A 72089-nucleotide genomic window follows, 5' to 3' on the forward strand; every position below is an offset into this window, starting at 1 on the left:
GTGAGGCTGCTCAGAGTTCTGCTCTTAGAAGGGCCTCATGCTTACATTACCACCCTGCTGTTGTCATGACAGTCTTAATAATTTTTGAACGAGTGGCCCCCCCATATTTATTTTTCAGTGGCTGATCCTGGGTGGGAGTGCATATTCTATTAAATGTAAAGAGATATTAAAAACTGTAGGAATCCAATTGTGGTTTTGGTGCAGAATGAGATAAATAGTTAGACTTCAGAACTCTAAAAGCAGAACAGAATTCAGAAAAGACATGATTTTATGGACCCCCGATAGGAGTGATGTTGCAGAACAGTAGTGGAAGACTAGAAGATGGAGCTGGAATAATTGGCATCTATTTGGGGAAAAAATAAAACTGAATTTCTAACTCATACTCAGAAATTAGTTACCATAGATTATAGACCTAAATGTGAAAAGTAAAATACAAAAAAAGTTTTATGAGGCTATATAGGATCTTTTTTTACTCCAGGGCAGGTAAAGGTTAAGACAAAAAAACATCAACCACAAAGGAAAATATTTATAAAATTGACTTTAATAAAATCAAAACTTCTTTTTTATTATTATTATTTTTTTATTTTTCTGAAGCTGGAAATGGGGAGAGAGAGTCAGACAGACTCCCGCATGCGCCTGACCGGGATCCACCAGGCACGCCCACCAGGGGCGATGCTCTGCCCCTCCGGGGCATCGCCCTGCCGCGACCAGAGCCACTCTAGCGCCTGAGGCAGAGGCCAAGGAGCCATCCCCAGCGCCCGGGCCATCTTTGCTCCAATGGAGCCTTGGCTCTGGGAGGGGAAGAGAGACAGAGAGGAAGGAGGGGGTGGGGGTAGAGAAGTAAATGGGCGCTTCTCCTATGTGCCCTGGCCGGGAATCAAACCCGGGTCCCCCGCACGCCAGGCCGACGCTCTACCGCTGAGCCAACCGGCCAGGGCCAAAACTTCTTTTTAAAGACTGAAAAGAGAGAGAGGAAGGGAGAAAGGGTGAGAAGGAGGAAGAAAAAAATGGAAACATACCAACTCAGGACAAGAGTTGATAAGTATATGGAGCAAAAAAAACCCTCATATACTGTTGATGGGGATGTAAATTGGTACAAACATTTTAGAAAAAGTTGATATTATTGTTGAATTTAATGACGTGCATTTTTATGATCTAAGTGTTCTGCTTCTGGTATCTCCTTTAAAGTCCTGAATGCTTATGTGCACCGCATTATATATATAATAATGTTCTTAGCAGCAGTGTTTATGAAAGAGCAAAACTTGCAATAATACAAATATTCATCAATAGAAGAATAAACAAGTTGTGATAAAGTAATATGATGAAATTCCATTTAGCAACGAAAACTGAATGAACTATAGCTATCTACAACATGAATAACACTGTAAACAATGGTGAACAAGTGAAGCCAGACATCAATACATACTGATTAATTTTAATTACATAAAATTTTTAAAAAAATTGACAGAATTTGGAGGTCTTTTAAAACAGGAGCTTAGCTTCACTGCAAACTATCCTTCTCTACAGAGGCATAGTCTCCTCCATTTCTCACTCTCCTAAAGTTGTGGGCAGGCAGGAAATTATTCTGTCCTGTAAGAATTTCATGGGTTAGCTGCTGGGCTCCATGCCTTTAGATAGTTCTGTCAAAGTTAAATTTTGCCACTTTTCTGTCTTTCTTCCACCTGTCTCACCCTATTGAGCTCTAATGATTTCATCTTGCACTTAATAAAATAATGTGTACCATACTTCCATGTATAAACTTAGTGATAGCTAATCTCTATGTCTTCTCTATTCAATCACCAAATATTTGTCGAACACCAAATATTATTTTGTTGAGTCAAAAAGAAAAAAAAACTTAAAAATCCCTGTTCTTATTGCTCTTCCATTCTACTGATAAAGAAACAAACAATAGGTAAGTTAATGCATGTTATGAAGAAAATTATAATGAGATAAAAGTTCTCTGGCAAAGATGAATTAAATAGAATAGTTCTCATTATGGTAGTCAGGTTTGAGCAGTCGTAAAGGAGTTGATATGAATGGACACCCAGGTGAAGAGGATTCTAGGCAAAGGACAATAATGTTAAGTCCCTAAGTTGGGAGCCTGTTTTGTATATATGAAGAATGACAAGGAGACCAAAACATCAGGAATATAGAATTAAAAGGAAAGTTGGTATAAGAAATCAGAGGTAATGGCAAAGGGAAGAACTATGGAGATAGATACTATATAGACAATTTGGGGCCATTTTCCTTCTGAAGACAAATGATTGTAGCCCAGTGTTTACAGCCAAATATTGTCTAAATTCCTCTAAGTATGAAGTAAGACCTCTGGGGATTGTCCCAGTTATCTATTTCAGCATAACAAACCCTCTAAAATTTAGTGGCTTGAAAGAATAACAAACATGAACCTAAATTTTGTCAGGGCTTAACAGTATAGCTGGGACAGCATAAAAATCAGCTTCTAAGATGGTTTGTGTATATGGCTGGCCAGTTGATTGTGGTCACTGGTTCCTCTGCCAGTGACTTCTCCACTCCACAAGACACATTCTGCTTCCTCACAGCATGGATTCTTGGTTTCAAAAGCGAGTGTCCCAGGAAAATTGGGAAATGGAAGCTGCCACTGTCATTTACACTGTGCTCTATAGCTCAAACAATTTCAGAGTCCAAGAGGGGGAATGTAGACTGAATTTATCAATAAGTGGAATGTGAAAGAATTTTGGGACCAAAATTCCACAAGAGCAGAAAGAAATATAAAATCTCAGAGATAGCCTGACCAGACAGTGGCGCAGTTGATAGAGCATTATTAGACTGGGACACAGAAGACCCAGGTTTGAAACTCAGAGGTTGCCAGCTTGAATACAGGCTCATCTGGCTTGAGCTCGAGCTCACCATCTTGAGCTCTGAGTTGCTGGCTTAGGTGTGGGATCATAGACATGACCTTATCATAGCTGGCTTGAGCCCAAAGGTCACTGGCTTGAAGCCCAAGGTTGCTGGCTTGAACCCAAGGTTGCTAGCTTGAGCAAGGGGCTACTTGCTCTGCTGCAGCCCCTCAGTGAAGGCACATATGAGAAAGCAATCAACTATGGTGCCACAACAAAGAATTGATCCTTCTCATCTCTCTCCCTTCCTGTCTGTCTGTCCCTATCTGTCCCTCTCTCTGTCACTATCCTCTGTCTCTGTCACACACACAAAAAAATCTCAGAGATAGAGTAATAAATATGATAGCTTGGATGATGACACAAGATTTAATAAAGAAATACTTTAAGCAGCCACTAGAACTACCAGAGTCTAGAGTTTGTCTTGAAGCACAGAAGATGGATCCATGCATAGTTTTCTTGGTGCAGGATACATCCGCTTGTTCAATGATCATCCAAAGAAATTAGTACTATTTTTTTCTGGTAATTGGAAAAGGTCCTGACCCTTACAATACATCTAAGGGAAAAAAAGCTTTAAATTTTAGGATTTGGATTGAAACTGCTTGAATATAACCCAGTTTGGGAGAAAGCAAATACAAAATCCCTCATTTTTAAAGGAACGTTCCTTTATATATGACTAGTAGTCACATCCGTGAAATTGTGCCTAACAATAAGGCTGATTGTACACTCAAAATGACCAGGGGCTATAAGTTAAGTAAATAAACAAGCTGTTTAAAAATGTCTTACAAATTTACAAAATTGCTCAAATTTGCTTGGTCTACATAGGGAGAAAAATTCAGACAATTAAGCTTTGATAGTCATGTGTCTGATATAGGAGTGGCTTATAAAAATTGTAGAATGTCTTCAGGACTAGAACTGATTGTGAGTGATTCTGAAGTCTGTTTGATCTCTAGTTCATATTACCCAAAGAAAGGGAAGAAAAGGGAAGGAATTACCTGTCCCTGAGTGCCAGGCACTGGACTGAGTGCTTTTGATCTGTGATCTCATTTATCTCTCAAACAACTCTCTTTGGCAGGTATTATCAATCCTCTTTTTATAGTTGAAAAAATTGAGGTTCAGAGAGACTAAGCAACTTGCCCAAAATGACACAAAATAGTTTTTATAGTATTTGAAGCCATGGCTGTTTGACTACAAAGTCCTTGCTCATTTCAACATATTAAACCACCTCTGGAATCGGAAGGCTGTTCACAACAAGAATGTGGTCGTGTTCAGAGAAGAATTAAGAAAACAATTGTGACATGTTTAAAATATTAGCCTGCAAAGGTTGTATACATTTTTACTTTATTTGCTTTTTAGGATCATGAATACTTCATAGTTCTACGGAAAAAAAGTATATAAAATGAGTTGACATAAACATTTTTCCATTATCTTTGAGAGAAACACACACTCATGCTTTGAGTGGGCGTGTTTTAGCTGCAATCAATGGCCTTGACCAACAGATACGTTGAAATCTCCATGGGAAAAAGAGGCCAGTGGGGGATGAAAAGAAGGTGGGAGAGGAAGCTGCAGAGACCATGCGCTGGATGAAACGATCCGATTTCAGTGTTGGCCTTTGAGAGAAGAAGTCAACAGTCCAGTGTTGTTCCAAAAGGACCCTGGTGAACTTGAGATGATACAAGTTGGTTTCATCCATTATCCAGCTGGAAAGAAATTCAGCCATTGGCCATATTCAGTCAAATTGAGAGCAGCATTATTTTTGGTAGTGTCAGTGCTTGGGAGAGAGAACCAAGCCATTGGATAGGGTCAAGGGACAGATAACAGGATTTCCTACTCTTGACAAAACATAGGAAGAAAACCAAAGCCTCAAAAACATTGGGCTGAGGTTTAAGGCCAAATTCTAGAGGAAAAGTGGAGTGTTAAATTAGAAACTTAAGGCTGAAGCCTAGGCATACAAATTGGGAACGCAGCAGCCTCGGGAAAAGGCTACTTGCAATATGACTGATAACTGAGTGCTGAGTGCCCAGTGCAGGGGCATCAGCATGCTCTACCTCCCCTGCTTTGGAATAATTTACGAGTTCAAAACACAAAATCCTGTGGTGCAGAAGAATGTGGTAACTGAATGGGCACAACAGTAAATATTTTCTTTTATTCAGTTTCCTCATTTTTTCATTTATAACATAATGTGTATTCCAGGCCTTTATGTGTATGGTACATTAATTTGACTATTATATAACATTTTAACATTTATATTAGTAAATATTATAAAAATTGCTTATGCAAAACATGCGTGATATTGGATCAAATAGGTATTTCTCATCAGTCAATACGAATACAATTAGAAAGTGCCTATTATGCAATAATTTCTTTACTCTGATTAAGATATCCTATCCATCCTGATAGTTTTTTTCCATCAATAATTTTTTCTCTCCTACATTCTCAGTCTTTCCTTAAAATTCTCTCTTTTTTTTCTCCATAAGCATGAAAAGATGTTCAAGAGTCTGTGAAAGAAAAGAATCCTCCTTTGATCCTTATTAAATGTTAAACTAATGCCCGGTATGTGCTGGACACAGTTCTAAATGTTTTATATCCAGTAACTCATAACAGCCATATGTGATAGCTAGTGTTATATCTATGTTTTAGGGATAAGGACACTGAGGCACAGAAAGGATAAATGAATCGTTCAAGGTCACCTGGCCAGTGGGAGGTTGAACAGGGACTTAAACTAAAGCAGTATGGTTCTGGAGTCTGCACTGTTTTCACTGCATCGTGCTCCTCTCCTGGGATCCTCTTTATCTTTCATTCCACTGAGTGGAATACATTTCACTCCCTACCTGGCTGTTTAGATCCAGTGTATGCACTCTCAGGTTTGTCTGGCTTCTGCTGCCTCCTAGGTCCCTGGCTGCTTGTTTGGTTCTTAGTAGAGAACCCCCACGACCACAGCTGTCTCCTCACTCTGCTCCAGCCTCTATTGTGGCTGCCCTGAGCACAAGGGCTCTGCCTCAGCATGGCCTCAATCATATTGTCCCAGGAAAGAGGCACCGTTTGATCCAGCACCAAGCTCTGTGCTGAGTGGATCCACAAAGGCTCAGGTTCTTCCACCACTTAGAACTCAGAGCACAGCTGTGGTAGTAACTGCCCTGTGGTTGGCATGGCACAACCTGGGAGTGTGTGGGGGGGTTAACACCCCAGAAAGCAAACTGTGATCAATGAGACACAGGAGGTGGAGGGTGGGGCAGGAGGAGATATAGCAAATACATTCCTCTTCCTTTTTTTGCCTGACTGTTCTACAGTATGGGTGGTTCCATATTGCCTGTCCAAACACCACACTACTGGCTGGATTTCCTCAAAAGTCTGTAGACAGCTCACAGTGTACCTTTTTGTATTTGCTTGATTTCAAACCTTTCATGTTCCTTTTTTCTTACCTGCTGCCTTGAAATTGCACCTCCTGGTGAAGCATTAGTTTCAGGTTCTGTTTTCTATGAGTCACCAAGACACTAGGTTTCTTCCACTGCATAGGCTTATCCCCACGTCTATTTTCAAACTGTTTTCTCTGAGATTGCCAGTGATCTCTTCATTGTTAAAGTTTTTTTTTTTTGGGGGGGGTCAGAGACAGAGAGAGAGAGAGACAGAGAGAGGGACAGATAAGGACAGACAAACAGGAACGGAGAGAGATGAAAAGCATCAATTCTTTGTTGCGGCTCCTTAGTCTCCTTAGTTGTTCATTGATTGTTTTCTTATATGTACCTTGACCGGGGGAGGGGCTACAGCAGAGCAAATGACCCCTTGCTCAAGCCAGCGACGTTGAGTTCAAGCCAGTGACCTTGGGCTCCAAACCAGTGACCTTTGGACTCAAAGCAGCGACCATGGAGTCATATCTATGATCCCATGCTCAAGCCAGCAACCCCACGCTCAAGCCGGATGAACCCACGCTCAAGCTGGTGACCTTGGGGTTTTGAACCTGGTCCTCTGTGTCCCAGTCCGTTGCTCTATCCACTTCACTATCACCTGGTCAGGCTTGTTGTTAAATTGAATGACCATTTTTTTTAGTTTTATTTTGTTTGAACTCTCCACTGCTTTTACCCTTTTGACCATTTTTCCCCCCCGCAGTATTTTGTGATAATTTGTTCCCCTGGGTTATTATTGTTTTTCCTCTTTTTTTTTTTCCAAGTGAGAGGACTAGAGACAGAGAGACAGAGTCTTGCATGCATCCTGACTGGGTTCCACCTGGCAATCCCCGTTTGGGGCCGAGGCTTTGCTCACCTGGAGCCATGATAACAACTGAGCTATTTTTAGCACCTGAGATGGAGGCTCCATGGAGCCATCCTCAGCACCTGGGGCCAGTGTCCTCCAACCAATGCAGCCATGGCTGCAGGAAGAGAAAAGAGGGAGAGAGAGAAGGGGTTAGAGGAGGGGTGGTGAAGCAGATGATCTCTTCTCCTGTGTGCTCTGACCAAGAATCAAGCCAGGGATGTCCACACGTCTGGCTACCTCTGAGCCAACCAGCCAGGGCTATACCCACTGATGAAATTCAGTTAGCTTGCACCAGATGTGCAGAACCTATATCTAATTTTTTGTTGAATTCAGCAAACCATTTGTTAAAATGTCATTTGTAATCAGGATTCTAAGGTGGGTGCCAGGACAGCCACCCAATGTGGAAACCAGAAATTTATATTTTTTACTTTTTTAACATTCATCTGTAAAACAGTGTATTCTAAGCGCCTGGAGTAATGTTCATTTCATCCATAGGTGAAGGAATGGGATCCACTCCTACAATAAAAAGGTGATTAAGGATAAATCCCATAGCTGATGATGCTCAAAAAAAAAAAAAAAAAAAAGAAGAAGAAAATTGCAAGTGAGGATGCCAATCAAGATGCAATATAAAAATATCTTAAATAACAGTTTTATTGTTTTTTGTCAGATGTTATTTAACATTTTTTATTAATATTTTAAAACTTTTTTATAACATAATCTAGTTTTGTCTACATTTTTATTGTTTTTATTTAAGTATTAAATGCATGAAATAATAAACTACCTTTCATTGTATCTTTTTTTATATTTAAAATGGTCTTTAAGGCAGAGAACTGGTTGTTCAGTTATTTGAGTCCCACCTCTGTCTATACCCCTGGTTGGCTTCTCACCTGGTCAGTGCTGCCTTGTGTGTCATCTGTGTGCTCTCTCTTCCCAACCACGCTTAAATGTTGGAGTTATGCAGGATTCTTCTTTTGGCTCTTTTTTTTTTCACCCTTCATTAGTTATTTCATTTACTCTCATGGTTTCAAGTATCTGTAGTTTAATAGAGTCCAAATACAGTTGTTTAGCACAGAAATTTCTCCTAAACTTCAGACCCTGGATTTCTATCCCCATTCAAATATCCTACCATCACATGCCACTTATGTGTAAGTCTAAACTTACACTCTCAAGTCTATATCTGTGTTACATATATTTCAATTATACTTCAAGACGCACTCTCCTCTCCTAAGCACCCAGCTTTGTTCTCTGGAAGGTAGACCTATATAGACTACCATAATTGCTTTCTTGCTGTCCAGTTTATGGTTGAGTCTAGATGTTTGGAAAGCATAGTAATGCATGACATGAAGGAAGGAGACTGAAATCTGGCTACATATTGTTTCAGCATCTTCCCTGGGAGGGTCAATGTGAGCTGACTTCATTCCTTGATATAGGGTCACAGATCTTGTTAGGCAGCTTTCTCTGCACAGTTATTTTAGACTCTTTATTAGTATGCTATGGATGCATAACATTGTAGTGTAATTATTACCTTCTCTGTCTCTTTAACAAAACTCTTTTTGATTCAGGATCTTATCTTAAGCATTTCCCTATCCCTAATGACTATTTTAGTTTTTTATAGAAAATAGTATATTTTCAATAAGTATTTATGGATTCCTCAAATCTATGGCAAATGGAAAAAGGAGACAGAATAATTAGATTTTGCCCTACCCTCAAAGAATTGGCTATATTTGGGCAGGTAAAACTAGTGTGTGAAAACAATAAATTATTAGAAATTAATATAAAGCCAGTTTATTCAACACTTCAAGAAACTGACTCCTTAAAATCTAGAGCTTTTAATACTCTCTGGGGTCAACAGGATTTTATAAACTAAGAAAAAAGTCTGAGGCATTGGAGAATTAACTTCTAAATCAGCTTGCAAATAAGTCTCATAACCAAAACTCAAAACAAAATACACCAAAAAAGAAACAGTTATAACAGAAAACAAACAAACAAACAAAACCCCAACAACAAAAAATAAAACATTACCAACCCTTTCTCTTTCCAGTGCCTGCACTGTTACTTAAAAATAAGTGAAATTGACATTCTTTGGTATTCATTCTAAGCAAGGAGATGACTGGCTATTTCCAAGGTTGACTTAAATGTCACTCGGAGTTCTCTCTGCAGGTATTGAACTAGCCTGACCTACAGCTTTGGTTTTAAAAGATTATGGAAATTGGGGGTGTGAGGTTGTGTGTGTGTGTAGGGTGGACAGAGGGAAGTTACAGGCTGCATTCTAGAGCTATCAAAATTGGAAGTAGAAATTTCACAAACACAGATAGCTTTTGTGTTTTAGTGTATTGTAAATCATGTTGCTATTTAAAAGCCAATTAACACTAGTCCAACAATATAGCTTCAGCACCAATTGTTTTCTACAAAGTACCAAAGAATTGTTCTTGTCTATATAGTTGGAGAACACTGGTTTTAAGACACTATTAATTCCTTCCCCTCAAAATTGTCATTCATATATTTATTAGGATCAATGAGTATGTCACACACACACTGTCTTTCTATTTTAATTGTACAATTCAGAGCCTCTAAATTCACTAGGGTTTCCTACTTAGACCTGCTGTTTCTGAGAAGCTCATCAGTGAGGTAAAATATATAAGCATGCTGAAAATAAATGAATTAATACTCATTTTATTAATTTTGTGTGTGGCATAGAACACCATGTGAACAAACATCAAAGAAGGGTAATAGAAGCCTTTTTTATACATCATTTGTATTAATATTGTTAAACTGTAATCATCTGTCTGCCTTAGACTTCATCTAACTTTTCTAGCCATAGACTCCTCAAACCTGCATCTGTTTACTGGATTACTTTCTACATATATATCATAACGACTGGTTGATAGAGTCCATTTGTACAAATGCTGCCCTTATGGACTTTATAATCATCAGGATAAAGACAGAGGAACTGAGGTGGGGGTAATTATTGGCTTTTGGAGCATAGTAAATCAGTATAGAGGTCTGAACATGCCTTTGAGATGGTTTTAAATTTGAGTAATTTAAAGAGAGTCAATGTATAATTAGATGACTCAAACAAAAAGGTAATCTATTTTTTTATTTATACAGAAATATCTATGCAGAGCATTTTATGATTAAAGGTACCTGTTCATTTATTGAACAAATACACTGAATATAATCTGTTATGCCAGAGATAAACCTAGGTGCTGGGGAGGAAATAACAAAGAGTTTCAGTGAAAATTTTTGGAATTTAGTGTGGGGAAGACTAAATCACTGCTGGAAATACCCATAATCTTCAGACACAGCATTTTGGCATTTCTGAAGAGTCACAAATAAGAATATGAGTTCCTGGCTGATGGGAAGATTCTATAATTTATAGTATGAGTTGGGCATCTTAAGACATGTGGTGAGGGCAGTAGTAGATGCAATGATTTTTTTGTGTGTGTGATAATGAAGAAAAGAAGAGCAGGTGCCATAGGAATAATGGAAATAGCTTGAGTTCAAGTAGAAATAATTCTGAGTTCCACTATAAGCCCAATGTAAAGCCTTTCTGGATCCATCATGTCTAGGAAACAGTCTGGGTTGACAGAAGATAATTTAAAGTCAGAAGTCAAACTTTTTCATTGAAAATGAAAATATGGTGGTCTGTTCTTACTCATTTACGGAGCAAACCATTTGAAAAAGAATTACTCTATGCCTATTATTTATATTTTTAAATTTATTTTGTTTTTGTTTTTATTTTTTCCTGCAGTTATACTTGCTAGTGTTTTGTCTCAAAGTCATCAATCAAGGTTAATAACAATTTGGTCAATTATAATGATGCATAGTGCTAACTTTCATCACAGAAGATGGTATTGACAGTGAATGAGAACAGAATGCTGGTAGAATTAATCACAATGGAATTTGAGAACTGGAATTACTATAAAATTTTTTCATCATAACTGCAAATTTTTTGTGTAAGTATACCCTATGTTTGTTCTTTTACCCATGCTGATTTAAAAAATTGCCTTAGAAAAATTCACACTATCAAGACCTGGCTATCCAAGATGTACTCCTGGGTGTTATTTTACAGGTAACTCTTTAGAGCACTTCTTTTACCTCTTCTACGTCAGCCTACTGACTATACATGAGTTGTTTAGGTGTCTTGTTATGTCTATTTTCTATACACATCTATCTTGACAGAATTGTGTTTTGATAAGTGGTGCTTCAATTCTGGTAGACTGGCTACAGAACCTAACTGCTGGTGATTCAGTCTTGCCATTTAGTGTGAAGAGTGTGACACCTCTCCTTCAGATACATTGCAGATTCAATAGCACCAAGATTTGGATAACAAAATGCCAACAGTAGAGTATCATTTTGGTGTGTGTATGGTGTGTGTGTGTGTGTGTGTGAAAGAGCAAAATGTAAAGGGCAGAGTTTATAATATCTTTTATAAGACAGAATAGAAATAATTGAAAAAATATACTCAGAATATATTTGATGACTAGTAATATAACTTTCTCATAAAATTGCAGATCTATATTTCACTTTCAGGAATAGACACACAATTTTCTTCTAGCTATTGACAAAGGATGTTTCAGGTAAAACAGTATTTTACTTTACAATCACACAACGTCAAGCCAGAGTCATTGTTCTAAAGGAACTAACCTTCTGCCACTTCTACAACCCTTACGTGCTGACTGTTAACTCGTTTTTCTTTTCTTTTGATGTGACTGTGACAAGAAACAAATTCATAGAAGAAGAATAATCTGTGATGGTAGGCCATTGGATAGCTCACCTTGAAAATATTAATACTCTGAGTGAGTGGTACTAGACACTATAACTAAATCCATGCCAGAGTTGTAATTAGCAGCATAGACTGTTTTCTGTGGCTAATTTGTAATATTTCAGATACAGAGGTTGTTAGATTTGTTGTTGTTGTCAATTTGTTTATACAGAAATATATGGTTTCAATACTTTTTAAATAATTAAATAATTTTAACTCAGACAACCAAGAACTATGTGTGCATATGGACATTTATATGTCTATGCATGCATATGTTTGTGTGTCTCTTGAATGCATAATACGATTTCAATGAGCTTAATGTGGAGAGAATCCTTTCTAGTAGTAGCAAGTATGTGACTACTTCAATATTTATTGCTACTTGGTTTTGGAATGCTTGGTGTAATTTTTCCAAGACAGTATGTTTACCTTTCTAATGCTATTCTTATTAAAGAAATTTATACTTTCTAACCCTTCGCCTTCTCTACACATTTTTTTTTACTAAATTCCCTTTGGCATAGTCTATAATCTCCCCACTCTTATATCTAAATTTGCTACTCACTTCTATCTTCAGCTTCTGTATCCTTACCCTTGCTCTATTTATGATTTAAATCCATATTCTCCTTTTTCAATAGACTTTATGTTTCTTTTTTAAAAATATTAGTGGGGCTGGATCATATTAAACCATGAACTAACATATGAATTTAGTCAAATTTGGGTCAATTCAATCAGGCATCCATCTAGCTTAACTATTATTTATATTTAATTGATATATTGACCGAATTTGCTCAACTGATAATTTGTCAATTGATCTTATAAATATATATGTAACTTCTATGTATCATACATTTTAAACATATTGACATTAGTTGGCTCATTCATTCACACATTCAACTGGTCATTCAATCCACTCTGACTACTATATCAAGAACACAAAGCTAATTATGACGTGATCTTGCTTTTGAAGAACTTAAACTCTAATGGTATGTTGGTTTGAATAATAAGCTTTTATTGGCTAATAACATAATAGCTAATATTTCTTGATCATTATTTATGTGCCTAACACTGCACTAAGTGTTTTATATGCATGATCTCATTCGATATTTATGGCAAGCTCATGTGACATGAATAACTTGGCTTTATTTTAAAATCAGGGATTTAAGGTCCAGAGAAATTGTGCAATCGACCTGGTTCACTCTTAGTCACTGAATCCACATACCTTGGGAGAACAGGCCAGTGTGGCATGTGTGTAATTCTCTGCCACATCACTTGACCATTTAGAACTGTAACATGTATTTTGATCCTGAAAAAGAAGAAATATATGCACAGGCTACTGAGTGCCAGGGATAGATAAGGCAATTAGAAATTAAATATTTTCTAAATGATGCTCTTAATATGAAAACAATTAATGATACTTTATTCTTTTCTTATCTTATGTACTTATCTTTTTTTAATAATTTTTTTTAATGGGGCGACCTCAATAAATCAGGATACATATATTCAAAGATAACATGTCCAGGTTATCTTGTCATTCAATTATGCACTTATCTTAATTTTTACTTTAACTTATATTATAGACATGTAAAATTCACTTTTACTATGAACTCAAATATTTAATTTTGACATATACAAAGATCAGACAGTAATAAAATTTAGTTTCCAAAAATATGACATGGTTTATAGAAATATTTTATAACTTTTTCTGTAATGATAGAGATTCCATTTCCACAGTGTTTCTTTTTCTTTAGGAATTTTATGTTTGAATTCCTATAATGGTATTGAAACACTCAAATGGCATCAGATATTTTTACTTACTAACTATATATGTGAATAGATACATACAATATCAAAATTTTTAAAGGTTAGTGAACCATATTTTGGTTTTCCTCTTCTCTGGATGGTTTTAAATGATTTTTTTTGAGAGGCAGAGAGAGAGAGAGAGAGAGAGAGAGAGAGAGAGAGAGAGAGAAACATCGAACTATTCCTGTATGTGCCCTGATCAGGGAATCAAACCAGCAATCTCCACGTTCCATGTTGACACTCCAACCAACCAAGCTATCCAGCCAGGGATTAGTTTCTATTGATTTTTAGAGAAACAAAGAGAGGAAGGGAGAGAAAGAGGAGAGGGAAAGGGAAACATTTGTTGTTTTACTCAGCCGTGCATTTTGTGGTTGCTTTCTGTGCCCTGACTGGGCATTGAACCTACAAGCATGTCCTTTCCGGACACCACTCTTAATCCACTGAGCTAACCAGCCTGGGCCTTCCTTCCTTCCTTCCTTCCTTCCTTCCTTCCTTCCTTCCTTCCTTCCTTCCTTCCTTCCTTCCTTCCTTCCTTCCTTCCTTTTAATTTAAAGAAAATACAAAGTTTGAGTCCGGATTGAATACAGATCTGAAGGAGAAATTTTTTCATTGGTGATTGCCTGTTTTTCTTTTCTAAGATAGTGCAAATGCATATTCTAAGTTGCTGTTATACTTAGAATTTACACTGTTTGAAAGGTTAAGAATTGTTCGATCTTCTATTTATTTATTTTTTTAGAATTAAACTTAATGGGGTGACACTGACCAATAAGAGTACATAGCTTTCAGATGAATACCACTATAGCATTTGAACTGTTGATTGCATTGTGTGCCCATCATACAAAGTCAAATCATTTTCTGTAGCCATATATTTGTCCCTTTTTCCTCCGCTACCCCCAATCTCTCTCCAAAATTATGTATGGTTGTATATTTTTGTAGCTTTAGCATAGAAAAATAATCTAAGTTTGGTTACTGTTGTGTTTTCTTCTTTATAACATTTTTCTTTCAACCTTAAGGGAGTTCTAATCAGACTATTAAATGAATTTTAATATCATTATTTATAATACAGAAAATCATTCCAAATATTATATAATGTTTGGAAAAAAATCTGCCCACATTTTTATTAAGACTTGAATCAAAATCACACTGCAATTAGTCAGTAAATATTTTAGTGAATATATATATATTTTTTTGAGTAGTAAAAAATATATATATTTTACTACTCAAAAAAAGAGAAAAATATTTTAAGAAATAGTGTCCAGATTATCAGAGAACTGGGCACTAATGTAGTTAGGGATATAAAACTTGTATTCATAGAATGATAAGCAATCCATCTGGTATCTGAAACGTTTGGGTGAGTAACCCAATCTCCTAATGCCATAGTTTTTAAATTCTGTGATATGGGGATTTTAATTTTACTTCATTGAGATGCCATAAAGATTAAGTGAGATAATATGTAAAAACACTTCTGGGTTAAGTAGATGTATATAGTTCCTCCTCTAGATTCGGTGAAATACTATCTCATGGGTTATCCTCTTAGTAAATTTGATGTTTAATACAGTATCAGGCAAAGACCAAGCATGAAATATATGGTTAGTGAATAAATGCATGCTCCTAGATGATGTAGTAAAGACTATATAGTTGCTTTAAAAATTCAGAAAAAGTGAAATACCAATAAGCCTGAAGCATCTAGGGAAAGATTTGTGGTCAAATTTAGATTTAAGTGGGCACTTGTAGGATATACAGTATTTTGAAAGAAGAAGAGGAAAAAAAATTCTAAGAAATAGTGTATCAAAAACAAAGATATAGAACTGAGAGGGGAATCCTACTACAGAAAAACTAAGAAGTCATAATTTGCATCTGCATACAAAAAACGTTTAGTGATAAAATAACAAATTTTAGAATTAGCTCTAAATTGCCTGACCTCTGGAGGCGCAGTGAGTGGATAAAGCATGGACCTGGAACACCAAGGTCGCTAGTTCAAAACCCTGGGTTTTCACGAAGCAACTACCAGGAGTTGATCATTCCCACTTCTCCTCTCCTCTCTCTAAAAATTAATAAATATAATAATAATAATAATAATAATATAATCTCTAATTTAAAATATCATGTGTGCCAAGAGAAATTTCTAAAGATTAAAGCTTCAAGTTTTCTGCTGGCTTGTAACTACAAGTAAGAAACTTAAAAGCATTTTAGAATACTATGCCTGTCGTTAAAAGAGAAATGAGAAAATTTATTCAAACCAGCATTCTTTATTTTTCTATATGAAACATTCTTTACTATTTATAATAGTTTAGAAGTGAGAAATTGATTGGAAAAATATTTTACATTTTTATACCTTTACGTCAGAATGATGTTTTGCATAATTTTAGTTCTAAGTTAAATTTCTATGTCAACTGACCAAGTTCATAATGGATGTAGTTAGGCTTTTAGATTTGTAAACAAAAATAAAGGACTACAGCCTCTATTTTATAATACAGAATCCATTTTCTTCTTGTACTTGTAAATCCACAATTATATAGTTAAAATATAATTTAAATAATAATTATCAGTTTAGGAATTTGGGGGCACACAAATAGGTGTAGATGGCCATTGAAAATATGATGGAGCCACATGAATTGCCTAATGGTCAAAGTAAAATCAATAATTGAAACAAAGCCAAAAGTGCTCTTCTTAGTCTCTGATTCAGAATGCTTTTGATTTTTAGCATTAGGTGACTTTGCGGTCACTTGTTTTCTGAACCTGCTCTGTGTGTGTCTGACACAAACATTTTGCATGTCAAAAGTTGACTGACACTTTCTCTATATACATTTTAGTGTCAAGGATAAACCCATCAATGAACAGAAAGCCTTTCTCAAATAATAATATATTTGTTTACTGGTGTCTGCTGTCTGCTTTGAGAATATGAGATCATCAAAAAGATATTAAAAAGCTAGTTTAGTCATGGGAATAAATAAAACACAACTATGCCTTATTATTTTATAAGTCTCAACCAATATTTTGTTGATACTGACAGTTGAATAAATTGAGATTGAAAACTAAAGTGTCAAACTTATGATCTATTAAAATAATTGTTGATGTACATTCATTAGTTTTATATGCATATAAAATTTTATACAAAGTGTGAAATCATTGTTACCCAAAATTTAGTGTTTCTTGCATCAATTTCCTTTTATTTCTTGTTAGACTCCACTGTGAAATATTCAGAAATGCTCTTTTTTTTGAAAAATACAGAAACATGTAAAAGAAATCACATCAATTTCCTCTGTCCTTACAGTAACCATATCCTTTATGCATGTCATAATTTTCAAAACACTTTACTACATTATGGAGAATAACAAAGATCACTAGGTAAAAAAAATTGAGAATAGAAGAGTTTGACTAGATCATATCTCGTTTTTCTTGTTGCAAAATACTTTAAAAAATCATTATCACTCATAATAGAACCCTGTGCAACAGGCAAGACAGGTATTTCTCCTTTTTTTGAAAACAAAAAACCTGGTGTTTGGAAAGGTTGTCACATAGAACACCTCTCATAAAGTTGTATGCTAAAATCTGATTTGGCTAATTGACTAAATTTTTATCTTGAATATTTTAATATTTACACCTGAAATGTCATTAATTGTTTTCAACAAAATAATTGAAAAGCTGTATGTTTACTCACATGATTTATTAGATGCCTCTATATTTAAAAGGAGTTATAATATTTGGAGAAGATTTTGGACTTTGTCTTGAAAAACAAATCATGTTGAGACAATAATTGTTAAAGCAATATGATGAGGCAATGAGATCAAAACTTGAAAACTTAACCTTTGCCCAAAAAGCAGTGTTAATCTCTTTTACTCTCTTTTACTTTACCCCACCAAACAGATGTGAGTAAACACATATATTGGTGTTGATAAGCACTTAGTTGGACTAAATTCATCCAGGAGTGATGACATTTTCTGCTTCCTTGTGTATATAAGTCTAACACCTAATACTGCTGAAGAAAGAGGGAGTTCAAAATTTTTATCTTCCCAGAAGTTTGTTACTTTGATCCTGTCCTTAATTAAAAAAAAAAAAAGAAATTCTACTGCCTGATCAGACAGTGTCACAGTGGATAGAATGCCAGACTGGGATGCAGAGGACCTAGATTCCAAAGCCTGAGGTCGCTGGCTTGAGCACGGGCTCATATGGCTAGAGTGTGGGCTCACTAGCTTGAGCACAGGGTTGCTGGTTTGAGTGTGGGATCATAGACATGACCACATGGTTGCTGGCTTGAGCCCAAAAGTCTCTGGCTTGAAGCCTAAGATCACTGGCTTGAGCCCAAGGTCACTGGCTTGAGCAAGGAGTCCTTGCTCTACTGTAGTCCCCCTCCCCCCGCCAGGTCAAGGCTAAGGAGCCACAACAAAAATTGATGCTTCTTTTCTCTCTCCCTTCCTGTCTGTCTGTCTCTATTTGTTCCTCTCACTGTCTCTCTCTGTCACACACACACACACACACACACACACACACACACACACGAAATTCTAGTTATAACTTTCTAACTTCTCACAAACCTTTTTATTAGCAATCAATGTTAATTGTAAGCTTTACAAGGGCAGGAAGTTTGTCTCTTTTGATCTATGTATAGTCCCAATGCCTAAGGAGTGTCTGCCATATAGTAGGTGCTCAATAAATATTTATTAAACAAATGTGTGGAAAATTATGTTCAAATCAATTTTTATTACAAAAATAAAACAAAAGAAACTTGTACAACCTAGAACACTGTGTAAACATTTGTGACATTAGAAGTAACCTATCTAAGAGACTTCTTTTGTTGTTGTTGTTGTTGTTGTTGTTTTAACAGAGACAGAGAGAGTGTCAGAGAGAGAGACAGATAGGGACAGACAGACAAGGGAGAGAGATGAGAAACATCAATCATTAATACTTTGTTGCGACACCTTAGTTATTTATTGATTGCTTTCTCATATGCTCCTTGACCGTGGGCCTTCAGCAGAGTGAGTAACCCCTTGCTCGAGCCAGTGACCTTGGGTCCAAGCTGGTGAGCCCTGCTCAAATAAGATGAGCCTGAGCTCAAATTTGCGACCTTGGGTCTGGAACCTGGGTCCTCCGCATCCCAGTCTGATGCTGTATCCACTGTGCCACCGCCAGGTCAGGCACTTCTTTTGTTTTTTACTGAGAGAAATTTTGTGTCCCTAAAATAATGAATGTGCAATATGTGAACTTGGACTCTGTTTGTTTCAAAATATTCCTTGGGAATTAGAGCATTTAAAATAAAAAGGAAGTAGAATTTACTTTTAGGTAACCATAATGTTCCCCAGAAAGTTTGTCTCTTCATTGTTTTTCCCATTGTTACATCGCTATATTGCTATATTGTTTCTAGGTAAGGCAAATGTAGAAATACTTTCATTTTCTTTTACCAACTTCTCCAGGTTACTGATTATTGTTTTCTCTCCCTTTACTCCTCCCAACTCCCACTCCTGCTCCCTTTCTTTCTGACTGCGTGCCTTCCCCTCTAAACAATCAAAATGAATTTGACGTGAATGAAGAAAAATATAACTAAAGGGGTGAGGGAGGGTTAGGTACCTGGGGACCTGAACCCAGGTCACCATCTTTACACTGCAGCCTGTGTTTCTGGATTTACGCAGGTGAAATGTTGACCTAGAAGTACAGTGTATAAAACAAACTACTACAGCTTTAAGCTGTGGAGGTTTATAAAAAAAAAAAAAAAAAAGCTGAAACAAAGGCAAGCAGATGGCTAAAGATGAAGGTCATATCAGATTGAGAAGTTTGTCAAAATGTGATGACATAGGTAATCTGTAAACTGTTATTGCGCCTAGCTGGAGGTGCTGAAAAACATTTTGAAATTACAAAAAACACTGGAGTCACCAGCACAGAGGCAGGAATGATAGCCTGGAGTGGTTCTGGTCTATGGATGAATGCCAGATGTGGAAAGCGACATATCTGGAATTAATGATATTAAACATGCTTTTCTTTTATGCTCAATAATAACTCTATTATGATTGATACAAACCGCAGACACTTTATCTAGTACAAATGGAATCGTCTGTCATTGACTATATTAAATCATCAATTTCTGCATGATGAGGATCGTTTAGGGTAACTAATCATCTGTCTCGTTCTGAAGTCTTTAAGGCTGATCAGATAACGTTTTGAATACTGCCTGAGCAACCATGACAATCTAACCCTTCCATGTAAGGATTGAGAGGGGCCCATTATGCCTTCAAAGCCTGTGGAAATATCACAGCTCTTTCTCTACATAATACCCTGCTGTAAATAAATCACTCTCCACCGCAAACTTTATTGATCACAAGCACTTCCATGCTTGTGTCTAGTGAAGTCTCTACAGAATAAAATGCTGCTTTATATTTTGTCTTGTCAAAATATTAAACGGCTCTGTCAAGCGGAGTCAGGCTAGCAGTGATGGTGTAATTCTGCTGTAGCCTTTCTCATTCCCTCCTTCTATCTCAGCTGCCAAGCTTACAAAGCAGGATTTTTTTTTATAAACTTTCCAATTATAGTCTCATAAGATTATGAAGCCTTAAGATAAAGTGTCCTAATTTAGAGTGGTGGAGTACGGAACTACTAGGAAAGCGACTGTTAGATAAAACAGCATTTCTCACAAGGAAAAAGATAACCTGGCTTATTTATATACACAACTTAACTGGGCAATGGGTGTTAGGCTAAAAAAAAAAAAATCTTTAATTTTGGTTTGCAAAGTGGAGGGTGGGGTGGAATCTAAATTAATTTGCTCTGAAGTGCTTATTATTCATACTTATAAAATAATGTGTTATGATCTAAACCAGCTTGGGGGGTGGGGATTGAGTTAACACTAAAGTTCATCATTAGCACAACACATGTTTCCAAATGACATGGATAGGTTATCCAGTGATTAAGGAGTACTGCATACTGTAATATGTTTCTGGTAACACCCAGAAACAACAAGTAGATTAAAAGTTTAATTTACTGCCTGTGAACACTGAATTTCCTGAGCAGCATATGGTTTTAATGCAATCTAAAAGTAGTTTCATCCTTTGTCCCTTATAAAACAGTGGATTTTGCTTTCGAAAAGGATAAAAAGAGACTGAAATCACTTAGAGAGGAGCTTAAGATTTAGTGTACTGGGCCATTAGTGCTGCTTGGAGGACACTGGGTTTGATCTTTATTCCCTTTTGGAAGATCATTAACTCTTTTAGACGTTTAGCAAATAACCTCTTCAAGGCTTGGAGGAGTTTATATACCACCGTAAGAGAGCATTTTGCTCCTGTCTTGCCTGTTTCCCAGCCAGATATTTATTGGAGCTTCTGTTTGGTCATTTTTAAAAAGAAGTTAAGCTGTAAGATGGATTGATAATTCTAGACAGTGAATTTATTTTGGAGTCATAAAAATTGGATGCCACAGAAACGGAAAGCGTTAGTCTTGCCGTAGACCTCTATGTACACTTCCATTCCTGCCTAGAATAGATTTTAATGAAGAGAGAACAAATTTTAGCTTAGGGATGGGGTTAAACCCATTGGCATTATTTCAAAGAAGCAAGTAAACAACTTTTTACTTTTTTGATGGTAATAAATTTGAACCACCAACCCCTTAACTTAATATAAGTTCTAATTCATCTCCATAGTCCCCCTCACAAGTATTTTTTCAAGTAATATAATGGGCCGTAAAGCTCAAAGATAGTGGAATCCATCAGTTCTTTTTTTTTCTTTTAACCATAAGGAAGATCATTAAATTCTATTGAATTGTATAGTTTCCTTTTAAGTAAGTATAACCATGTTTTTTTCCTTGGGAGTAAAATAAAATGTGCAAATGTATTTGCAAAAGTATCATTGCAAGTATTTTGCTTAAAGTTGGAGCCTCTTTACCTTTTTATTAAATTAATTACCTTTTTATTAAATGTTTACTGTTTTGTTTTTTTTAATTTTTTTTTAATTTTTTTAATTTATTTATTCATTTTAGAGTGGAGAGAGAGAGAGAGAAAGAGAGAGAGAGAGAGAGGAGAGACAGAGAGAAGGAAGGGGGGAGGAGCTGGAAGCATCAACTCCCATATGTGCCTTGACCAGGCAAACCCGGGTTTCGAACCGGCGACCTCAGCATTTCCAGGTCGACGCTTTATCCACTGCGCCACCACAGGTCAGGCTGTTTACTGTTTTATTAAACAGTAAACATTTATTAAATCTTTCAACATATTAAATATTTTCTGCCTCACTAGAAATAGTCTCTGACCTTGAGAGGCTCACGGTTTATTGAGGAAGACACTTGTAAACAAACAACAACAGTGTAGTATGAGAAAGGTTTGATGTGAGTACCCACAGTGTTAGTCTTTGTTTTGTATTTAACCATGAAATGCATGCTTGATATTTTTTACATAGCAGTTTAATTGATATTTGTAGTTTATGCCTGCTAATTTTCTTATAACAGCTTGATTTTTATTTTCTTCACTGATCTCAAACCAGATGGAACTGATCTTACTTCCACCTGTATCTGCCTAAGGCTGGGGACATCGTGTAGGCCTGGTCATATAACCTGGCTGTAATTCTTCGTTTAGAATAAGACAATTGTCACACAGGCAGATGCGGAACCAGGTTTATACCCAAATGCATGTTCCTAAAAACTAGGCTTTCTCTTTTTCAACTTACCCACTATAGAAGATGCACTGTGTGGGGAAAATATTGAAAGAAAAATGAGCCAAATTGTCCACTGAGATTCATTATTGAGACTTACTACCTAAGCTGATATGCCTGGGGCTGTCCAAGGGTCACTTCTATGAAGAAAAAACCTGCCAGAAAATGAAGTCAAGTGCAGAAGAAAGAAGCACTGAGAGGTGGAGAAATGGTGAATCACTGGAGAGGCTGAATGAGCTGCAGGTATCATTTGACCCAATGGATCCAGTCTTCAAATATTTATCCTTCGATTTTAGTTATAAGAGCTAACAACAAGTGTCTGTCTACTCTTGCTGAAGCTAGTTTCCTTTAACTTTATCTACTAATTGATAATGCTCTTAAAGAGATAAATGCATACCTTTCTAAAGGCTCAAGTGAGAGAAAGTAAAACACCTCCTTTGAGGGCTCTCAGAGGATTCTGAAGTTTGGTGGGTAGCAGAGACTGCCTGGGAGTAGAAAACTTCAGGAGGCAGTCAGTATTTATGATCTTCCAAATAGGACTTTAATTTTGTGTTAACCTTGATATGGGTCAAATATCTTTCTGTAATAAAAATCTAGCTAACAGTTGGACACTATAGTTTATGTTAGAAAAATTTAAAAATGTATTATCTAAATATTTGCTCTCTTTTTTATTAAGTAAACTAATTTCTCTTAGTTCTGGGTTCCTCTTGTTTGTACAGCAGACACTGAGAGAAATTCTGTAAATCCCTTTTCAGTATATGAAGGTATCATTTAATATCCTGGGAGGTATCTCTTTTCAGCCACCAGAAAAGCAGTTATCATACCATACTTGAAAGTGTTAATGCCGTTTCCTCAAGTACCTAGCATACTCCTGGGGAGTAGCTTACACTGTGGGAGAATCTAGGTCAATGTGCATGACTGAAAATAGCTTAACAGTGAATTCAATATGAATTGAAAAAATAATGAGATGAGATCCTAGCCATGAGATACCCTGACTGGACTGATATTGGGTCTAAAAATCAAGCATCGTAGGCCTTGGAATAGTTGTAGTGGTCAGCACAATTTTCTTTCTTGGCCTTGTTGAACTATACAAGATTTTAACAAAGTTGTGCCAAAGCATTTTGTGGACTAAGATAGAATGGGTGTTGCACAGTCTTTTTGTAGAACCAGAAATTAATATGTTGTTTTTTAAGGTAGAACTCATACCAAAATATTTATCCCTCCCCATTTCAAACCATGAGACAAACATTGTTTCTCTTAATAGATTGGCCTGAGATAGTTTTTGTTAGAAGTTTTAAAAATAAATTCCCATGCTATTTTAATATATGTAATTATAATTTGTTTCATTTTAAGTCTTTTTTTAAAAAATGTGTTAAATCTCTTAAGATGTTTTGTTGCTAAAATCTGATCATTTTTGGTTATCACAAAAATCTATCCAGAAGGAGGGCATCACCTGCACAGTAGATTCTGTATTATGTATAAATTCTTCCTGAAATATTTGTTTATGGGTATATTCTGCTTAACACATGTGCTGATATTCAGTATATGTGCTGTGTACAAATAAATCTGCTCTGAAGTTTTAATCGCATTGACATATATGAGGCCAGGGGCCGCTGCCATGATGGCCATGCACATGAAGGTTTTCATTAGATTCGGGCTGACGGTAAAGAAACAGTGGAGCTTAAAAATGGTGGGCCATTCTTTATTCAAATCTCGTACAGGTCGACGAGCAAACACACAGGGAAAACACTTCTCTTTTCATTTATTCAGAGCTCACAAAGCTACTGACATATTATCCGGTTCCACAACCAAGAGAATCTTCTCCAGTTCTCCATCTGCCAACATGGCTTCTCTCTGCCTTCTCCTTCTTTTTCTTTTAAAACTTTTCTGATGCGAAAACCTCTCCTCCAGCAACATTAGCATAAAAATGGCCCTTCCCAAGCAGGAAGGTTATTTGCAATTTCACAGATCACATACCTGGCACTGCCCAGTGCTATTTTTAACAATAAAAGTGAGCAAACTAAAAACCCCCACAAATTTTACAAATTCATTTGCCCAACAATATGTTTTTACAAATGTCTTTCCAAGGGGTAAAGATTATTCATGTTAAAAAATAAAAAAGAATAACAGGAAGCACAGGCTGCTTGGATTTAAGTTTGGCCAAAGACACTACCAAAAAGACTAAGAATCTTGTTCCATATAGAAGCCAGATGGCAGTTAGGAAGGGAAATGAAGACTTCTAGTTAACTGACAGTACATCTCTAGGCCATTTAAATTTTTTATTTAAGATTTCATTCCCTGAAGATATTACATTTCCTCAAGTTAATAATTTGACTATAAAAAGAAAAATTTACACCTCTGCCTGTTCTAAAATTTGATAAATAGATTATGTAAGGAATTGAACAAAATATTCTGTTTTATTTTTGGAGAAAAAGAATTCTGATTGTTTTATTTGTCAAAAATTTAAATAGAAAGTATTGATTGTTATCACATTCCTGGGTTTTTTAATAAAAAACTAGTTTAGTTATATCATAAATAAATTTATAATGTAAGATTATTTTCTTAAATAAAAAGTAATAGTTTAAAACATGCCAGTTAGGTGGTATCTTTGAAAAGGAAAATGTTTTATATTGTCATAACTTTAAGCTAATTAGTTGTTTTCCAATGAAAGTTAATAAATAACTGTTAAATGGCTGGTTAATTTGTCAGGTGCCACTGCTAGTTAATGTGTGATATATAAAAGTATTTGAGATTTGGTTGCTACCATCATGGATCTTTCAAGCTAATTGCATCATTGGGGGTGGTTTGCGAGGGAGTGGGGCAAGGAAGCAGATACATGACATTAAAATAATGTAAGGTAAACTAAAGTAAGTGCTAAATAGAGGTCCCAGTGCTGGGAAGATCAGGAAAGTGTAATTCATTTTACTAAGAGGTTCAATTATGGCCTCATGAAAATAATATTGCTTTGAATGTATGAGTAGAGAATGTGTAAGTAGAGTAGGCATTTTGACTTGAAAGGACAGTGTAATCAAAAGCATAGAAGCATAAAAGTACATGTTATAATTGAGAATACTGAATTAATCTGCTATATTGGGAATTTAGTGTTGTAAAGTAGTGTACCTTAATTCCGCGGGTTATATAGCGACACCAAGGCAGGATACAGAAGAATTGTTAATTTATTAATAAGCCAGCTACATATGACTTACACGGAATATAGCTAACCAAAATTGTGTACCCCCAAAATAGCCCTGAAACTAGTTATATAGACTTGATCACATACCGGTTGGGGGGGAAAGAAAGGGGAGCATGATACAATAATCAATCATTAACAAACTTACATCATTTGTCTATACATTCCTACATATTAAAACTTACAAGGTAACACAATAGTGATGTTGTTTTTCATATCAAAGACATTCACAAATCTTTTAGTGTCTACCCCCATCCCTTTGTCTAGAGGTATATGTTATTCTCAGGACTGGGGGGGGAGAGAGTTAAAATCAGTGTAGGATATGCAAACATTGTCTCCCAAAGGATCCTATTGAAAGGGGAAAGGAAGTTCTTCAGATCACCTTTATTATTTCAGAGAACTATAGGTAAACTATGACTAGATGACCCAGTTGTCTTTGTAAACCAGGAAGCGCCCACATTCTTCTCCCTAAGGAGGGGGCAAGAAGCCTGACTCTTCCTCTTTAAAATGGCATTGCCAATACTAAATTTTACAGTCCTTGGCACTTTATCACATTAGAAGTTGAGAAAGATTAAGCTGGGTAGTGAAATATAGGTTGAGTTCAGATTATCGAGTTCTTAAATAGTAGCCTGAGTATTTTTCTGTTGACAAGGGGGAGGCATAGACAGGGAGTGACACATTTTATTCTGGAACTTTGTAAGATTAATGTTAACAATATAATAATAATAGCTAACATTTATCAAAGCCTTAGCATGTGCCAAGCATTCTTCTACATGTAAATTGTACATATTTTCTCATTTAATCTTTGTTGGGCAGATAAAATATATTATGCTCACGTTTTTAAAGATGACGCTGCCCACACAGAAGCCGTCTCCCAGGTGATATTAACATGTGTTAGGGGCAGGCTGTGGGCAGGCAGGATCCTTGTAGCCTGGGGCTTGGTTTTAGAATTAAGCCTTTCCCACCTGTTTTGATGTGGGGTGGTACAATTCCATCATGCCCCAGATAAGTGACTTTGTATTAGAAACTTCCCTATTTTGTATATTGGATTAAAGATTATGAATCTACTCTATAAAATGGGGGCAGAACAGGAGCTTGCTCTCTCGGTTCCTGAGATTATCATTAGAGGAGAGAGCAGGAAGGAGATGGGGAACAGAGGTAAATAAGTCTGGTGAGCTAAAAACCTTTGATTCTAGGAAACTTGGATAAGTCAGTAGTTTTGTGAGCACTGAATGTGAGTGGGTTTTGGAGCCCAGTGTGTGTTTTTACTTGCCCACCGGGTGCAAGCTAGGATTAAAGATGATGGCCCTTCAGTTTTTGGCTCCGTTGTTTCTTTACCAACTGTCCGAATCCAATGCGAACCTGCATGGGCCGGGCTGCTGTGATAGTGGCGTGGCTTCTGGCTTTCCAATCTTCAATATAGTTTCATATCTAGTTTTATTACAATAATTCTTTTATACTAAGGCAAGAGTGGGTTAAGCAATTTGAAATGGTCATACAAAAATAAGTAAATAAATAAAATGGTCATACAATGAGGAAGAAACAGAACTGATTTTTGTCCAGGCATGATGGCTTCAGACTCCATGCTCCTGACCACTGTGCTATTGTTCCTCAATTTATCCAATATAGAGGATACAGTTACTAAGTAAAATATTAAAGGTAGGAAGACCATTCAGTGGGTCCAGAGGCAGGATGATGAAAGCCTAAGTAGAAAGTTAACAATGAAAATAAAATGGAAAAGTAAATTTGAGGAACACCGCCAAAGAAGAAGTAATTGATTTGGGCAATCAGTTGGATATCGGAAGTAAAAGGAAAAGAGGCAATGAAAATGACTTCAAGATTTCAAAATCGAAGAAGGCAATGAATGCTAACAACAAAGATAGAGATTGTAGGAGATGCAGATTGGAAGGAGGTTGTTAATAAATTTGGTTGCTAATATGCTACATGTAAGATGCCGGTGATTCATTTCTGTGGATATATCAAGTAGGCTTTTGGATAGAAGTATAATACTCAGGAGAAAGATCAAGGCTGAGCAAAGATTATAAATGTTTGTAGTTATTCAATGGAAATTTATTGAGTACCCATCATCTTCCTAATTCTGTACATAGATATAGTGGTGAACAAGTAAACATGATCTCTATCTTCGTGGAGCTTACCATGGAAAATAAATGTCATTATACAAATTAATATATAATTTCAATTAGTATTAGTTGAAGCAAAAGTCAATAGTAGAATTAGGCATTATGAGAGGGATGTGACTTTAACAATGAGAAATTGAAAAACTTTCCTAAAGATGTTTAATTTGAGGAGAAACATGAAGAATAAGAAGGTGGTAGCTGAGTTAAGGATGGTGGGTGTATGTTCAGGCAGAGGGAAGAATATGTATGGAAATGCTGAGATTAGAGACACCTATGAGTATTCTTGGAACTCAAAGAAGATGAGGGTGACTGAAGCTTAAAGGCTAAGAGGGAGACTAACTCTGGAATAAAATTGTAAAGAGAATCAGAAACCAGATTGTACACGCACTTTAGACCAAATTCAAATTTTTAAAATGTATTTGACTGGATAATTATAGATGCATTTCAAGGAGAAAAGTGGCATGGTAAAATTTGCATTTTATTGTGGATTCTATGAAATAGGTAGATTGTCAGGGTTAAAAAAAGACTTAGTTTAATTATGAGTGTATATCACCAACAAGAGATTACAAGAATTCAACTGTTATGATGATAATGGAAATAGAAATGAAATATTTGATGATGAATCATAGTTAAAAGTGAAAAAGAAGTATGAGAGATGACATCCAGATTTCTTTTAGGAATGATTGAGTAGACTATTTCCAATCCCGTCTAAGTCAATGGAGATGGGAAACTTTCAAAATAGATAGAGGTTAGTTTTTGAAAATATAAGTTTAAGGTGCTTGTAACAATGCAGTTGGGGAAAATATGTATGTAGCTTATAAGGTTTCTGGAGCACAATGTAGGGGGGTAGACAGTTACAGAGATAAACATTTGTAAAAATATAGCATGCAAAAGGTATTTAAAGCTGTGCCAGTAGGTTAGATTGTTATAACAAAATGGAAGAATGAGAAGAGGAAGAAAATCTGAACTAAAATTTGAGGAACATTAGTATTTAGAGATAGGATACAGCCTGACCAGGTGGTGGTGCAGTGGACAGAGCATAGGACTGGGATGCAGAGGACCTAGGTTCGAAACCCCAAGGTCACCAGCTTGAGGGCGGGCTCATCTGGTTTGAGCAAAGCTCACCAACTTGAGCCCAAAGTCGCTGGCTTGAGCAAGGGTTTACTCGGTCTGTTGTAACTGCAGAGTCAAGGCACATATGAGAAAGCAATCAATGAACAATTCAGGTGCTGCAGTGAAGAATTGATGCTTCTCATCTCTCTCGCTTCCTGTCTGTCTCTATCTATCCCTCTCTCTGACTCTCTCTCTCTGGTACTGTCAAAAAAATAGAGATAAGGTACAGGGAAAGATGATATTGGTCTAAGGGCACTTACAGTTATGTAGAAGAGTTAAGGTAAATGAAGAGTCAGATGTCATGGAAGACTAGCAGTTTGGACCAATATTTTTCACATTTTTAATACGTCAAGAAGGATTACTGCACAAAAATTTCCATTATATATAATATCATGGATATCAGAGGTTACCTTAATGGAAAAAGTTTTGATACGGTGGGGCCCAAAGTCAGATTGGATTGAGTTGAAGGGTACATAGAAGGTTAGGAAGTAGAGGAGACAGGAAAATAGACAATGCTTTCCTGAAACTTGATTGTAAAGGAGAAAAACATTTTAAAGCAGGGATTGAAATGAGATGTGGAGAAAAGGAAAGGTTTATTATTGTTGTATTTTCTTTTAAGTACAGAAACTATTAAATATATTGAAATGTCTAGGGGAATAATTTAGTAGGAAGGAATAGGTTAAGTAAAAAAAAAGAGATGAAAACAATGGAACAAAGTTGCTGAGAAGGCGGAAGCTGATGAAGTCTGAAGTAAAAGTGGAGGACTTGGCCTTTGTTTTGGAAGGAAGCATATGCATCTACATAGTAAAGGTGTGATGCAGTGAGGACAGGTCTAATGCAGGTGGGCTTAGGGAGCTGATGGAGGGGAGAGGAAAGCATTCTGACCTCACAGTTTCTTTTTTCCTTTGAGATTTCTGAAGCAAGGTCATACACTGAAGTAATGAGGTAGAAACGCAACTTTTGTGAGGTGATTTAATCTAGAATGGACTGTGAAAGGAAGAAAATATTCTGAGATCAGATACTTAGGTAATCTCTGCATTTAATGATTCAGAAGAGTTGGACGCAAAGAATAATGGATGGACATAAAGGCAGAAAGCGAGCAGAGAACCTAAGCTATAAGAGAAAAAGAAAACATTCCCTAAGTTTGCAAACAGAGAGTCAATATCAGACACCCTGACAAAAGTTATTAAGAAGAGAGTATTTTTTAAAGTTTGTGTCATATGATAATAACTGTATTAAATGTTTCACATGATTTAGTCTAAAGAAGGTAATATTATCTATAGAAATATTAGTGACTTGTCTAAGGTTAGACAGCAAAGAGTTATATAGTGAGGTTTATAATGTAGGAATGACAGTACCTATAGTACATGCCCTTAATACTGTTTCAAAAGGCTAATTAACAGATATTGGGCCCTTATTATTAGCGGGCATTATGCTGAACACTTTATTCATGACAGGGTTTAGATTGTTATGGGAAATAGGAAAAAATAACTAATTCAAGATAAAGAGAACATAATAGTATTGGAACTTATCTAAAGTAGAAGAATATAATATTCTCCAAAGTCATAGCAAAGTATTTTACTGAACCCATAAATAATATTATTTATTAAGTAAACACTAATTTTTTAAATGCAAAATTTAAAGATGGGATGGGAGTAAGATAGATTCAGACTAACCTATTCTCTCACCTCTAGGAGTTTACAAGCTAGAATCAGCTCCATACAACTAAAGAACAATGGGGCAAAGACTAAAAGTAAACACATGAATAAAATACTGATAATAAATATGTGCAAAGATAGTGTTTAGCAAATAGAACATTTTAGATAATTGTTAAGACAGGATCAAGTTTAGAATACCTCTGCCATAAAGTTGAACCAATTGATGGAATTTCTGGAGTAACATAGTTTTGCTATATCTCCCTTCAGCCCCCTAGAGAAAAAGTTTATTATCCTCCAGGGTTTCAGATTCTAAGGAAGACCAGATTAGAATGAAAATATATGATATTGCTGGTGTCTTTTAAGGAGGGCCAGGGTGGTTAGTTCAAAGGTGAGGATGGAATGCTCTTGATGATCAAGGCTGAAGTTAGTAACAGTCTTATCTGCTGGTTCCTGATTCAAATATAGAAACTTTATACACTAATGGCAATGAAATGAAAAAATAAAGAATATTTATCACTATATCTAGTTATTTCAATATCTATTTCAATATCTATCTACCATCTATTATCTATCTATCTATCTATCTATCTATCTATCTATCTATCTATCTATCTATCTATCTATTTTCTACATACTTAGTTTTCTATCTGCCTAAAACCTACATAGAAAAAAATCCATATAACAACTGCAGGCAACTAGAAAAATGATCTCCATGTTAAGTAGGCCATGTTCAAGTGGTTGGATCATGTTCACTGAGTTAGTTGATTTAATAAAAACAGATATTCTCCAAAAAGAGTCTAGGACAATCACTGATAAGTTGCCATCCATAGGATAAATTTTTTAATGAGAAAAGTAAATAATCCAGTTTAATGCTGTTTATAGATGTATTCTTATTTGCTAATTATTGTGAAGTAAAAATTCAAGTCAGTAACACTTAGGAAAAGATGTTCTTCACCACATTTTGATTAGTAACTGTTTTATATAATTAAACATTTTATATACCTCTGTCTCTCTAATAAGCTCAAGGCACTGAGAAAGTAAGAATGTTTTGCGTATTTGTGGGGTGAAATAGGGTTTTATATAGGGCAAATCTCTTTTCATTCAGAGACCTTCCTTGCCTATTTCTAGACTTTTAAATATTTTTTAGAAAAAATGTTTTTAGAAATCTATGTATTTAATAAAACCCACAGTGGCATGTGTCATGAGCTTTGATGAGAGTGGATTTGCTTGCTGTAAGAAGCATTCAGAGGAGGAGAAGGATTCTGGTCCAAAAATGAAGACAGTTAGCTAACTTGAAGTGAGTAAAGCTCCAGGTAGAAAGTCTGCCCCCTACCACACGGAAATCTCTCTTCGTGGGACTCTTTGTTCCGATAAGACCATCTTGATTTTAAGACTGTGGTTTCTAATGGGTGGGAATGGTTGGAAAAGGAATCCTGGGTGATTTTCATGTCCTTTCAAAATCTCTTTTAGAGTCTGGACATGTCAGACCGCTGCTAAATCTGTCTGGCATAACATTCCTGACAGGCATAATTACTGTCTTGGAGTTTGCCTTCACTAGGGCTTCTGTTTGAACTCCCCAGAAGCTGCCATCCCTGTAGAGTATGAGATCCACCACACTGGCTGTCAACAAGCTGGCAGGTTACTGACTGTGTGTATTACCTGCTGGGCTGTGCTTCCATAGTGAAGGCTCCTGTCTGATGATTTATCCCAGAAAAGGGTCTTGCAAATTAACTGGGAATGAGCATATTGCACCCACACGAGAGTATGATTCTAGCTCACCTATTTGTTCGCCTGCTATTCTTCAGTGTCTTTAGGACAAAGATGTAATGGGCTACTTACTAACAACGCATTATTTTAGTCATCTGTCAGCTAAACTAAAGGTCCAGAGCAAAATAGATCATTTGGGTCTACTGTGTGAGGTGGCAACACTGCAGAGAGAGGCAGATCGATAACTGTTTATAGATTTATCTGATTCATTTATCATCTAGAGTGTGTCAGTGTGTGTGCCTATGTGTATATGTATACTAATTCATTTGAGATAAAGTGTTGAAATATGAATAAAAATAGCCCAAATACTCTCAATAAGAAGTCACTTATACTATATAAATATGTAGCCAATTGGAAGATAAGTAGATAGACATAGATAGATAGATAAATAGATATATAGATAGATGATGCATACATACATAAAAAGAGATAAACACTGATTAAAAAATGACCAAATTAGGGATTTTTTTGGGGGGGGTTAATGAAAATTCTGCTACAAACAAGTTTTGCTGTTTTCTTTCCTCAACGAGGACATTAGCTTCATCCTTCTCTTTTCTTTTTTTCCTCTTGCTTCTCCCTTTTCTTGCTCCCCTTAAAACTCGCCCAGCTCCTAGGAGCCTGCTGAGGGGCAAGGCTGGCAGCAGGAAGCAGATTAACAGGAACATTTGAGAGACAAACTCCGGCTACTTCGCTTCATCACTTGGCTCTCACTTCCAACTTCAAGCCTTCCCCCACCACCTGAAAGACAATCAACAGTTGAGTGAAAAAGAAAAAATATATCAACATTTCTTCTTTTAAAAACACCCTAGCTTGATAAAATGCCCTAGTAGGTTAAGTTTACTTAAGTTGCTTTTTCTTTGAACTTTTGATTGCTAGACCTGTGCTTCTGAAGCACTCCACATAGAACCCACACACTGCGGCTGCAGTCACTCCCGACAAATATATAGAAGAGAGCGTGACTGTTGTTTGTAAGTTTTTATTTTGTGTCCACTGATCTTAACTAGTCCATTGTGTACCAGCATTAATTTTTAAGGAGACCCAGAGATGGACACAACATTTTTTTTTCTTAGATCCTCTACTTAAAAGGGAAAAGAACCAATTTTCAAATATGCGGTTCCATTGTTACCTTAATACTCTGGTGTTGGTTAGATCGTGTAACCTGATTTCAGGTACCTAGAATAATTTTGTTTCTTTCCCATGGTGCCTCCAGCAGTAGAAATTTCCTGTTAAAATCTACTAGTTATGTATCTCTGAGCCAACACTAAGCCTCTCAGAATCTTGATATTTTAACTTGTAAAATGGAAATAATGATTCTAGCAAGAGATTCTGTGACCTCTATATGTTTCTATGTGGCTGAACTTTGTGAACCCTCCACCAAAAATATAAAGGTTTGTCATTGTTTTTGTATAGTCACAAGCATGGAGAAGCTAAGTTTTCCTATTTGGGGGGGACAAGTGGACCTCTAATCCTAGCCACTATCTATTTATTTATTAGACTTTATAATCATGAAAAAGGGAAGCAGGGGCCAAAAAGGGAAACTACAGGATACATTTATCATTTATTGATAAATAAATAGCACCACCTAATTGTTGATAAAAGAGAATTCCATTCTGAATCATTCTGGAAACTCTTAGCTTTGTTGGTTTTGTAGGACCAATAAAATTATTGCAAATTATTGTCCTACTCGTCGTCATTTTGAACTTTCTCAGTAAGAAATATCTTGGTAAGGAATTTACTTGTTATGGCTAATCCCAGAAAGACATTTAGAATGTTTATTGTGCATTTTTTCTGAAAAGAAAATATCATTATTTTATGAGAGTGTAACCTGTGACAGTGTGAGGGAAAAAAGCTAGTGTGTAATTACATTGTCAAATTCCAACAATGCTCAAATTAATTTTCCTATTTGGTTTTGCGTTAATTATATTTTTAGTAAAGATCACCTGACCTGGGTGCAGAAAATACAGAACTTTGGCCTGATACCTTGTCTAAAAATGAACTCCTTCTATAATAAACCACATACTTGGTTGTTCTCACATCAAAAATTGCTTTGCAGTGTGCATGAAAAATATCTTTTAGAAAAAGAAGTCTCTAAAAGAAAGTGCCTTGGGGTTGATTGTTTGCTTGTACTGAAAAGTAAAGAAAAAAAGGCATGGTTAACATGAATAACTCAAAGTCTCATTCTTAAACAGTATGAATACTGAAGACGAGAAGATGTAATATTTCATCAAATGTCAGTCACTTCATACCAGTGGCCTTACCAGAGCCCTTTGGAGTGTTATAAGACTTTGCTTATTTTTTGTTGGAACTACACCAGGAATTACACTAGGAATTATGTCAGTCCTGCAGCAATTTTCAAGAAGCCACAAGTCCATGATCCTGAAACTTTGACTGCTGACAAGAAGTTGCTTGGAGCAGCAGTGTTATTAACAAGCCACCTTTTCTGCACCCCATCTGCACTGGAAGCCATCCCCAGCTCATCACCTCCATCTGTCTCTCTGTACGATGGGGCGTGCACACCAGCAGGCTCTGGCCATGAGGGTCAGTTTGCTGCTGAGTTACTCATCAAACATCCCTTGCTGCGTGGACTCCTTACTCTCAGTATTACTGGCTGCAGGCAGCCAGTCTGCGAGTCTGACAGAAGTGTACTTACCTTCTTTTATAATAAAATCTTTTTAGACAGGAATTTTGATGCCTTAGGAATAAAGATATTTTATCTATGTGCTCAGAGACATCCATTTGGTGCTGTGGGTGTCTCTCCTGAGATATTTGACAACCTCTGAGGGGGGTGGGATCCCTTGATTTGATGCCATCAGGGCTTTGTTCTCTGCACAGTGTCTTCGGAAGACTACCAGCCCTGGATTCTTCTTCCAGCTTTTAAAAGGCCTCTGAGGACTCATAAATTCAGTGCTTCTGGATTAAAGCATAGGTTATGCATGTGCCTAATGTTCTGTTCCTTTCTGGTCTCTTCCTGGTGAAAGACTCTATCTACTCTTACTCTTGCTGCTAGTTACAAGTAATGTGCAAATGATTAACTGTACTCTAGGGTGTTTTGTTTGTTTTTAAGATGGCACGGTAACTGTTATTTTGCTACCATATAGTAGGTTATCAGTTACTTTTCAGAAACTTAATTTTCTCAATAAATTATTATTAACTATAGTATTATCTTCCTTTTCTGGGTAGATTTCTCCTATATCATTAGCTTGCTTAGATCCTTGTGCAGCATTTCTGGGAAATACAGAGAAATTTTAATGACTGTCTACAGACAGGACTATTGATTCTAGAAGTCATTTTTTCTCTTGACCCAGATCAAAAGAAACAAATGGACTGTGGAAACAAAAGCAATATCATGTATTGGGTAAAAAAAAACATGGATGTTGTGCTAGAAACTGTAATTAAAGACCGTGCTTTGTCAATTACCAGTTGCATGACCTTGAGCAAGGTCAATAATCTAAGCCTTGGTTTTATCTTCTGTAAAATGGGGAAAATAATACTCTCTAAATCTTATATTACATTGGGGGTGCAGTAGTAATTAAAATTAGTAATTAAACTAGGTAATGCTTATTCAGGGCTAAGCACAGGACATAGCATATAGAAATACTTAAATGTTAGGTTATTTTATTGTTATGACTAAGGACAGAATGTTCTTCTGAAAGCAAAAAAGAAAGACTGAATTTTTTTTTTTAGTTTTACTGTGCTAATACTTTCCGCCTTATCACATCCTCCAATTTTTAACTCATAGGTGAAGAAATTGAAAAAAGAAAATCGAAATTGCCATTTGCAGACTATATTTAGGCAGTCTGCAATAAGACTCAGACAAGAATTTAGGACTTTGGGCCCTCCAGATGTAAGTCTATCCATAAACCTGTATTCCTTTCACTCATATATTATAGAACTATATACCAAGAGGGCACTCAGTGAAAATAATGACACAATTCAACCCCTTGCTGCACACAGAAGTGAACTTAAAGTTCTAGCTCATATTATTTTTACTGTTCTTCAAAGGCACCCATTTTTGGGGGGGGGAGTAAGCCACATTGCTTGTAAGTATCCATGCCTTCTTGTTTAACATCTGTTTTTGTCTTAGACTATGTTACCATTACTGTCATGTGGCAAATCAGTTCTGGGAATTAAATTGGATCAAGCATATTAAATAGCTCATTTACAGAACTAGTGATAGTTAGCTTCAGAGTAAGGCACCAATTGGTACCTAGCCATCACATACCCTGACAAAGCTTAGTAAAAATGAAGGGAGAGGGAAAGGGGAGGGGGAGGGGCACACACACAAAAAACTAGATAGAAGGTGACAGAGGACAATCTGACTTTGGGTGGTGGGTATGCAACATAATTGAATGACAAGATAACCTGGACATGTTTTCTTTGAATATATGTATCCTGATTTATTGATGTCACCCCATTAAAAAAATAAAATTATTTAAAGAAAAAAAATGAAAAAAAATGGTTCCTACATTGGAATATTGAAGTCTGTAAAACATAAAATGACACACAGATGACTACATGTGAACCTAGGGAAATCTGAATAATACAGGTGGACTGTGTCAATGTCAATATCCTGATTGTGATATTATGCTATAGTTTTTATAAAATGTTACCATTGGAGAAAACTGGGCAAAGTGTAAAGGAAGGGATCTTTCTCTATTTATTCTTACAATGGTATCCGGATGTACAATTATCTCAATAACATTTTAAATTAAGAACCTTAATGTATGCCTGACCAGGCAGTGGTGCAGTGGATCGTTGGCCTGTGATGCGGAAGACCCAGGTTTGAAACTCCGAGGTCGCCAGCTTGAGTGCAGGCTCATCTGGTTTGAGCAGGACTCGCCAGCTAGAGCCTAAGGTCACTGGCTTGAGCAAGAGCTCACTCGGTCTGCTGTAGCCCCCCACCCCCAGTCAAGGCACATATGAGAAAGCAATCAATGAACAACTATGGCGCCACAACAAAGAATTGGTGCTTCTCATCTCTGTCCCTTCCTGTCTGTCTGTCCCTATCTGCGCCTCTCTCTGTCTCTGTCACACACACACACACGCACACACATGCATGCACACGCGCACATACGCGCACACACACAAGAATCTGAATGTAGATGTTCTCATAATGACTAACTTTTATAAAGATTTTTTTTTTAATTTTTGTGAGAAGCAAGGAGGCAGAGAGACTCTCACATCTGCCCCAACTGGGCTCCACCTGGCAAGCCCCCTATGGGGTGATGCTCTGCCCATCTGGAGCCGTTGTTCCGTTGCTCATCAATCAAGCTATTGTAGTGCTTAAGGTGAGGCCATGGGGCCATCCTCAGCACCTAGGGCCAACTTACTCCAATAAGCCATGGATGTGAGAGGGGAAGAGATAGAGAGAGATTTAGAGGGAGGGATGGGAAGAAGATGGTCAGTTCTTCTGAGTGGCCTGACCAAGAATTGAACCTGGGACATTCACATGTTTGGCCGATGCTCTACCACTGAGCGAACCAGCCAGGGTCAGGATTTTTTTTTTAAACATATCTTCCACTGCTCATTATTGTGTAGCATTTATTTATTTATTTTATTTATTTTTTTTTTTTTTTCATTTTTCTGAAGCTGGAAACAGGGAGAGACAGACAGACTCCCGCATGCGCCCGACCGGGATCCACCCGGCACGCCCACCAGGGGTGGTGCTCTGCCCCCCAGGGGGCGATGCTCTGCCCATCCTGGGCGTCGCCATATTGCGACCAGAGCCACTCTAGCGCCTGAGGCAGAGGCCACAGAGCCATGCCCAGCGCCCGGGCCATCTTTGCTCCAATGGAGCCTTGGCTGCGGGAGGGGAAGAGAGAGACAGAGAGGAAAGCGCGGCGGAGGGGTGGAGAAGCAAATGGGCGCTTCTCCTATGTGCCCTGGCCGGGAATCGAACCCGGGTCCTCCGCACGCTAGGCCGACGCTCTACCGCTGAGCCAACCGGCCAGGGCTATTGTGTAGCATTTAAATAAAATGTTTCATCAATGATGATTTCTATAATCAAACCCTTTAGCTTTCCATGGCCCTTAAATTTCATAGAAAAATGGCACGAAGTGGCTAAACTACTACAGCTTGCTTGTTTTCTTTCATAACACTTAAGAAATGTGGCCAATCCTTACTTATGACCTTAAAAAAATTTGACCAGAGGAAATTTGCATATAGAGCAGCACAGAAATGCTTCAAAAGAAGAGTGTCTTTCATTGATCTATTTTTAACATAGAATGAAATATTGTAATAAAATCTAAAATTTTAGAACAGCTTCCACCTTTTAGTTCTGAGAAATATATACCTATGAGCAGCAGCAACATATACTCTTGCTGGGAGCTTAAAAATAGTTATTTTCTGATTGTCCTTTTTGAAACTTTAATATCCCATGGCTTAGGGTATAATGCCTTTGTTGACTTTTATGTCCAATTTTCTTGGTATTCTTGCTAAAATAATAGGGTTCAGATTCATATTTATCACAGTTACAATAATTTTAATCCACTCATGTGAGCCCAGAGCATTATTATCAATGCCTAAATATCTAAAATAACTTTGGATCACTAAAGGTGGTACACTTTAGTGTTAGCATGGCAGGAATCAATGACAATACATCATTGTCTTTTAGACCTCAGTAGAGCCGTGCTGATTTTGCCAGGGGAAATACTGTGCAAGGGGAGGAAACCATGACTTTCCAGCTGTGTTTCTGTAACTCAGATATTTACAGTTGAGATCACTAATCCTTTTGACTTTTCTTTGCTTTAAAGAAAACAGTAACAGTGCATAATGTACAAGACTGCATATGATCATGGGGGAGTGTTATGTATATTTACTTTGAGAAGAAAACATATTTTATTTGGGTTACCTACCAATTACATTCAGATTTACTTCTCATTATCTCATGCTTAAAATAGACTTTAGATATCAGTATACATGGTAAAAGGTACATTTTCAATATTTCCAAGCGTTATTTAATCTTTTTAAATCTGAAAATTGCATTCTGAAACTCTAGAACATCTATACCTGTTAACATAGGTTATTAAATAATAAATTATAGAGAAAGACACAAGACACAAATTTTCTTTTTCAACGTGGATGTGACTGTAGCCCTTAAAATAGTATTCACACTCTTCACCTACTTTCTCCAAAATCTGCATGTTAGTTCTGTCATCATCCAGTCTCAGATTTAACTGGAAATTTTCCAGAATGTAACTCATATGACTCTTCTTGAAAAAGACAACTGACCAATCATTCCTACTTGACATCAAGGAGGTTTTCTGTAAACTAATTATAGAAGAGTCACAACAATCCCCAAACTCTTCGGTAAGTAAGAAACACTGTGGAACTATGTATTACACTAACAGCTTATTTATAGAATTGCTCTCTATTTTGGCAATTTTTAAATGGGTTCACTGTACACCTCTAACACACACGAGTATGCATTTGCAGCTCATTACACACCATAGTTCTGGGGCAAAGCTGGGTACAAAGAGACTCTGAAGGACAAACCCGACCATTCATCTGTACACACATACCATGCTGGCTGCTGTGTGGTGTGGAAAGAGGCTCTGCAGATTTTCCAATAGAAAGAAATAATGAGCATAAAGCAACAGTTTCTATAAAAACAGTTGGCAGTTAGATAACAATGGATACGCTACAAATTCCAGACTTATCAATGAAGAAAGAAATGATGCATATAATGAAAAGAAGGCTAAAATCTACCACCTTTCTTTTAAAGGTAAACACTTAAGATGCCTTTCAGTCTGATGATAGCAACAGTGCCTGAGGTATATTGGACTGTATAATAAGTGGGCACCACATTAGAAAAGGAATTTCTTTCTGAAGGATGTTAATAAGAAATTCGACATGATGAAAAGAGCTGCAATGTGGAACTTAAAATCTGGGCCTGAAGTGGAGGTTTTCATTTGTGCTGTCTTGCTGAAATCACTCCACGAATAACAACTTGGTTCTCTTTTGTATGGTGAACATGGGCTGTTTAACTTAAGACAATGTTTACAGACATCAATACCATTGATTTAAAAGTAAAAGTTCTGTCGAACAGTAGTTTGATCTTCATGACAGCAAACAGCCTGTTTGATGTTTTTATTGAATCCATTGATTTTTTTTCCACTGAATTGATTGGTTGTTGTACTAGCATGTGGACACATTCTAAATCAACACGTGCCTCTGCAGAGGTGTTTTTGAAAATGTCTGTATTCATGGATGTCAGTATTCTAGAATTTTTGGTTAACAGAATCTTATGAAACCTCAATTTACATCAGAATGAATGGCATCAGTGCTGACAAAAACATTTTTTTCCTCCCTTTTCTTAAAACTTAATTTGAATTTTAGAATTCAAGCAACTCAGTGTTACAGATTGATAAAAGGTATTTTTTTCTTATCTTGTTCAAGTATGTACTTTGGATGTTGACTGATGTTTTAGATAACAGTCTATCAGTAAAGGGAAGTTGAGTTGTCATAGGTTTTTAAGGATTATAAAAGAGAAAACAAATGCTCACCAACTCTCTTTACTCTGCCTCATCTCTTTAACAGCCAAGCTAATATATTAGCCAGGGTTTCCTGACCTTTCAAAGTGAGCTATCAAATCTACTGTTCATTCTAGGTCAAGATTTTTTTTAAATGTCCAAAATATAAGTCTTGCAAAACTTAATTTTTTCTCTGATAAAATCAGATGTACCAATAAGCTTTTGTTTGGATATTAGAGTTTAAGCACCAAGATAAAGCTGCTATATTCTGCTTATGGAAGTAAGTACTGGCCAGTTTCTCTGTGTATGGTGAAAGGAGAAGGCAGGTGTTGATTTTATCTTTCCTGGTTTTAATGCAACATATTAAATATCACATCTCATAAAGACAAGATTGATCCAGCTTGTATAATCCACATGTCTGTCTTGTATGGGGGTTGCTGTACAGTGAATTTTACAAGGTATATTGTGATAGACTTGGTAGGGTCATTTTATAACAGCTCTGATCCATCAACTTTCAACACACATTGGGGTTGTTCAATACTCAAGTTCACTTAGCAATGGGAGTCTGTTTGTGCAGTGCATCTTTCCCTCTGACTCTAACCAAAGTGTGTCTGTAGATTTTCTTCATTCATTCATTCATTCATTCACCTACACTCCTTGGGCCCTCAGATCCACTTTTTAAGACATCTTATTTACTTGATTGATTAAAGACATGTGATGCATATCTCATTTTCCATCTCAACCTAACTTCCTAATATCTCTGTACTTGTCTCTTTCTTCTTGAAAAACTATATATATTTTAGCTCTTTTCTTTCCTTCTGAACATTTAAGAACAACTTTACTAGCCACTTGCCAGAGAGATAATTTATTTCTTATATAACTATGTTCTGTAATTATTCCCTGATTCTTCTAAATGATACTGATTTCTAGTGGTTCTATTGTCACTGTCCACAAATTTTGCATGTGTTCCCTAATAAAAGAAAAAGAGGTCTCCAGCTAATAATTCTCTCCAGGGTTATACTCTTGTTACTGCTAAGATTCTTCAAAGGATAGTTTACAATTTTAGTCACCATTCCCTCACCACCCCTCACTGACAGTCTGACTTCTGTCCTCATCACTTTTTACAGGATCTCCTCTTCCCAAGGCACCAATGTCTTCCTAATTGCCAAATCCAAAAGTGCACTATCAGTCCTATTTCCCAAAATCACTGTGGTATTAAACACTTACTTGACTCTTGCCCACGTTTTTTTTGTCTCTCAGAGACATTCTCATGGCTCTAATTTGGACAGCAAAGATGCATGGAAAGAGCTTTGATATCAAGCAAGTATTAATTTTAATTCTATATGGTTCTTCCATGTAAGAGCTATGTACTCTCGGATACATTGCTTAGCTTCTTATAATCTCCATTTCTGCATCTCAGCAGTAGGAATAATAATAACTTTTGCATAGGGTAAATAGAATTAAGTGACAATGAATAACGTATAATGAATGCTCAGTAAATATTAGTTACCTTGACTTTCCTGAATAATTTGCTGCTAGGTGTTGGTCATATATATATATTTTTTTTGCTTGGTCATTTCTACTGGACACTCCCACAGCTACTTTGATTAGGCATATTAAAGCACACAGCATCTTTTTTCCTTCAATAACTACCACCCCTTACTTTCTCTTCTGAAATTATGTTTCTTTCTGTGTCAGCATGGCTTTCACAAATACCAAAGACAACTGCCTCACAAGGAATCATGGACATAGCTTTTCTTATGAATCTCTATGTATCTGGCTGCTACTATCTCTCTTTACTTCATCCTATTGGTATTTTATATTTTTCTCCTTTTTTTCTGCTTGGTGAGTTGGCTTGTTCCAAGCTTCTACCTTTGACTTTCTTCTGGGTCTTATTTTGAGTTCATTCTTGGCTTTCTCCTCAGCTCTAACTGGCTTTGCTGTTTCCTCTTGGGGTTGATAATCAAGTTCATCATTTCCCAAGCCCCAGAATTGCCTGCTTGGATAGCTCTCTGTTGTACTAACCTGACACAAATTCACAATTATCAAAGCCACTTCACTGGAATCTGCTTTAAAGATTCACCCCTTCAAGGTGTGACAAGCAATGTCATCACTTTCGGTATCTCAAGCAGGAGTGCTGGAAATCACTTTTCATCTTTATTTCCCTGCTTTTTCTCTAGGATGGTCCCCAAATCCATTCAATTCTCAGTTACTTTAGCTTTGTAATACTTTATACATGAATCTTTTCTTTTATTATTTATGCTAATAGAATAACAATGGCACTAATGACAACAACAACAGGAAAATATTTGTTAAAAGCCTATTATGTGCTAGGCATCTTGAAAGACTTTATAAGCCTCACCTATTCTATAAGAGAAAATTGAGGCTTAGGGAGGTTAAATACATTGCTCAAGGTCATGGTAAGCAGTGGGCTAGGTATTTAGGCCCAGATTTGTCAGCTCCCAAACCCACATTCTTATTCACTGCTCTATATTTTTTGAACTGATCACATTTCTTTGATGGAAACATTTACAAGTTTTTCAAAAGTATTTGTAAAATTGCATACATTTAGCCACAGATTTTATGAAATTGTAAAAAACAAGCAATTTTATGAAATTAGAAATAAAATATTGATGTCACCCCATTAACATTAATAAAAAATTATAATAAAAAAAGTTTATTCAACTAAAAAAAAAGAAATAAAATCATAAATAAATTTCACTAGAGTAATTATTTTCCCAGTATTGGGAGAAATAAGGACAGTCCCAATGCTGAAAGAACGCAAGAGCGAGGAATACTGTGATATTATGGAGAAAGAAAATGGGCGAAAATTTTATCTCTGATATTATTAACTCATCTAATAAGTAGAAAGATTCTCTGACTGGGGAGAAATAAAAGGGAGTGTCCTTGGAAAGAACTAAAGTTGAAACAGAGTTAATGGTGTCAGGCAATAGGAAGTCAATGGAGAGGAGCAGAAGGACAGCTTACTATTTGAGATACTTTCCATTAGCATTAAGCCCTTGAACATGTGCATTGTAATGTCAAAACAGTTTGTATGGGAATTTTAGCTCTCTGTGGATAGTCTCAGATCAAGCACTAGACGTGCAATCTGAAATCTGAATTTCTTTCTTAGTTTAATTACTAAACAGATATTTGATTTTCGACAGATCTTCCAACCTTCCAGCCCTGAGTTTTGTCATCTTTTACATCCCTGAGACCTGGCCTGGATGTGGTTTCAGGCTCCTCTATGCTCTTCCACTCTGGTATTCCATATGCTGGAAACATGGTGAGGGCTATGGCTTAGGTTTGCAGCCCACTACCAAGCTACACATTTTCAAACATTACATATGGATGTCACGGGTTGCTCTGGTCACTCAGCTTATGCAGGAAATTTAAAATCTTGATATGGGAGTCCCCAGATGGAGGATAAGCACCTGATATCTGAGGTTACACACCTTTTGTCGAGAAAGAGAATGTGTTAGCCCTCTGCCCTGCCATCACGGTTCCTTTCTAATTCCTGAGTCAGGTCCTCCTCTGCCCCTGGGTGCATCTATTTCATTGTAGCTGCTGCATATAACCTCCCTGCACATGATCAGGGGAGGGTCTGTGCAACTGGACAGGTGGCAGCACAATTGCAACTGAACAAGGAAATTATTTGGTCAGTAGTTTTGTATCTCAAGATCTAAAGAATGATCACCCTTGGCTAGACTACTGGACTCAAATTGCCCTTTTTATTGCTTCCTTAAAACACACCACTTTGCCCAGTTCATTTATTGACTTTCTCATCTCAAGCACAAATTCTTACCTAGGTAAAAGTTAAAAGGTCCACATGCACTAATTGTAAAAGCTAAAGTGCCAATTCGACAGAATTCCAAAACTATAGGAAATGCTACGGAACTTAACTCTTGTGTAAATTAAGCCAGAAAATGATTTTTTTTTCCCAAAGAGGTTTTTGGGTAGTTCTTTGAAATACTTTGCCACTCTGGTACAAGAGAATTTATCTATGGACAACAAAAAGAAACTTTGTATTAGTTGCCAAAAAACATGGGAATCACCGAGGTTGCTTTTTTGGAGACCAACAAAAAACTAGCTGCTGAGATATGATTTAAATCATACCCCCAAAGCATCACCCCAAATTCCAGAAATACACATTATTTGTAAAAGTAATCTACTTTCCCTCTCCACTATTCTGCTTTGCGCAAAGCAGGCAAGAGTTAAAACACAAGAGCAATTTTGAGAGGAAACCTCATGACTAGCAATCAGTGCTAATAAGATTCTTTTCCTCTTGCAAGATTCACAGAAAGCCCTCGATCCATGCCGAGCACATTCAAAGGCAAGGGACTAAGAGCTCCCCACACAAGTTCATTATCATTCTCAGGTTATCCTAAGCCAAGTGAATCAGGAAAGCAAATGAATTAGTGAGAATTAAGGAGCCTCTGTGGTCTGAACCCACTCCAAATCTCAGCGAAGATGAAAGGTAGACGCTGATGTCTCATGTCCCAAGGTTCTCAGGCTTGGAGCCCCAGTGCCTAGCTGTTCCTCGAGAGTCTTGCAGAAATGTGCAGGCAGTTAATATTGCCTAACGTCTTCTGACCGTGGGTTCAGCCATGTGGGAAAAGTTTTACGAGGCTGCAAAAGCAAACACCCTTTCACTCACAATTAATTACAGAAGACTTGCTATAGCATCTAGCTGTCAATGAGTCCAGTGTGGGCACTTTTTTTCTATTTTGGTCACTTACTGATAATCAAAGATACCAGGGTAATGCTGTATTATATGATAATATCAAATGAGAATTCTGAAGAACAAATTTATAAAATGTTTGAACTGCAAAGTGATACGGTTATTTTGCAGCAATGCCTTAAATGGAGGAGTAGAAATTAATGCAGATTAAAGTCTTCAGAATTACAGAAGTTTTTGTTGTTGTTTTTCCTGTTGTCTTAAATGCAATGGTTGTTTCAAATGGGAGTGGGAAAAATGGGGAGGAGTTATGCTTTTATACTTGTGATGGAGATACAATGATCCTTGGAACATCTGTGGGATTTAAACAAAATATGTAGCAAGGATTTGGGAATAGCAGTTTGTTTTCATTAAATACTTGTTACTGCTAGTTATGTTTGATCACTATAAACAATACAGTTTAATTAAAGAAACATGATGGTTAGGAAAATATTTGATTGCCAAAGGAGAACAATTTATCTTTGCATTAGTAAGTAAGGGAAAAAAATAATTGTGACAGTATGTTTTTTAGTTCATTATTGGTTTTTATGGAGAAGTTTTATTCCATTCATGGGGGAAAATCTTATTTCTGTTCCTAAAATTACAAGAAAGTACTAATTTCATATCATGCTGCTTGCATGTATGCTTTAATTTAGTTAACATAAGCAATTATTTTAAAAATGAAACAACATTTGGCAAATGACATTAAACAACATATTCTAACATCAATCTGAATCAACGTATCAGATAGTTTGGAGATAGTTTCAGTGTTAACTCTTTCAGCAAATGTTGAGATGTGCTGTGACATTAATGTTTTCCCAAATCAGCATATGGCTTTAATTTTAATTTTGCAAGGTAATATTTTGGCAATGGCATGGCCTGGAAAAATTAAGGGAAAATAAATACTAAAGCTTAGTATTTATATTGTTTGTATATCACTGTATATAATCATTCTTTTGAGCAATTGTGCTTGAGAACTTTGATTTTTAAAAATATATCCTCTCAACATGAGTTTAGTTTGAGTGAACACCCATGAGTTTTGCAAGTTTAATGGGCAAGGGTCTATCTTAATACAGCTATTAAAATTTTAAGAAAAAAAATAATTTAAATATCATCTTTACAGCTTGTAAATGTCAGGGATGACAGAGTTAAAACAAGAAACATTCCTTTCTTAGCAAGCTTAACACCAGAAACAGCATTAAAAAGTAAGCACATTAATAGTTTTGCATTGCATTTTAAAAAGAAGAAATTTTTATCTTTTTACTTCAAATACATGTCTGTACATTTTGGAGAATATGTTTATAAAATCTTTGGACATTTTGCTGATTTTAAGTATTTTTTCTTATAACCTTCAAACACCACTAAATTCATATGTCAATGTATTTGGATAATTATATTTTTAAAAACTTTCTCTTTTAACTTATAGAGAAAAGTGAACCTAGAAATTTGTATTTAAATTATAGTTTAGATACACTTGAAGCTTTATACTATTTTTCTTTTTACATTATAGATTAAGTGTTTAATTTCCCTTTAACATACATAAAATTAGATTAAACCAAGAAGACATAAATCCTAATTGTATCCAGGTAGAAAAGAGACATATTGTTATTCCTGCCCTTGTACTGCATTCTGTTATCATCATTATTATTATTTTCTATTATCATCACTTAAAATATCTTCCAATGAGAAGTTTTTCCTTTCCTTTTTGTAAAACTAAAATAATTTGACACTTTTGAGTTGAGGAAGAAAACAAACTTCCTGCTTCTTGATAAGTTATGTTAATGTGTATGAAAATCGGCATGTTCAAAAGTGCTAAATCTGTAAGCAATTTTGAATAAAGCACAGAAAGGCAATTAGAGCAGTTTAGTACATCGCTGACAGCCTAGAAAGCAGCTTTCTGCATGCTGTCATCAGAGCAGAAACACACCCTTGTTAATAGAAATATTATTTAAAAGGCCAGGAATTGGCAACAGCCTACAGCGGTGGCAACAAGCAGCCCTGCGTTAGCGCGGAGGCCTGCCCTGCCCTGGCGCTGCTCACCAATGACCAGAGAAATCCCAGAGGTCCTCTTGAATTTCTGTATTCTCATTTCTTCAGCTGCAAAATATCTGTCACTCACATCCCACACTGGCTAAAATGACACCTGCCAGTCTCAAGAACAAGGACAAATTATTATCTGTCTGCCAACCGTGTCTCAGCAATGAGAGCAGAGCGTGGTGGGGACACACATCTGAATGGTGGATTGTTAAACTCTGTAATTTGTTTTTTGGATGTTTCTTTCAAGGATGCTAATTTTCAGCATATTGTTGTTTAATCAGAACATGTACACTTGTGGTCTCCTGTACATCATAATGACCAACTTAAAAAAATATTTACAAACAGCTGGCAAAATAGATATTGAATTAACCTAGGCATTGTTGTGCTGTGCAAAATGATGCTATTGTCATGAAAGGCCCAGGACTTTGGTCAGCATTAGAAGGCTTCTGGGATCCTTTTAGGGCAAAAATCCAAAAGCAGATTTGCCTTCTGATCTAAATTTTGTGGTGTGTGTGAGAGATAGAGAGAGAAAGAGAGAGATCTGTCATCATGTCATATAAAGTTATGCAACATTTTATTCGTTGTTGATGAAATGCGACATGACAGAATGTAATGTAATGTAACATATCAAAAAATGTAAATAATACGCTTTGCTAGATTAGATATCTGCTGTCAATTCCTATAGTAGGGATCTGAACTGAACGTACTGAGGCGCACAAAAGCTCAGTGAATGCCAAGCTGGCCGTGGTGTTTGAGAACCGGCGCACACCACAGTTCACTGATTTCCCCAATTACTTTGGGGTAGTTTGGCACGTATAGAAGTGTTCAACAAAAGTTCTCTTGTTGGACACTTCTGGGAAGTAATTTGATTGTTAATTACAAATGCACAGGGTGATTGCTCTGCATAATTGTTTTACTCTTTCAACACTCTATCAGAAGCTTATCTGCTAAAGGTTTATTTTTAGAACTTTGATTTTTATTAACAGCTTCTGTATGTCAAACTGATGCAATATGAATGACCCTTTCAGATAAAATTCTTTCATCAACCAGGGAAATCCAGTGCCTCCAGTGAGAGGTAGAATGAGAAAGATAGTATGAGCACATGCATTTTATCTACAACAGCATCTCTAACTGTGCAACATACACATTCACACATATTTCAAAATGCTGTGTGTTTTGAGAACTAACTTCAGTTATATGCTTTAAATTGCTTGAAAACTGTAAAAAGGCACATCTCAGAATTAAACTCAAAGCATTCCAGATATGATTTCTGTTTAGTACCAAGCTTTAGTCTCAGCTCCTAACAATAGACAACACAAAACAAGTCCACATTGCCTTAAAGGTAAATGGGCAGAGAAGCTCATTTGATACTGCATTCCTGAGAATGGAACCTTTTATTTGCTGTCATAGTGATGACTTTTAATCGTCCTAATAAATAAGCTTTTTAAAAGCTTCCAAAATGTTCTCTAATAACACACTTTGGTCTTTAGCCATAGAAATGCAGAAATAATTAGAAGTGGCATTGTGTACACTGCCTTCTGGACTGGGCTGAAGGTGAAGGAGAAAGTCTCATGCTATCCTTGTCAGCTGCAAGGGTAATTACTGCTGGCTGAAATTACTCAACATTTGTTTATAAGCTCCCCAGAGCATGCTGTAAATAGATTGTCTGTTATAGTCCAATCACATTAAAACACTGCTCCTTGCAAACTGCTACCTCCTGTTTTCTGTAAGCTAGACAGAGAGAGCCTGCTGCTCACTTATTGAGCACTGAGCAGGGAAGAGCTACGTTTAATGTGATTTTTTTCATTAGATTCTTCTCTGTCCAAGATCACATTTGTTGTTTTAAGAGTCTGAATGCAAGTGGGGTACATTAATTTCATTAGAAACCTTTTATTTGCTTTAAGGAAGATGAATTTCTTTATTATCAAAATGTGTTTGTAAGCTTTCGGAAGAAAATTCAAAACAATACAGAGAAGCGGTCACATACAGTCCTGTCCACACATGGAATTTATTTATCTCTGTTGAGTTTTAGAAAGTTCATAGAATTCACTAGTTATATTAGTCTGATTTACTTTAGCATGATTTCTGGAGTCCTCACTATATGCTTAATACACAGGTATAATATTGAGATAAATATTTATTTTGGGAGGAGGGCTAATATAATATCTAGATGGGGAAAACGAGTTGGATATGAGGTAAGTTAAAAGATACTAAGCTATGTGATGGAATACAAATTTGAAATATAATAAACCAAACTGGATAATCGAAGTATACATATGGGTGATCAGTAAGTTGAAGTGTTTATAAAGTGACTAGAATTTATCATTTTATAAATATAATAAAAATTTATGAGTAATATTAATTATGTCTCCTTCAATAGGGACCAGAGATGACCCAGACATTGGTTTTTCAACTTTTTGGTGAACCTGGATTTCAGTTTACCACTTTACATGGGAGGGACTTTATTGGACCTCTAGGCTGGCTGTCCTGAGAGGTTTTGAATATAGAAGAGAAGAGGAAATTAAAAGCAGCTTAACAGAAAGAACCTGGATATTCAGTGAAGCAAATTCTACTATAGTCCAAATTTGCTCTCTGATTAACAAGCAAGTTCAACTACTTTGTTTTTGTTCAAAAGAATTAGAAATAATTACTGAGTTATTTCTATTTATAAGTGACAAGATTTCTAAAGTCTTGGTGACTATGTCTTTATAACAGTCTCCAATAAAAATTGTCTTTGAATTCATTTAAAAAATAAAACTGTCTTGAAACAGGACAGATTTGGAAGGAAAATATTTCAGGGAAGGGATATTACTCCGTTGCTGGCAGGCATAGGAATAAGACATGCAAATTGTCTAAATTCACACCTGAGAGACAACAAAACTAGTTGTGAAGTGGAGAAAATTTAGGTATAATCTTACTTCCCAGGACACATTGATGCTTTCCTTTCCTTTACGCCATCCCAACATTTCCTCAGGGAAATTATCCTTCCTTTTTATCTACTCTGGAATTGATACAGGGTTTTGGAAAACTTTCATTTCCTTCTTTGTGCACCAATGCCACTGGAAAGTAGTACCAGAGAGATTTGAGCACCAGAAATGATGAGTCAATTACCTTATACAGTAATTCCTGGGAGTATTCTAGGCTTTAGTGCAGAAAGAGCATCAGATGCAGATCAGATTTTGGATCAGTACATACATTACTATAGAAGGCCAGCAATGTTTTACATAGAAAGTTAAACGTATGTGTGGATGCCACTGATGTATTCATTTTGGAATGTTTAGCTAAATTTATTTCAAGAGAGAAGTAGAGCTAAATAAAATTGTTCTTTAGGGCTGGCTTGCATTGGCTTAAATATACTGAATCCATTTGTAATCTATATAACATTTTTATATGCTCCCCATTACTCACTTTATGCCATTAGGAAAACACTGAATCTTTAAAGAGAAACTTCCTACAGCTAAAAAAGACATTAAGGGGTAAAAATACTGGGAGCCATAGTGACAGGTACAACTAAGCTTGTATCCTTCGGTTCCCTGGAAACCAGTCAAACACTATCTCATCTTGCAATGGTTGTGTCTGATCCTCTGCTTCAGACATCTTCCTAATAATGGCAACTGCAGAGGTGACTCTCTGCAAATAAGGGCTTGCAGCCACTGGGCATCCATCACATTTCTCCAGAGCAACATTAGACCACCCTAATGGGTACTCCCGTCTTCATTATGATATTAATTCTCTAAATTTCCGAAGTGATTTCATTTTTAATATGACAAAAGCTAGCTGCTCAGGAGACAAACTGTTTTCATCCCCCTCCTGCATGCTCACAAAAGCTTTCTCTCTTTAGTCTTTGGGGGAAAAGGGATTTGATAACATCTGATCTCTTGTGATACACAAGGCTGGCTAACAGCTATACCACCTGCTAGCACTTCATGCCTGACCATCCAGCCCGAAGCTCTCTAAAGCGGTGACTGATGAGTGGAACATGGATGTTGGTTTGGAAACACACTATGTGAAGAGAAAACAGTGGCAGAATAAAAAACTCGGCATGGAAACTGAGTGGGATTTGAGGGTAATGATAGGGTCAGAGAGAGGCTAGAAACAGAATCAATTGCAATAGGGCTGGGTTGGTAAATGTTATCTAACATCATGATTTTTCTCCCTTGTACATTGCAGTCTTTGTTTTGGCTACAAATGTCAAGGCTGCCAACTGTATACAACCTCCAAAATATGGTAATTCATTTTCCTTTCAGTATGCTAACCTCTGTGGACTTTAATTCAATCTACTACATCAAAAATTCGCTTATCTTCTGCAATGTTTACTAGATATAAAGCTTATACTTAGGGGAAAAAATCCAGTTTAGATCAATATTGAGAATTTTCCAGTTACTGATCATCATTGTTTCTAACTGAATTTAGCATCATGGATAGAATGTCTGAATATAGTGACAAAGTGCTGTTTTTGTAAGGTCCAGCAGTGGTTAAAATACTGAAGCAGATTAAATATATTTTTGTTGTTTTTCTTTTCCTTAACACTTATTTTCTTTTCTTTAAAAAATTTTTATTAGAAAGTCTAAATAAATTCTTTAATTTGTGAATGAGGTATAGATTAATCAGTAGTTCACAGTTATTTAAAGCCCAGTTCCCTAATTAGAGATAGTACTATTTAGTGGTAAACATCAGCAGGAACTGAGTTTGATTTCATTAACAATCAATACAATCCTGTGAAAAAGTGAATGAAAGAAATTAGCTGGCTTCAGTTTATTCATTTTACAGTGAAAGAGGTTTACTGTAGACAGCAAATATTTTTAACATTTTAAATGATTTCATAGTATATGTATATTAGTATTTTATATATTACTTAATGTTATATGTAAATTTTGTCTATATGTATTCAAACACCTGGTATCCATGCAAAATATATTTAGGTTCTATCTCATTACTATAAATTTTAATTGAATGCTCATATCATTGTCATAAAATTTCAGAATATTGTTACAGCTCAGAATTTGTGGGCTATGGTTAGATTTAGAAAAAAATTATACCATTTATACTTGAATAGATTTCTTTTAGATTTTATTAGTAGTGGATACACCAATGATTACAGATATTGCTGTTAGAAATATCAAAATTAAGATGTCAAGATTTTTAACAAAGAAAAGCAATTATGTGCAATTAATAAATTTTACCACTTCCTCAAACACACAAATTCTTCAAAAAAAGTTTTTAATTTAATCTGCAAATGTTACAATGCTTCCCTTAAATACTGAGAAGTTAATAGTTTTTGAACAATTCAATTTCTACAATATCTCTTATCTCAAGTTATACAGTTTTGCTTCTCTAGATTTGCAGAGAATGAGGAGCATACACTAAACCTTTTCATTTGAATCTATGAACATTTGCAAAATCTGTGGTCAAACTGATCCCAAATTAAGTGTCTGATTTTAAGCAGCCTTTACATACATCTGCCAGGCACCTTAGTCTTCACTGCTGCTAGAAATTTGACAGAGGTCTGCTCCCTTCCTAGTGTCTTCTGCAGCACTGGAGTTTCAGAATCCCGTCCCAAGATGCTACCTTAGAACCTTGGTAGTGTGACCACTTGGAGAGGGTACAGGATGGAGATCCTTATAACTGCAGAATTGTTATTGCGGGAGAGGTCTTCCTTGAGTTCCAAATTTGAACAAAAGAGTTGAGTTATTGTTCAATTGTCAGAATTTTTTTCAGAGCCTACTATGTGTAAGCTAGATCTTCCCTTCCGAATTATCTTCAGAATATAGTATGTTTCATTTTGCTCAAATGATTGAGATTATACAGGCTTATAACATATACCTAAGGCTGTTGCTGTTTGGTTAGTTCTGGATGGATGACATTTTACTGCACTCTATAAACAAACAGAGGGTTAACAGGCCTCTGACATCTGACTGGAACTCTGAATTAAATGTAAGCTCTTTAATGTATTATAAACTATACACTTGAAACTTATATAATCTTATTAATGAATGTCACCCAGTAAATTTAATAAAAAAATTTAAGCTCTTTGAAATAAAGGATTATTTCTAAATTGCATTTTTATTATCTAGTTTATAGTAAGTGTTTAATATATATCTATCAAACTAACTCTTCATCAAGATACATAACTAATATATTTCTATTAGTTTATAGTATTGAAATTTAAACTAATTGTTTGAACAATTTATGTCATTAATGGGGATCCTGCAAAGAGAAATAGCATCTGGTTATATTAACAATAATGTATATAGTATATTTTAATAACATCTTGTATGGTAATAGAAAAATTTTTTGATTAATAATTTAAAGCATAAGCAAAACAAGCATCTAATTTTTTTAGGTTATTATTAAAAATAAAATTAATTTAAAGAACTGTTTAAAATTATTTTTATATTGATGTTTATATAACTGATTCTCAAGTAATATATTCTAAGATAGTCATAGAAATGTTTTTCACTTAAAAATAATAGGAGAGCCTGATGAGGTGGTGGCGCAGTAGATAGAGCATTGGACTGGGGTGTGGAGAACCCAGGTTCAAGACCCCGAGGTTGCCAGCTTGAGCACGGGCTCATTTGGTTTGAGCAAAGCTCACCAGCTTGGTCCCAAGGTCACTGGCTTGAGCAAGGGGTTACTTGGTCTGCTGTAGCACCCTGGTCAAGGAACATATGAGAAAGCAATCAATAAACAACTAAAGTGTCCAACGAAAAACTAATGATTGATGCTTCTCATCTCTCTCCGTTCCTGTCTGAATATCCCTCTCTCTGACTCTCTCTGTCTCTGTAAAAATAATAATAATAATAATAATAACATATAATAATAGGATAGGAGAGAAGGCCTTGGCCAGTTTGCTCAGTGGTAGAGCAATGGCCTGGCATGTGGAAGTGCTGGGTTTGATTCCCTGGTGGGGCACACAGGAGAAGTGACAATCTGCTTCTCCACCCTCCCCCTCTCCCTTCTCTCTATGTCTCTCTCTCTTTTCCTCTCCTCCTCTCCCACAGCCATGGCTCTAATCGTTTGACCAATTTGGCCCTGGGCACTGAGGATGGCTCCATGGCCTCACCTTAGGCAGTAAAATAGCTTGTTTGCTGAGCAACAAAACAGTGGCCCAGACAGGGAGAGCATCACCTGGTAGGGGATTTTCTGGGTGGATCCTGGTCAGAGAGCATGCGGGAATCTGTCTCTCTGCTTCCCCACTTCTCACTATTAAATAAGATAAAAGAAGAAATAACCAATGACTCTTGTTGCAGTGGTAAAATGATATAATAGACAAACACAAGGCTGGGGATCGAAATGGATTTATCAATCTAGCAACTCTGCATAAAATTAGCTAGCTGGCATACGTTGGGTTTTCTCTTTTCCATGATTGCCATCTGCAAAGATCCAGAATAGGGCATTGTTGGTCAAATAAGTTTTAAAATATGATATATGTTTGCTCACTTATAGTTTGCATTGGGTATAAGGGACAAGCTGTAACCAGGCAGGGCTTTTATAGCCTAAGGCTTAGTTTTAAAATTAAGCGTTTCCCCACACCCTTGACTGATTGCATGATGTGGGGTGGTGCATTCTCATGAGGAATCCCATTATGTCTCAGATAAGTGATTTTGTATGAGAGACTTCCTTATTTGTATATTGGATTAAAGGTTTTGATTTCTACACTATAAAATGGGGGCAGACCGAGAGCTTGCTCTCTCTCAGTTCTTGAGATTAGCATTAGAGGAGAAGCCCATACTGGACAAGAGCAGAGAAAGGCCACATGGAGGAGGTCAAGAGAAGCAGCCAAGATGGTAGAATGCTGAGGGAGAAGCCAGTTTGTGCAGAGTTTGTGTAGAGAGAAGGAGATGGGGAACAGAGGTGAATGGGGCTGGTGAGGTTAGAAACCTTTGATTCTAGGAAACTCAGATAAGTCAGTGGCTTTGGGAGCTCTGAATGGAAAGGGAAGTGTTTTCCCACTGTGTGTATTTCTTGCCTGCTGGGTGCAAGCTAGGATTAAAGGTGATGGCTCACCAGTTTTTGGCTCCAGTGTTTCATTACCGACTGCCCGAATCTAATGCGAACCTGCATGGGCCAGGTGGCTGTGATGGTGGCCTTGCCTACTGGCTTTACAGGCATAGACTCCTCTCTAATGAGTGTTATTTCTTAGACATCCTCTTTCTAGTCCACCAGGCCCCATCAATGCTTTTTTCTGTGTCTGAAATTAATCTATCCCTCACAGTCACAAACTGGGCACAGGGTATTTAGCACAGAGAATTACAGCTGTATTAAATACTAAAAAAATTAGCCTTCCTGATAGAATGTGCTTTCACATTTCTACAGCCAAGGTGGATACACTAAGAAAATGTTGAACTCTTTGAAGTCATTGGGTATTAACCCATAATATAGGAAATAATAAGTCTCAATAGTAGTTTAACATTTTTAAAATTCACTAGTACAGTGTGACATAGGCTATAAGTAAATTGGTCTAAAAATTAGGAACCCTCAGGTTCCAGCTTGAGCAATAAATGGTTCTGTGTTCTTAGATGAGTGATTTAACCCTCCCAGAGTGTTAGCTTTCTTATTGTTCAAAGAAAGGAATTGATGTAAACATTGTCTCAGGGCTCTTTAAAATGACAAATTATTTGTTTTTCAAGAACAGAAATTATTCTTTAATTACTCATTTACAATTACTGTTTATTAATTTATTTTAAAAAAGTAGAATGTTCACTTGTTCTATTATTTAGAAATGTTCACACAAAGAATATGGTTCTCTTTTTTTTTTACATAGCCATGCTATTGTCTGTTAGTCATTGTTGTTGCTGTTTGATGTAACCTTGGGATTTGAGGGGAGGGTTTTCTGTAAGTAGATATTTTTCTATAGACATTTTCCTCCAGTGTAGCAAATTTCTATTATAACTATTTCAAGGATAACAAAAGCATCAAATTAAGTTGTAATAAAGAAAGAAGAGTTTGAAAATTACTGATTTTATTTTTCACTTAGTTTTATAAAAAAGTGTAAAAAATACTATCAGAATTAAGACCACTAGCAATTTTTTGATATCCTCAGCTGGGGAGAACTAGAAGCTTGTGCTACATAGAGGTAGAAGTCCTTACCTTTGTAAAGACAGAGCTCACTCTAAGAGAAGGCATGTTTACTTGGAAAGGTTCTCCCCCGGATAGCTCCATGTCACTATATTCAGGTGTACACTAAGATGTCACCTCTCCAGAGAGAATATTTTTAATTCCCTGTTGAAAATACCATCCCCTTCACATTTTATCCTATTCCTCAGCTTTGTTTTATTTTTTTATTTTTTTTAAATATTTTATTTATTGATTTTTTAGAGAGAGAGGAGTGAGAGAGAGAGACAGAGAGAGAGAGAGAAGGGGGAGGAGCAGGGATCATCAACTCCCATATGTGCCTTGACCAGGCAATACCAAAGGTTTCGAACCGGCGACCTCAGTGTTTCAGGTCGACGCTTTATCCCACTGCGCCACCACAGGTCAGGCCTTTGTCTTATTTTTTGCATAACAATTATTATCACCTGAAATGCATTTATTTACTGTCAATGCTCCATATAATCCTCAACAAGAATGGAAGAATCCCCAACAAGAATGGAAGTTTCCTAAGAGCAGGCAGGATGTAGCACCAGCCGACACTGCCCTGTCACCAGTGCCAAGCCAGTACTTGGAATCTACAAGCACCTCAATAAACACTGAATGAATGAATGCCTGTGAAAACTTAGTGCTAAATAGAAATTATGGAGCAGTATGGAGTAAAGAAGAGCATGAAATAACAAATACTTCTTGCATCAGGGGTAGTCCAGGCTCTAGAGTAGGGCTTGACAACTCAGAACCAAAAAACTAATTTTAAGTATGATGGTAAAAACAATAGGGAGTGGTAAGAACTGTTGCAAGCTGAAAAATGTGTTCATATCTAAAATAATTTACATGTTTCAAACACCTGGAAACCAAAACAAACATAGCTATGAACTGTATTTGGCCCATGGATGGTGATTATAATATGTGATAGGTAAACTTTGTGGAACAGTGCAGGTGGGAATGACTTTGTACGCTCTTATGAAGGAAACAAAAAGTAAACCAAAAAAATAAAACCTAAAACAGAAGCCACCTGAAAATTTGAATTGCTATTGATGTAGAAGTTCACAGAAAACAGAACTTGAGCCCCTGGATATTGAGCCTGATAGTGACATCAGGGTGTTTATCAATAATTAACTAGAGATTTCCTGGAGAACAATGTTTAGTGTGATTCTAAGTATTCACTATAAATCAATATTTCTCAAACTATGCATTCCTTGCTTCAAGAGGAAAGCTCCTTTGTCTATAATCAAATTCTTTTCAGAAAATAAGATCATTGCAGAAATCATACTTGACATTTTTTAAAGCAAAAATAACTAGCTTGTACATTCTAATTGATACCTATTCTTTTATTGCATAGCATTATTAAGTCTTCTGGTGCCTTCCAGAACTCTTTACCAAGAGTGCTATATGGAAAATAAGAAATAATACATGCAAGGATATAGAATTTAAATTACAAAAATGTCTTTCTTCAAAGGGACATGCTTCATTCCAAAAAGCCGTGCTGGTATCAGGGCAGGGTACTTACTACTATGCCAAGCTCACTTCAGGCACTTTAAAACCTGGATTTTCTTCTGCTTGTTATATAATTGCTCCAACTTCAGCTTACCAAGCAGTAGTTGTTCAGATATCTAGTTTCCCTTTTCCCCATATTTAGCTTAGCTTCAGAGATGAAGCTAGCATACTGAGCTATGGAGAAAATGAGGTCACCTTAGGTACAAGAAATACCTCTGCCTAGCTCTCTAGGTATTTTGAGTTGCTTGGGTCTTCTTAATGTCTGCCATAGCAGTTAACTCATTTATGCCAGAGGTTGAAATTATTGAAATTCAGTCCTTCAAAAATTTTCCCCAAATTTACATCCCGCATGCGCCCGACCAGGATCCACCTGGCAGCCCACCAGGGGGCGATCCTCTGCCCATCTGGGGCATTGCTCTGCTGCAACCAGAGCCATTCTAGTGCCTGAGGCAGAGGCCATGGAGCCATCCTCAGCACCCAGGCCAACTTTGCTCCAATGGAGCCTTGGCTGCAGGAGGGGAAGAGAGAGACAGAGAGGAAGGAGAGTGGGGAGGGTGGAGAAGCAGATGGGCGCTTCTCCTGTGTGCCCTGGCCAGGAATCGAACCCTGGACTCCTGCACGCTAGGCCGACGCTCTGCCACTGAGTCAACCGGCCAGGGCCTACATCACTTTTTGACAGGCTCCCAGTATCTGCAGAGGTGACCAACTCTGTGCACCATGTGATAACCATGTACCCTCAGGAGGCAAACATGTGTGAAATCAGATCTCAGCGATGACCTTGAGTAGTGGGATATAAACAACTCCCAGGTCACTACTGTTCCGACAATGGAACATGAATCACAAATAGGTTAATATGAAAGCGGAGCTTGCAGGAACACATGGAGATGTCTGCTCCCAATCTTCTGCCTACTTCCAAGCACCTGTCATGACCCAAGTCAGTGGGATGGAACTGGCTGTGGAATTCTCTCCCAGCTCCATTTTTATTCCGTGATAATCATCCAATGCTTAGATATTCCTAGCTAAATAATCATAAACACAGTCAAGAAGGTGGAGTTGGACCCCAATATACATAAACTTAATTGATGTTTCAATATAGCTTATGTCAGTAGTCATACAGTGAAAGCCTTCCATGTTCTAGACCCAGTGTTTGGTTTCTGCTATAGTCTATAGAGAGAGATGACAGGCCTTTTGAGAACATTATATCATAATAATACAAAGAACCAATAGGCCAGAAATGCCAATGGGAACATCATAGTTGGCCACTAAACAGTCTTACTTTCTTAGATGTGTATAATGGTGTTCAGTATATTTCCATTTTTTAAATTAAAACAATTCTAGATTTTTAATAGTGTACCCATCCTAAATGCTCATTTTTTAATATATTAAGTGAGAGGTGGGGAGACAGGGAGGCAGAGAGACTGACTATCACATGCCCCCCAATCAAGATCCACCTGTCAAGTCTTCTACAAGGCAGTGCTCTGCCCACCGGAGGCCACTGCTCTGTTGCTAGGCAACTGAGCTATTTCAGCACCTGAGGAGAGGCAATGAAGCTATCCTCAGTCTGGGGGCCACATTGATCAAACTATTTAATCCATGGCTTTGGGAGGGGAGGGAGAAAGTGAGGGAGATAGAGTGTGTGTGTGTGTGTGTGTGTGTGTGTGTGAGAGAGAGAGAGAGAGAGAGAGAGAGAGAGAGAGAGAGAGAGGAGAAGAGGAGGGGTGGAGCAGAGCAACATATGTTCACTTTTTCTGTGTTCCCTGAGTGGGTATCAACCCCAAGACTTCCACACACCAGGCCGACACTCTTACTGCTGAGCCAACCAGCTGGGGCCATACATTCTCACTTAAATCTTGACAAGAAGGAAAAGGGTGGTCAAAGATGCAAGAGAGTTTCTATCTGGATGTGTTAATTTGAAAGGTTGAGTTTTCTTGTATTCCTCAAGCTTTATTTGTTGGTGAAGAAAAATAAATTTCAGGGGATAGTTTTGTTCCCCAGAATTCAAACTTGGAAACTATTAGCATAAGTGCTGATCTTAGTGGTCCCATAGATATTAGGAGAAAAGGGTGTATTTCAGGCACTAAAATAAATTTACAGAGCTCCTACAAAACAGTGATGCTCTACAAGAGCCAAGATAGGCAGCAGATATCTGGGGAAGAAAGTGAATATTGAGGGAAGCTGTTGCAAATGGTGTTTGTTTTCCATTATAGACAATTGTGCACGTGACAAGTATATATGTAGCCAAGGTGAAAAATGCACGATTGCCAACTGGGCACACACACCCCTCTTAGCACAATTGAAGCAGAGTTTCTAAGGCATTCATGATTGTGGGTCAGCTGATGTATACCTCTAGTCCTATCTGTAGAAAATATGAATGTGCATAAAATTCTTAAATTCAATATTTGAGGTGGGTAGAATCAGCTACTCACCTTTCCTTTTTTTCTCCTTCTTGATTCTCCTTTTCATTTTTTCCCCTTCTCCTCCCTTTGTGAATTTATGATTCAGAAATTATTCAAACTGCTTCAAGCTCTGTCATTTCTTCATGGGTGTTTTATGTCTGTTCTTAGATTTTCACCTTGTCACTGGGTCTAGAAGCAGTGGTATATCATTACATTAAAACACTTTACAGTATTGAATCTGTCAGCTTGGTTAACTTCGGTGTGGTGATACCAGAAAAATTTTAAAATGATTCACTGAATATTTTTTTGCAAAAAAGAAAAGAAAATAATTAGTTCTATGAGTTAAACAGATGCTACATTAAAAATACTGAGCTGCATGGTTTGACATTGAAACCTTTAATTACAATTTTGTTTAAATTGCTAAAATATCAGTTTAGGGGTACTTCTGCAGGCAGCTGATGCTAATGGAGATTAAGTTAAATACTGCTTGCTTAATGTTTCTTGTCTTCTTTTCAATATTTAGGTACCCTACTTATTCTATTCCCCAGTTAATGATTAGAACTTGCTGTACGTTGTATTATATGTTATATATGTATGTTACAGTTAGTCTTTGCTATGTGACCTTCAGTACCATGTAACAAGTGGGCTATTATCTAACCCTACATATTATAGCATTAGAAAGAATCTTAAATATATTCTCTCTCTCTCTCTCTCTCTCTCTCTCTCTCTCTCTCCCGAATTTGCACAAGCTTGTCTCAAGATAACTGACTTTCTTTTGTGACAATAAAACAATGATTAACCAGCTAGGTTAGTTCTATGTTAAAGCTTTTTTCTAGTACTGAATGAAAAGGGGTTCCTGCAGTATATTTGTGAGGTAGTTTGTATAATACAGGTAGGTGTTAGAATTGCCATATTAGTATAATTCATCAAAGCCCTGTCACTTAAGTACATTTTCAAACATCTGTAGAAACACATAATATAAATCTGAATTCTGAACAAAACTATAAAATCTGTTCATTCCCCAATCTATTATGTATAAGATTAAAGCCCTCCAGGTCTGTTGGCAGATTGACAGGTTTCTTGTCAAATGCACTGTACTTTTTATTCTAAAGGGACAAAAGCCTGTGCTGTGTGTCTTCCTATGTCTTCATGAAAACTCTACCAGTGGTCTTAAGAGCAGCACTCTACTACCTTCAGGGTGTCCTGTGGTGTTCTCCCTCCAGATGGAATAGGAAAAAAATTGATGAAAGAAGTGGAACAAAGTTTTTTACATTGTTTGGTAACAGTCACCAGAGGCTTACTTCTGTGCGTGTTTAATTTTTACAGCTTCGCTGTGGTTGGATTTTTGCAATTATACCTGGGAGCTTACATGTTGAAAAATAAATTACATGAGTAATGTATGAAAACTCTAGAGAATGGTTTCTTTACTAAGTGGCCACTTGTGATAAGTCTGAATTTTCTTTCTGTGTTTGGAAAGATGCTATTGGTCACCTGGGAACTTTACTATTGACAGGTCACCAGCAGGCCTTTCCGTAGGAAGGTGTCATTCCACGACAATTCCAAAAGAGAGCATTGCATTTCCCAGATTCACCTTCCAAAACTGCAGGAGTTTTTGAGCCTTCAAGAATAAAGCTTATAAAGTATCACCTAGAGGTGGGCAGCTTTAGAGAGGAATATGCATACCAGTATTCTTAATTACCCCTACCCAAAACAGAATCTCTGAGAGTATATTACAACGACATAGGTGCACTGAAGTCTAAATTACTTATTCTAATGCAGGGGTGCATTTGTTAAAAGCCATTCTTATTAAACTTTGGTGACATTCTGTCAATTGACAATGGGTAAGGAATATTAAATTTATTATTTAGATTATGCTGCATTTAGGCTAATATTAGAATCTTGGTAGTTTATATTTTCTATGCAAACACTAATAAGAGGGGAAAGGCTCAGAGGTGTATTAGACGGCATATAGAAGACATTCAGATAGCAATCGATTTTAACAGATAAACCACAAAGTGGATAATCTACACTTGGGTGATCAGTAGATTACTAAGAATACTATAGGTGGATGCACTTAGCATTCATGGTTACATGTACATTGCTCTCAGGTAGGGTCCTGAAAAAGATTCAAGACAAATAAATAATGTTAAAGTGACCGATAGTCCTCCTTTAGGGAGGACAGTCCTTCTTTTGTAAGTTCCATCCTCCCTCGAAAAGTGTCCTCCTCCATGTCTTCTTTTTTGATATTGGAAAACTAATCTGTAAATGTCCGTATTTGATAGATGCAGAGTTGATTCATTGCATGTGATGTGATGTATTTCTATCTAAATGAGTACTTTTTTTACAATTATTATTAAAAATTAATAGACATGTAAGCATAATTACAATATAAAATATTATAAATGTTTTTATTATGCATTTATCATACTATAATGTATTATTGTTGCAATGAGTAAAATGTTTCTTTTATTTACGATATTGTTTTCTTCAATTTATTTTTGTCCTTCTTTCCATTGTAAAAAACGTTGGTCACCTTAATAATGTTGACATAAAATCATGTGAATCCATTTCTAATCTTATTTGTTTTTTATTTTGAAGAAGAATTATAAGTGTCTGAGTATCAGTTTCTCTGTCTATAACATTGAATATTACACCTGGTTTTCTTACATAATGTATTTTGTATTATTAAAGTTAGGTAAGGATAGTTAGAAAGATGGGTAAGATACAGCTTTAAGCCATAAGGAAATAGTGAGTGAGCTAAGAGCAGACAAGTAAACCAGTACTTTCACTAGTGCGGAAAGTTTTGAGTGGCTGTATTAAATATCTTTATATATATATAATATATATATATTATATATGTATATACACACACAGAGACACACACACATACACATATATCTTACTGTGCGATGGAATCATGAGTAATTAATTTTGAATCAATAGATTTATGCTTAGTCCATAACAGGAACACAAAGAATTTTTATAAAATAAATCATGCTTAACCCATTCAGCTTAGACAGTGTGGTAGCCTAGAACAGAAAAAATTAGACTTAGAACCAAGTACTGTTTTTATGTTGCTTGGTCAGCACCAACCCTACAAGTAGGCATAAGAGGTGATTTAATGAGGTCTTATTTCTAATATACCTAGCACAGTGTCTGGCATGAAGTTCACTAAACAGAGCTATTATATATATGTACTTTGACAGAATGGTTAGGGGCCATTAGAACATTCATCCACCCAAAATATTATCTGCAGCAACCTATCTTATTTATTGGTTGAAATTCCTACCATTAGACATTAACTCTGACAACTAGGAAATTGCATCCCTGGAACTCTTCCTTAAAAGGTTGATGTCCCTGAGGAAAGATACAACTTTTAAACTACAGTGAATCCCTAACACTATAGTGTGAACTGATTTTTAACATTAGCAAGTTTAATATCAGAATTCAGAAGGTGTATGAAATAGAGTATGAAAACTTGACAAAAAAGAAAGGAAAGAAGAAAGGAAGGAAGAAAAAAGGGAGGGGAGAGAGGAGAGGGAGGGGAGGGAAGGAAGGAAGGAAGGAAGGAAGGAAGGAAGGAAGGGAGGGAGGGAGGGAGGGAGGGAGGGAGGGAGGGAGGGAGGGAGGAAGGAAGGAAGGAAGGAAGGAAGGAAGGAAGGAAGGAAGGAAGGAAGGAAGGAAGGAAGGAAGGATCAGGTCTGTAGTCTGGAGCCCTGTTAGTGAGAACCTCTTCCATTGCACTTGCTCCCTCCATCAAAGAAGTGAGAAAAAGGACTAAAAAAACATCGATGTGGGAGTTTTGTTTTTTTTTTAATATTTATTTTTATTTTATTTATTCATTTTAGAAAGGAGAGAGAGAGGGAGAGAGAGAGAGAGAAACAGAGAGAGAGAAGGGGGAGGAGCAGGAAGCATCAACTCCCATATGTGCCTTGACCAGGCAAGCCCAGGGTTTCAAACCGGCTACCTCAGCATTTCCAGGTCGATGCTTTATCCACTGCACCACCACAGGTCAGGCAACGTGGGAGTTTTGATAGGGCTCAAAGTGGCCACATTTGTACAGTTGTTTCCTTGTTCCTAAATTGCCAGAAACATCAATTACTGAACCAGAAGAGTTGGTATGGGGCAGGAAGCAAATAAGAGTACTGGAGACACTTTGTTTACCTACTTTCTCTTCCAATTTGGGTGGTGATTATTTAGACAATTTTTTTTCCTTAGGTGAGAAGCGGGAGGCAGAGTGACAGACTCCCACATGCACTCCGACCAAGATCCACCTGGCAAGCCCCTTACTACGCAGTGCTCTGCCTATCCATACCCCTGGCCAACACTCTACCTCTCAGTCAAACAACCAGGGCTCATTTAGACATCTTATGGAAGGAGAGCTGTCAGGCTAATGCTGACAAAGAAATGCTAAAACAAAAATATCAGCGTGTACTTTAAATGTTGAATGGAAATCAAATACTAGTCATGAAGGTTGCTAAGCACATTTAAAGAACAAACTTTCAAAAGCCATAGGTATACATGAATTCTTCACATTTTATGTAAGAGTTAGCAGTTTGTGATTATTTTCAGTGCTAGAGAATAATCAATTGTATTGGTGTGTTTTCAGCAGATGCATGGATGACATAAATGACATATTATAATTTGCTGTGGAGATCATGCCGTCCCAATTAAGTGTCTGTTTAGTTAGCACACTCTGCAGCAAGCTATCCTTCTAGGCCTGGTGGTATTTCATGGTACGTCAGTCAATAACCCATGTCCGCAGCCTAATTGCCAAGGGGCTATATCCTGACTCCTAGCCAGAGGTTGCCCTTGAAAAGTATAAAGTTATGTTTGCTAAATGCAAGCCTGATGATCTGGGAGGTGTTAGCAATAATCTTCCTGCCCATTGAACAAATTCTTCCTTGTAAATGCCAGTGATCATGGTGTAGACATGTGCTCCGATCCTATGATTTTACTTGAAAACAACTTCCTGTCAGCTTCTAAGGCCTTGCTCTCTCTTTTAATGTTCACATTTTGTTAAAGTAAATGAAATTAGAAGTAGAAATAAGTCAGTTTAATCACACATGAAACATGATTTTTCTTAAATATTTCAGTCATTTTTTTCATGAAACAATAAAAAAATGAACATTAATTTGCAACCTAATTGAAAAATTTTTAAAAAGTATTTAACTTTTATTGTAAACCCTTGTCTATGTTATTTAGAAGGAAATCTTTCTTAGATTACCTAGCTCTGAGTCTAGAATTGAATTATAAACTTTCTGTAACACTGTTTATTGTAGAGAAAATATAAATGTACATAATTCATCCCCCAATACATACATCAGTGAAAAAGAGGTATGAACTTACTTTTGTGTGTGTGTGTGTGAGTGTGTGAGTGTGTGTGTGTATGTGTGTGTGTGTGACAGATACAGAGAGAGGGACGGTTAGGGACAGACAGGAAGGGAGAGAGATGAGAAGCATCAATTTTTCGTTGCAGCTTAGTTATTCAGTGATTGCTTTTTCATATGTGCCTTGATGGTGTGTGTGTGTGTGTGGCTACAGCAGAGCGAGTGACCCCTTGCTCAAGCCAGGGACCTTGGGCTCAAGTCAGCAACCTTGGGTTTCAATCCGGCAACCATGGCGTCATGTCTATGATCCCATTCTCAAGCTGGCTACCTTGGGATTTCAAACCTGGATCTTCTGTGTCCCAGTCTGACTAATTCTCTATCCACTGTGCCACCACCTGGTCCAGCAGTATGGACTTCTTATGAATAAATTCATATTTATTATGAGAAAATAATCAAAATTATTGTTAAGGGTAAGTTTCCCAAAATTTACAAGAGTTTAAGAAATGAAGTTAAGATATAGCCATATACCCTAATACAAGAAGAGAAATGAGGTATCAGGGTATAGAGTAGTCATCTTTAAATTCCATCCAAAAGTGTTTTCAGTGGTAAGTGGCTAGGGAGAAGAGAGTGGGCTTGTTGAAAGGACCATTTGTAGATCACAAAATATCAGGGTTATGTGGAGCTACATTGGTCATCTAGTCACATCTACCATTGAATTCAGGAATTCTACTGTAATCATTACTAACTCTGCTTGAATACTCCTTAACAAAGTACAACTGGTTCATAAGACTGTTAAGTCTAGCACTGAATGGCTATTATGTTTATATAATTCTTTCTTGTGACAGATAATTTTAATTTATCCCTAGTGCTTGTTGTTCACTTCTTTTTTTTTTTTATTAATAGTTACCCTTCACTCCCACCGCAACACATTTGCTTTTTGACTGGGTTTATGGCTGTGTATCTAGAGACCACATTTCCACCTTCTTGAACAGTTAGCTGTGGCCATATAATTAACTTTGGGGCAATGGGATCTGAGCTAAAGTAATATGTGGGGCTTTCAGATCATCTCTTCAAAGAGAAAACTGTTTGTCCTGAATATTCCAGTAGTAGGAACACAAAAACAACTTTAGATTTAGAGATGGAGCTGTATTTTGAAGATGACTGAGTAGATTGTCAAGTTTGACTACCTGGATGGTATCATAGAGCAGAACTCTCTACCGGCCCCAGACCACTTCCCTATTACTGACCATTCTATCATATTTAATGCCACTGTATTTTTGGATTTATTAGTTTTAGGATTTTAATCTAGACCCTGATTAATATGTCAAAATATTCCTCCTCTTAATTTCCTATAGTGTTTCAAAAGCCTCTAGAATTGTATGGAATTAGTATACTCCCTCTTCAGTATGACATCACTGTGAGTACTGAGGGATTATTATCTGCTACACAGTTATTTCTTTTCTTCTTTCCTGTCTAAATCTTCCTCAGACTACTCATTCCTCAAATGGCTGGAGTTACCTTCCTTAATGAGGACACTGCATTTCCCTAATGTATCCTTGGTTTGCTTCTCTGTCACATTCTTATATTCTTTTCACATGAAGAAAACTCTGGTCTCCCATGTAATACTGTCATGTAGTTCTTACATTTAGCCCCTTCAAATATCATCTTGTTGATTTTAATCCCTCATTTCAGCAAATTGAGACAATTTTCAGAGAGTGCAGGCTTTAATAAGACCAATGGTGAGTGCAAATAAGTTGTTTGGCTGCTTTTTCTAATGAATAGAAGGATTGTTATAGTTTTGTATCTAAAGTGAAATGCTAAGTGTTTAAAATACTGAATACTAAAGCTCCCACTTTTTCTAATGAATTCTCAGTGCTAACTATTATACGTCTTTTACAAGTAGTAGGTCATATGTTTTACATACAAGAACCCTATTATTTTTCCCATTTTGCTGATAAGTAAATGAGTTTTTGAGGGACAAGATGTCTTATCTATACAGGCAGACAGGGTAGCATAGCCAAGTGCAAACCCAGGTTATTATGACACTCAAGCTTAATTTGCCACTAGACTTTACTACAATTTGATGGGCTTCACTTTCTATAAAGTATAAGCTTCTGCCTTATAAAAGATTCTATGTTTAGAAAGGATAAGACATATGCTTAGCTGTCATCAGAAATGCATATAGTTATCTTTGTTGATTTTGGTCATGTTTCTAACCTAAAAGCAAGGGAAGACAAACATTCAAATAGTTCAAAAACCAGATCTATCCACACTATGAGACCTGCTTTATACACAAATGAATCTTGGATCTTCTAACTACACCAAAAACCAAGGAATGTTTTCTACTCCAAGACTTTTTACAACACACTTTTCACAATTGAATTTGATCCTGAAAATAAGGCTCTGGTTTCTTCTTCTGTTGGTTTCAATTTTTTTGCTCCAGCTAGTAAGACATTATTATAGTTCTTGACAATGTTTTTTGCTTGATGTCTCCTTTCTTTGCTAGGAGATTTATACACATCCAAGAATTCTTGCCAGGCCTCAAGATCGATGCAAAGCATGTGTAGTTTGTGTTCAGGACTCCACATCTCCACATCAAAATAATTTCCCCAAGTTTTGGAAGTCTGATCACCTCCCCTTTATACAAGCCATAATAACATTTTTATGTCCTTCACTCCTAAAAATCAAGAAAGTAAAATGTAAATCAAGGGATAATGAATATTTTGTTTGAGAAATTTATGTGTTGGAAATTTAAAAACTTTATATTATCTTGTTGTAAAAATAGAAGTTGTTGCTGAATAATGACAGAGAAAAACAATGAGTTCAGAAAGATTTTACTAATCATCTGTTTCAACCTCTTTATTTTATAAAAGAAAAAATCAAGTCTCAGAAAGTTTAAGTGACTTGCTCAAGTTCACATAGATAAGAAGGCAAAAGAAGATTTGGGGCCCTGGCCGGTTGGCTCAGTGGTAGAGCGTCGGCCTGGCGTGCAGAAGTCCCGGGTTCGATTCCCAGCCCGGGCACACAGGAGATGCGCCCATCTGCTTCTCCACCCCTCCCCCTCTCCTTACTCTCTGTCTCTCTCTTCCCCTCCCGCAGCCGAGGCTCCATTGGAGCAAAGATGGCCCGGGCGCTGGGGATGGCTCTGTGGCCTCTGCCCCAGGCATTAGGGTGACCCCCCCAGAGGGGCAGAGCATCGCCCCCTGGTGGGCGTGCCGGGTGGATCCCGGTCGGGCGCATGCAGGAGTCTGTCTGACTGTCTCTCCCCATTTCTAGCTTCAGAAAAATACAAAAAAAAAAAAAAAAGATTTGGTATATTCCTCACACAATACCACATGATCTTCTGTTATTTGCTTAAGAACTTATGTATTTATTATTTGGACCTAGGCCACATATCCTTTGAAGTATAGATGTGTTTAGTGATAAATGTAAATTATTTAAAATTTGGATATAATTTTCTCTTGTCTCTGAATAACAGTAAGTGCAATTAATAATAATACTTAGGATCAGAGAGAATATTGAGCACTTACTATAAGCTAGATATTATTACAAGTACATCATATTACCAAATTACTTTTTCTTCAATAAATCTTCATGAGCCTGACCATTGGTGGCACAGTAGATTATTGGCCCAGGATGCTGAGGGCCCTGGTTTAAAACCCCAAGTTCACTGGCTAGAGCACAGACTCATCGGCTTGAGCACAGGCTTGCCAGTTTAAGTGTGAGGTCACTAGCTTGAGCACAAGATTATCAACATGATCCCAAGGTTGCTGGCAAGAGCCCAGATTTCCATGGCTAGAAACCCAAGGACTCTGGCTTCAGCCCAAGGTTGATGGTTTGAGCAAGGGGTCACTGGCTTAGCTTGAGTCCCTGATCAAGACACATATGAGAAGTAATCAATGAACTATTAAAGTGCCACAACTACAAGTGAATGCTTCTCATCCCTCTCCTTCCCCTTCTCTCTCCCTTACTGTCTCTCTCTAAAAAAAGAAAAAAAAAACACAATCTTTCACAGGTTGGTAAAATTGTCATTCTCATTTACAAGTGAGGAAATGGAGGTTCAGGAACTTGTCTGAACTCACACAACTGGTAGTAGTGAAATCAAGAACTCAAGATTTAGAATCTGGCTTTAGGATATGTGCTATAAACAAATACACTATGTTGCTTTTTTTTTTTTTTTTTTTTCATTTTTCCCAAGCTGGAAACAGGGAGGCAGTCAGACAGACTTCCGCATGCGCCTGACTGGGATCCACCGGGCATACCCACCAGGGGGCAATGTTTTGCCCCTCTGGGGCATCACTCTGTTGCATCCAGAGCCATTCTAGCGCCTGAGGCAGAGGCAACAGAGCCATCCCCAGCGCCTGGGCCATCTTTGCTCCAATGGAGCCTAGGCTGCAGGAGGGGAAGAGAGAGACAGAGAGTAAGGAGAGGGGGAGGGGTGGAGAAGCAGATGAGCGCTTCTCCTGTGTGCCCTGGCCGGGAATCGAACCCAAGACTCCTGCATGCCAAGCCGACGCTCTACCGCTGAGCCAACCGGCCAGAGCCACTATGTTGCTTTTGATAGAAGACTTTCAACCTAGTTTTTTAATCATGGATAAACTGTATGTCTGTCTGTACATACAGATATGTTATCCATAATCTATGCCATATTTTGTTCATATATGTGCAATGTAGTTTTCTGTATGTGAGGAACAAGAAGTTTTCAGAAAGAAATTTGATTTATGGTTTTTTATAGGTACCTCAATAGGATTAATTGCATGGTCTCATAATAGGTTGACATAATTGAATAACACAGCAAGAGGATAAATATTTTATGATATAATGATTAAACTTGAAGTACAATTATTAGACTTGCATGATCATTTATATATTTTTTAAAAATTATCCTATGTGTTCTTTTTATCCAACTTGTTAATCTACAAACCAAACAATGATCAAGAAAACCCAAGACAGAGAGAAAGAGAAATATGAAACATTTGTATATTACTTAGATTCCCCCAGTTCACACTACATACCATTTTAAATAGAGAAGAAGTCCATGTCAACAATATTCTCACAGGCTACCACTCACCGATCTCCCATTTTAAACTTCTGGATCTGACTTTTTATTTATTTTATTATTTTTTATTTAGTGAGAGAAAGAGAAAGAGAGAGGGACAGAAACGGATAGACAGGAATAAAAAAGGATAGATTTTAAAAGAAAAATCAGATGCTAGTTGTCAGTTAATGTTAGCCTAGTACTGTCATATCTTATAAAAAAATTCAAAATTTGAGCATACATTCAGAAATATTAAATAAAGTTCAAACTGTTTAAACTTAATTTGCATCATATTACATCAGGTCAAATTTCTAGCTATTTCTTCAATCAACATTTATAATATGCTCATATTTTAACAAGGATTCAAAAAATAAATTGAAGCTTTGGTTTTACTACAAATGTGGTGCCTATATTTATTATAAATATGAGCCTAGCATATATTTAACATAGATTTATTGCATTCAAACCAATGTCACTGTATTGATATTCTTTTTCTAATTAGAAAATAGAACTGAGGTGGCATTTTTATCCTGACATCCTTTGTGATGGGCATGTGTCTGTGTTGAACTCCATTTGTGCACAAATTTATAGTGCAGATTAGATAATTTGTCTTCAGATAAAATCCTTGCCTAAAAGACTTAAAAAAAAATCCAAGAATGGCAAAGAGACACTTGAGAGCACCCTCCTTGAGAACAGACAGACAAAAAAAGGTTATAGTTTATTAATATGTAACCACTTTATTTGTTGTTGTGATTAGAAAGGAATGTATTGGATTAATGTTTGAAGCAGAACTTTAGTAAGATATCTACGGCATCAAAAGAATCCATTATTTATCTTTTGTTCTTTATCCTTTAAAACAATTTAATACCTCTCTATCATATTTCATTATCAAAGTTGTGTTTAGAGTCCAATATTTTGAAATTTGACAGGTTAAAATATCAACTAGTTTAGAGATGACATATTTGAGAATTTCCTAACTTATTTCTCTGCAATCTAGATTTTTATGCCACTCTCTGGATGATTTTATCTTTATCTTTTTTTAAAAAAAAAGTTTCTTTCAAGTCCAGTTAGAAAATTGCAAAATTAATGTTTAGATTGTGTCTTTCTATTATTTTATCATTTTTCCTATTTTGCAATCTTGTTTATTTTCTTCAATCAAAAGAAAGAAATAAAAGCAAACTTAATCTACAAGGCAAATGACTACAGTAAAAGTAATCTGAAAATAGAAACACCTCCCACTTTTCTAGAGATTAATAAGAATACATGACACTCATAAAGAAAACCTCACAGTCGGGAGGCAGGAAGGAGAGCTCTCATGCAATTACAGATCCCAACAGGAA

This window comes from Saccopteryx bilineata, chromosome 5, assembly GCF_036850765.1.
Source record: "Saccopteryx bilineata isolate mSacBil1 chromosome 5, mSacBil1_pri_phased_curated, whole genome shotgun sequence".
Lineage (NCBI taxonomy): Eukaryota > Metazoa > Chordata > Mammalia > Chiroptera > Emballonuridae > Saccopteryx > Saccopteryx bilineata.